Source organism: Podarcis tiliguerta (genome assembly GCF_965153285.1).
Source record: "Podarcis tiliguerta genome assembly, chromosome: 3".
NCBI classification, from domain to species: domain Eukaryota; kingdom Metazoa; phylum Chordata; class Lepidosauria; order Squamata; family Lacertidae; genus Podarcis; species Podarcis tiliguerta.
Window position 1 is genome coordinate 113,299,762 of NC_139536.1, and position 72,089 is coordinate 113,371,850.

Consider the following 72,089-nt stretch of genomic DNA (forward strand, 5'->3'; position numbering starts at 1 on the left):
TGAAAAACACACCCGGCGGAACATGGACTTGAAAATTGTGTGAGATACTGTAGTGCTAAGCACTGTTAAGGTAGCAGAGCAAGTTATAATTTTCCAAAGGTAAAACTCTTGGTTAATTAAGTATTTTGTGTATTGATTGCATTTCAGTGTCATCCCATAACTGGGAAAAGGAGGCTCCACAACTGAATCAAGTTAGGCAGCTGTGAGAGGAAAGGATAAGTACCACCACCCGCTTATTTCAAAGCATCTGGCTCAAACTGTAATAAGGGCACAGCAAAGGCACTGTGTTCCTGGAGCTAAATCTCTGTAGGAACTTACTTTTTCAGCTCTGCCCTAGATGTGTAGCCTGAAGGAGCCACAGTAAACCACAAACAGAAACCTATATTCTATTTTGGGAGAGCATACCCTCCAACATTTCTTCGATGAAAACTTGTTGTTGTTGTTTAGTCGTTTAGTCGTGTCCGACTCTTTGTCGCCCCTGGACCTGAGCACGCCAGGCACTCCTGTATTCCACTGCCTCCCGCAGTTTGGTCAAACTCATGCTGGTAGCTTCGAGAACACTGTCCAACCATCTCATCCTCTGTTGCCCCCTTCTCCTTGTGCCCTCCATCTTTCCCAACATCAGGGTCTTTTCCAGGGAGTCTTCTCTTCTCATGAGGTGGCCAAAGTATTGGAGCCTCAGCTTCAGCATCTGTCCTTCTAGTGAGCACTCAGAGCTGATTTCCTTCAGAATGGATAGGTTTGATCTTCTTGCAGTCCATGGGACTCCCAAGAGTCTCCTCAAGCACCATAATTCAAAAGCATCAATTCTTCGGCGATCAGCCTTCTTTATGGTCCAGTTCTCACTTCCATACATCCCTAATGGGAAAACCATAGCTTTAACTATACGGACCTTTGTCGGCAAGGTGATGTCTCTGCTCGATGAAAGTAGGGATGTTCTATTCAACAACAACAACATTAACAAAACTTCCCTACATGTTCCTCTTCTCAGTACTGGATCTGCTACCAGTCCTGGATTAAGCTATAATTCCTGCAATGCTCAAAGGATATACAACTTTCAGCCACAATACAGTGGTGCCTCACAAGACAAAAAGAATCCGTTCCGCGAGTCTTTTCGTCTTGCGGTTTTTTCGTCTTGCGAAGCAAGCCCATTAGCGGATTAGCGCTATTAGCGGTTAACGGCTATTAAAGGCTTAAGGGATTAGCGGTTTAGCTGCTAAAAGGCTATTAGCAGCTTAGCGCTTTAGAAAAAGGGGTTGGGGAGCGGAAAAAAACCCTCAAAAATTTTCGTCATTTTCGTCTTGCGAAGCAAGCCCATAGGGAAATTCGTCTTGCGAAGCGCCTCTGAAAACGGAAAACCCTTTCGTCTTGCGGGTTTTCCGTCTTGCGAGGCATTCGTCTTGCGGGGCACAGCTGTAAAAGCAGCTTCTACTACTCTTCAGCCTGAGCATAACACTATCTAGTCAAGGCATTGCAACGAGGGATGTGCATCACGGGTACTGAAACAGGAAGACCCTCAATGGAAAATGCCAACCCTTTGTGGGGGTTTTCTCCATATGCTAGATATTCATTTGGTTGGATATGTGTGCTTTACTCAAGTTGCATCCAGTAATTTAGCATTTTTCTCCCATCTTTATCTCAAGTACAGCTATCCATTACATGCACACACAGTGAGCAATGCAGGTTCTCTACAATGACAAATGCATCTTCCAAACCACAAAAGCTTCTTATGCAAATTTAGAAAAAGGAAAGAAGAAGAAAATGATGCTTTATGTACAAAAAGAGAACTGGACTGTCCTGTGCTAAACTGATAATGAGCAGTGTCCTTGCTTTTCAAATGCTAGCTAAGTCCATATTCATTCTCAGCTACAAAGATCACAAAGAAAAGTCCTTCAATGAAATTGCTTTTAAGTTTTCTTGGGCTTTTCCAGAACTTGGGCGCTAAACATTTTTATTCTGCAAGGTGTTGGCATACATAGGAAATGATATTCTCTCTCTTGTGCATTTTCATGCAATGCCCATCTTATTTTTTCACCCTTTGTCCCCAGATCCTTTTTGTTTGTTTAATTAATCTGACTATAATTGTTCCTTCTTTGTATCTTAATCACAAATCAGATGTACAGTGTTTGCTAACAGCTGTGAATAAAAGAGTAGCCCATTCTTGAAGTGTTATGTATGTTTTTCTTGATAGTTTAATTAGAAAGGGTGAATAATACTCTATTTAATTCATCAAGTAGGACAATTAACAATAACATTGATCTTTTTTTGTTTGACAGCAAAATTTGTTTGATTACAGAACTGAATATAATGTAGCCAAATCGCCGTCAGTAATTCATTTCAGATAGTCAATTAAAAATCCTGTGTGTTCAGTACACATGCAAACAATGAACAATGGGGCAAACTAATCAAGGCATGATTAAAAAAATAAAAGCCAAGCTCTGGAAATTGGGATGTCAATGGAGGACTGGGCATGGCTAACAAGGACAGATTTTATACTGCCTGCCAAAGGGGAGGGCTTTGTCTTGTCTCTGTGGCACCTTCCAGGAATGGCCATGCTGGAAGCTGATCGGGGAATAATCTGTGACCAGTTTCTGCCATTTCTTCTTCAGTGCGATATTTTATTACCTTGGATGATGTCAGTCTGCACCTAAAGCATTCTCTTTAGAAGTGGATCAATTGGGCTGCATTTCACTGAAATAAGTGGAACTATGGTAAACGGCTGCGTCTGGCATAGCGTGGGCTTTAGTATGGAGGAAAGATTAAGAGCACTGTGGCATTTACCTTCATAGATCTTGAGAAGCTGGTAGGAATTTGTATATAAGTTGATTGAGGTACACATATCTATTTGACTTAATGTGCAGAAATCCACATTCACATTTATTTATTTTTAATTTGTGTATGAGGAACAATGCTGGTCTTCCCCATTCCTACCAGTAGGGGTTCCCTTTTCCTTTTGCCCCTGCCTTCTAAGTTGTTGATTTTATTCTCCTATTAGCAACAAAGTCCTTTATAGTTTTCTTCATTTCTTTAAGTGGATTTCTTTCTTTTTGACTCTTTAAAATCACACTACAGGCTCTTTCAAGCAGCACTCATTCACACACATACATGGGATCAAGTCCCATTGAACCTAAGGGGGAATACGATTAAGTGTTGCACTTAAAACAAAGCAAAACCTTGAATCAGCCCGTTGCATCTGGCATTGTACTTTAGGTTCTAAAATCTCTATTATTTCTGACCTTCAGTGGTTTTCTTTCCACCCAGAAATATTGGCAAGCCAAAGTTTTTATGTGGAATGTCTTGCTGCAAGTGGCAGATTTCCAAGTGCTTCACCACGAGTAATTATATTTCTGACCAGCTAGTTTGCTATTATTATTATTGCTATGATTGTTATTATTAGTAATTTTATTTCTGACCAGCAGCTAGTTTGCTGCTACGTCTGCTAGGCTGTACTATTTGCTATTATTATTATTAGTAGTAGTAATTTTATTTCTCACCAGCTGCTAGTTTGCTGCTACGTCTGCTAGCCTGTACTATTTGCTATTATTATTATTATTGCTATTATTGTTATTATTAATAATTATATTTCTGACCAGCAGCTAGTTTGCTGCTACGCCTGCTAGGCTGTACACAGAATCATAGAATTGCAGAGTTGGAAAGGATTCCAAGGATCATGCTGCCTATGTCTGTTCAAAGTGGTCTAAGTAACCCAGTCTAAAATATTATGTCACACCAGCACTTACCTGTATCGTTACCACTGTAATTCACACCAACTTACAATGTTAATTTTAAAAAGGGCGGCATTCCATTCATTCTTTGTGATTGCACCTTTAGTCACACCCCTGGGCTCTTGCCCCCATTGATATGGAATTCTGCTGAGCAGCCTTCTGAGCTTATTAAAATTATTTTTACAGAAATACAATGTGAGGGTACCAAGGGGTTGCTCGAGAGCAAGTAGGCAAATGCCTCCCTGCTCGGCTGTGAAGCCTTGCTTTTGATGCCAAAATAAACTTTCTCTGTCCAGAGCGCCACTCTCCTGTGGCCGGCTCATACACTGGCAGAATCCGTGAGTGGGCGGTCCTTAAACCTTCCCCAGCAGAGTAGGTTCTTGATGCCCAGTCTGCGCCTCCCCTCTCGGCACGGAAGCCTACTGCACAGGGAGGGCATGGGTGACAGAGGACCTCTCTCCTCCCCGCTTTGCCCAGGCAAGGTGTCCTGGCACCACCTCGCCTCCTCCGAGCCCTGAAGCTCCTCTCCGCTGGAGGTGTGGTTACTCTCCTCCGCTGAGGAGATGCTGCTTCCCACGATCTTTTGGGGCTCTCTGTAATCAGTGGTGTGGCGTGGGGGTTGCAGGGGGGCCCGGCCGCACCGGGCGCAACATCTGGGGGTTAGGGGGCGCAAATCCACGGGTTAGGGGGCGCAAATTACTTGCCTTGCCCCGGGTGCTGACAACCCACGCTACGCCACTGTCTGTAATCCATCCGGCTTTTCCCCTCTCGCCCCTGAGCCAATGGCAGTTCCCTGACATACAAGCTACATGCTTGTTTTAGTACTGTGCCTGGAACTCAGGGTGGGTTTTATTTTTTATAAAGCAACATCACTGTACTTTTGTTTTATTGATGGTTGTGTATACTGCTTTGTGACCAGAATCGGGATTCAAGGTGACCTTAACAGATGAGGAAACTGGGCCAAAATTAGCAACATGACTGCATCTGATGAGGGCCACCTGGCTTACTAGCAGTACATGTGAAAAGGATTTAGGGGTCTTGGTGGACAACAATGTGATGCAGCAGCACCACAATTTAAGAAGGATATTGACAAGCTGGAAAGTGTGCAGAGGAGGGCAACCAAGATGATCAAGGGTCTAGAAACCAAGCCTTATGAGGAATGGTTGAGGGAATTGGGGATGTTTAGCCTGGTAAAGAGACTGAGAGGAGATGTGATAAACATCTTCCAATATCTGAAGGGAAGATGGCGCAAGCTTGTTTTCTCCTGCTCTGGAGGGCAGAACCTGAACAATTGGATTCAAGTGGAAATGATTGTTGGATCCTGAAGGCTCTACAGTACAGATTGGGTACAGAGCTTAGGGTTTTATAAAGCAGAGTACAGAAAGACTGGGTTTCCTGAGCAGTATATCCTCTGTATAAAGTTTGCATACATCAGAACTCCAGAGAGGTGAGGAACCTTTGAGCAAATCACTCTCTCTGTCTTTCTCCTGCGGAAGTCAACAGCTGTGCATTTGAAGGCAGAACAGATTCTCTTTTTCTGTGCCTTCAATTGTAGCCCCTTCACTTTCCCCCATAAAAGCAAGTGTCCACCATAGAGTGCACTGCTCTGGTTGCGCCAGAAGCGGCTCAGTCATGCTGGCCACATGACCCGGAAAAACTGTCTGCAGACAAACGCCAGCCTCCTCGGCCTGTAAAGCGAGATGAGCGCCACAACCCCAGAATCGTCTGTGACTGGACTTAACTGTCAGGGGTCCCTTTACCTTTCCCATAGACTTCACCAGGAGAACCTTATGGGGCTGCAACCGAGGGCCTAGCTTCATGTTATGTTAAGTATGTAAGGTGTAGTGGCATCAGCATTTATTAGTGTGTGGGTGATGTTCACCAAGACTGCGGCATGTAGGGAAGAAAATTTTAACCTTCCCTCTTCAGCTGCAAACCTGACAAAAACTGTCTCCCACAGCAATTTGCAGGGAGGGGGGGACAGAAAAGCTCTTGCTGCTGCCAGTGGGAGGTTTCCTCCTAATACTAATTGCCATCTGCATGTGTGCATGGTTTTGACATCAGTATTGCCTATTCGGAGGAACGGTTAAACCACCCCACCCTGCGTGAAAATTGGCTCCAGCACATAGTGTGTTTTTTTTAAAAAACAGCAGCAACAACAGTGATGTTAATGGACACTATGCATTTAAAGCAATGTGTAGTTAGGCCCTCAAATCTTGAAATGGAAGCAAAAGCTAAACCTTTAAAGGCATGGTGTATCTGCAGTAGGGATAGCTATTGTGAACTTGACCTGGAGCAGCAGCCAAGACCGTGGCGCTCGTGAGAAGGAGCAGCTGAATAAGGGTATTCAGTGGTGCAAGCCGTGGTTCCCTTGGAGCAGGAGAGAGTACTGCTACTTTAAGGCACACTACTGTTCAGGAAGGGGCAGAACCGGGGAGGTGGAGTCTAGGCTGAGACTAACAAAAGGCCTCAGCTGCACTCCAAGCCCCTTATTGGAACAACCTACTGCTTGGAGCTATCCAAGGTTCTGCAACAACAGTTTGACCCTATCTGCTGCCTGCATGACCATCCATCGGACCTCATAGTCTCCTGTTTTTGTTCAGGATAAAACATGCACCCCAAAAATTTAAGATTTGATTTCAGTTTTCCAAAATTTAAACATAAACCAAATACAAGAAGAGGATCGTACAAGACAGATTACAGGCTGGCCACATCATATACAGCTTTAAGATAGTTAAACCCAGAGTATCTTTCCACAGGCAGCCTTGAGTTGTTGCTGGGTGAAATCCATGCTCTTTTGTGGTAGCATACTAAGTAAGATTGTCCCATATTTTGTCCCAGTTGTCCACTGTGTCTTGATTTCCTTTAGCACAGAGCTGATTGGTCCATTTCTCCATAAGGGGTGAATGCCAAATCTGGCTCTACTAGTCTTGCATTTAACTTTGTTTGAGCATTCTCCTAAATGTTGCAATGGTATGTTTCGCAGTAGCCAATAAAAACTCAGTTCCTCTAGATATTGTATTGCATTCCCACGCATTGAAATTAGAGCTAGTTTGAGACCAGGTGGAAGAGTTTCACCAGTTAGATTTTCAATTCCCTTAAAGAACTGATTCCAAAAGTTACTGACCATCAGACATGTCCACCACATATGGTAATACAACCCTAAAGACCTGCACCCTGTCCCACAAGTGTGAAAACATCCATCCTTAATTACGGTACCACTTTCACTCACTTTCCATTCACCTGTTCAAGAGTGAATATAACCTGAAATAATAGGTTTGGTAGGGAGTGTTGGTGCTGCCTGAGAGATAGCAGCCTTCGATGGCTTCACTTTGTTCCATGCACAAGAGACAAGATACTGTGGTAGCTGTGGCTGGTCAAGATCATAGAATCATAGAGTTGGAAGAGACCACAAGGGCCATCGAGTCCAACCCCCTGCCAAGCAGGAAACACCATCAGAGCACTCCTGACATATGGTTGTCAAGCCTCTGCTTAAAGACCTCCAAAGAAGGAGACTCCACCACACTCCTTGGCAGCAAATTCCACTGTCGAACAGCTCTTACTGCCAGGAAGTTCTTCCTAATGTTTAGGTGGAATCTTCTTTCTTGTAGTTTGGATCCATTGCTCCGTGTCCGCTTCTCTGGAGCCCCAGAAAACAACCTTTCTCCCTCCTCTATGTGACATCCTTTTATATATTTGAACATGGCTATCATATCACCCCTTACTGTGTTGCCATAGTAAAGCATGTGGAAAGAATAGAACTCTAAGCCAGTTTATTATGATACACTTCCAAAGGGCTGTGCATACATTAAAATATAAGACCATAGTTGCCCACATGCCAACAGTTGGACAGACACACTACAATAGGAAAAAGGAATAGGCAGAGAAGATAGCATTTGGGTGGTAGGTCCTTCACTGGCCAATACATGGGGGTGAGGATAATCTCCCCCTTGCCGAGATGTTCTTTCTGGGATGCAGCAGGGGGTGCAGCCTTCTAGTGAACCCTTGGTGTCCAGGCCACTGGTAGAGGGCTGAGTACCCTTTCCTTTGGGTCTGCATTCTCATGGGATTGGGAGGAAAGTGCTCTTTCTTACATGGGGTGGGGGTGGGGAAGCATTGTTTGAACAGTTGTTTTTCTGGCTGATGAATGGGACCAGGCTGTTTCCCACCTGCCAGTCACCTGGTTGGTGACAGAGACCAGAGTCCTTCAGATCTGCAGTTTATATTGACCATCTTCCTGGACAAAAGGTGTCTGACATATCCTATATAAGAGGAGTCTACTATTAATATTGGGACACAGGTGGCACTGTGGTCTAAACCACAGCGCCTAGGGCTTGCCAATCAGAAGGTCGGCGGTTCGAATCCCCGCGACAGGGTGAGCTCCCTTTGCTCGGTCCCTGCTCCTGCCAACCTAGCAGTTCGAAAGCACGTCAAAGTGCAAGTAGATAAATAGATACCACTCCAGTGGGAAGGTAAATGGCATTTCCGTGCGCTACTCTGGTTAGCTAGAAGCAGCTTGTTCTGCTGGCCACATGACCCAGAAGCTGTCTGCGGACAAATGCCAGCTCCTTTGGCCAGTAAAGAAAGATGAGCACCGCAACCCCAGAGTCATCCACGACTGGACCTAACAGACAGGGGTCCCTTTACCATTAATATTGAGAAAGAGAAGGGTGGGGAAGAGCAGAGATTTCTAAGCATCCCAGAGAACAACACATTCATTCCTTGGGACCTCAGCTTTCACAGGCAGAGCTCCATTATAATATTCTCAAGCGATGTGGAATTGATTAACACACAACACAAATATGTACTGTATCTTCTCTCACTGAATGTAGAAACTTTAATGCATGCATAAGTACCTAAGCAAGCAGATCTCCACTTGTGTGATCTGCTCACTCCCTTTTCACTGTGTACAGACTTGCAGCAGCAGGGCCTACGCACAAATGCATTACTGCACAAAAGTTCAATTTCTCATTAAAGGCTTTATACACGGTGTGGTAAGGCTACATGGATGGCCTACACATGCAGGTGTGTATGAGCCAAGCTTAACATGCTCCTCTTTGGAATCAGGTACTGAAATCATCTCTAAAAACTGATGGACTATATGGAATTGGCGGAAATGACTGGCAGAATCCGAGACCAGGGAGAAGAGTTGGTGGAAGAAGATTGGAAGAAATTTAAAGACTATCTACAGAAATATTGTAAAATTAATGAATGTTAGAATGATGTTGGATTTGACGTTAAGGGGTTTTTAGTAACAATGGCATGGGGAGTATGCAAAAAATGGAATGTTAAAAGGTGAAAAGTTAAAGTTATAATATATTAAGATCAAGATAAAGGTAAAGAGGGAAAGGATTTGCTGAATAAACAAATTGAACTGGAATACAAAGAGGGGAGGGGAGGGGAGGGGAAGTCCGGGAAACAAGTGAATGCAAGATATGTTATGAAAGATTCAATTGTTTTTAACTGTTTTTTTTAGTTTTGTATTTTTGTATTTTTCTTTTTTCTTTTTGTAATGTTATGGAAAATCACAATAAAATATTATTTAAAAAAAGGAAATAATAAAAAAAGAAATCATCTCTAAAAACATGCTATTATAGAGAGAGAGAGAAAAAAAAGGGGGTCATTTCCCAGTAATGAGCTGGCAAACCCAGTGAAAGGATGACCACCATTTTACATGAGATTTGTATAGACAATGTAAGAAATAATTGAGCAACTTATGATAGATGACCAAGCTTAAGCTAAAAGCATGTACATGAATCTGCATGTTCACACATCACCATTATATATTTCTAAGAATAGCTTTCAAACCTCCAGCAAAATTGTCATAGTTCCACTTAAGGACCTTGGGAGCGATTTGTCCAGAAGAAGGAGGAGGAATAGCTTGCCAAAGGATGGGACTACAGGAAATCAAAACTGCTTTGTTGTCAGCGAGAATCCAGATTGTGGGCAAGGATATTATGAATGCTATATAAAGAGCTCTGCAAAGTATCCTCCACTGAACAGGAACTAATGAGAGCTGAATGAGCACATGTAATTGAACAAGCAGCAAGGAACAGAAGAAAGGAAACATCCCAGGAAGAGAAACAGAAATGTTATCAAGAGGACAGGGAGAAATGTAAAGTATTGCACTTGGGCAAAAAAAAATGAGAGGCACAAATACAAGATGGGTGACACCTGGCTTGAGAGCAGTACATGTGAAAAGGATCTAGGAGTCTTGGTTGACCACAAACTTGACATGAGCCAACAGTGTGATGCGGCAGCTAAAAAAGCCAATGCAATTCTGGGCTGCATCAATAGGAGTATAGCATCTAGATCAAGGGAAGTAATAGTGCCACTGTATTCTGCTCTGGTCAGACCTCACCTGGAGTACTGTGTCCAGTTCTGGGCACCACAGTTCAAGAAGGACACTGACAAACTGGAACGTGTCCAGAGGAGGGCAACCAAAATGGTCAAAGGCCTGGAAACGATGCCTTATGAGGAACGGCTGGGCATGTTTAGCCTGGAGAAGAGGAGGTTAAGGGGTGATATGATAGCCATTTTCAAATATATAAAAGGATGCCACATAGAGGAGGGAGAAAGGTTGTTTTCTGCTGCTCCAGAGAAGCGGACACGGAGCAATGGATCCAAACTACAAGAAAGAAGATTCCACCTAAACATTAGGAAGAACTTCCTGACAGTAAGAGCTGTTCGACAGTGGAATTTGCTGCCAAGGAGTGTGGTGGAGTCTCCTTCTTTGGAGGTCTTTAAGCAGAGGCTTGACAACCATATGTCAGGAGTGCTCTGATGGTGTTTCCTGCTTGGCAGGGGGTTGGACTCGATGGCCCTTGTGGTCTCTTCCAACTCTATGATTCTATGATTCTAGGACAAAATCATGGCAACATCTGCAGGATGAAGAAACATCCGGGAGGAAAAGGGAAGGGCAGAGACGGCAAATGCTGCTAAGTCAAATGCCTGCTGAGATTTGTCTATGAATGCCCTTCGTAAGGAAGTATCTGCTGTGCACAGAATTGTATACAGTGCAAGAAAGGACCTTTATGAGCTGGTCTCAAGGCAAACCTTTCTCTGCAATGCCACTCTGCGCTTGGGACAAGTGGGACAAAAGATGAACACCCATTTGCCTGGCCCCAAACACTGCACAGGCTTGTGTTTATATGGTGAGTTTGAGACTCTGTTCTCTGGATACTACAGAGGTTGGGGCATGTAGGGCAGCAGCTGCTGTACTTAGTTTGAGAATGAGTCTCCAAGCAACTGGTGCCACCCAGTCCTAATGGGTTGTGCTCGCAGAGCAACTCCCAAGAAGTCTTACAAACAATAATCTTTGTGGTGGAAGGGGAAATGGAAATTCAATGTATGTCAGTCTTCAATTCAGCCAATTCCAAAGGCAGATCAAATTCCTTACTTTGACATCATGCAAACCTTTTATCATCCTGGATGCCATCTCTCCAACACGGATGCCTATATTTTTGTGGGAGTAAGATAGCGGCTGGACGGGGAGTGTCATGTACATGCACACAGAGGCTCACCATCATCCCCATTCACTCTAGCAAAACAGGTATATCTTTGCACACAGAGATGGATGCATTCAGCTTCCCTCTCCATTCTAGGGAATGGGGAAACCTTTGTGCACATGTAAGCTCCATGTGGTCAAATGAGCTCCTGTGTATACATGGAGGTATATACAGGATATATATATATCCTGTATATACAGGGACGCGGGTGGCACTATGGGTTGAACCACAGAGTCTAGGACTTGCTGATCAGAAGGTCAGCGGTTCGAATCCCCATGACGGGGTGAACTCCCGTTGCTCGGTCCCTGCTCCTGCCAACTTAGCAGTTCGAAAGCACATCAAAGTGCAAGTAGATAAATAGGTACCGCTCCGGCAGGAAGGTAAACGGCGTTTCCGTGCACTGCTCTGGTTCGCCAGAAGCGGCTTAGTCATGCTGGCCACATGACCCGGAAGCTGTACACCGGCTCCCTCGGCCAATAAAGCGAGATGAGCGCCGCAACCCCAGAGTCGGTCACAACTGGACCTAATGGTCAGGGGTCCCTTTACCTTTAATATACATGGAGGCACACAGATGTGCATGGATTAGGCTGAAAAATCAATCCTAAACTATTATGCCTGTACAACTATGAAGTGAGGCATGGAGGACTAATCTCTGTGTACTGCATGATATCAAAACCGTTTGTATATGTTCAGAAAAGTACCCCAGTGGAAAGGACTAGCAACAACGAAGGATTTTTATGTGTGTGAAGTTTAGATTGCCTCTTTCATCTTACTTTTGTTAATGCCAGATTATCACTAATATGGAAGCAGGGCCATCTTTACCCGTGGGTGCAAGGGGCGCGGGGCACCTGGGTGCTGAATTCTGGGGGGGCGCCAGGCGCCCGCCACTGAAGCCACCTAAGCTCTTAACTATCTACCTGTTATGAAATAATAAATAATTTTGATCAAGCTAGAAAAACAAAATACATATATACCTAGGTATTACCGAAATGTATACCTACTGTTTTCCTAAAGGACTTTCGACTTTGTGCGCTCATTTACCAAAGATGTGCTGCACCAGCAGCAGAGCTTGTCATTCACAACGGCGGCGCTTGTCAGACTCAACAACGGCGCTTGTCATTGTCAACGGCGCCGTGCACGCGAAATTGAATTACATCATAATAAAAGTTAATTTGGGGGCTAAACTAAATTTGGGGGGGGCCGGGCGGATCTTCGCACCCCGGCAGCGCATATGCTAAAGACTGCGCTGCATGGAAGTTAAGGCAGGGGAGGCCTTTGTCATCTGAATGAGCCTTCTTGCCAATGCAGCTTTTACATTTGCTTTACAAAACAACTGAGGTAAGAACTGCTTAGGAGTCCTCTGTAAAAATGCCTATAGAAACCAGATGTAATAAATATTCCTATTTTTTCAGCATAAGCCAAATGCACAGTAGTTATAGGCTATAAGGTTGCCACAACTTTTTCTAAAAAGACCTTGTTCATAAAAGAAAGGCCTAAAAAGTCTTTGTTACCATGCCTGCGCTACAGATTTTGCTTCCCTTTTGACTTACTTCTTGTTTCAAAAAGCTGCTTTTGCTGTAACAGCTCATTTTTTTCATGCAAAATACTGAATCTAATTGCAGAAATATGTCATTCCTTCCTCTACGCCACATGGCATGAGTTAATGATGATGAATGAAAGTAATAAAGCCAAAATCTTTTCTGTTTTTCAAACTAAAGCTCCTGTTAAATTACTGGGAATTATAGGCATGCATCTACAATAAGGACACTGCAGAAGGTCAAAGATCCCGCTTCCTGCTCTAGGCCAAATTATTCAACAGGCAGTTTGGTTTGGACCTACAAAAACATATATTTTGCTGAGAATGATGGGAGCCACCTATGAAAAGGAGCTTAGCTGAAAGCTGGAGTTTTCATTAGAGGGCTTCTTTCTTTTCCCTGTGGAAAGCTGTATATGACTCACCAGAGACCCGGGCTTGCCTCATACGTCTGTGGAAGCTATTTTTGGATTTTCAGACTTAATTCATTTGGGGAGTTGGGTCTTGACGAGATGTCAGTGGGGCTCTGCTTCCTCAATGCAAGTCTTTATTCTGCTGCACTGAAATATGAAGCAGGTTCCAGACTGGCTTGTGTCTTTTACACCTGTGCAATGTGGCAGCAAAATACAGCTAAAAGCATTTCACCCAGGTGCAAGACAGGGCTGAAGTTGCTGCCACCGCCATCCCTATCTTGTTTGGTCTGGTCATTGCATTCATGGTGCATGAATGAAATTAATGAAGTTCCATATCATATGCAGAACCCAGCATCAGCCATATTATTCTATGTATGTATGTATGTATGTATGTATGTATATATAATATTATATGCCTGTTGTCTTTGTCCATGGAGTTTTCTTGGCAGGGATACTGGAGTGGCTTGCCGGTTCCTGCTCCAGGAAGGACAGATCGTGAAGCTGAGGCTCCAAGACTTTGGCCACCTCAGGAGAAGAGAAGACTCACTGGAAAAGACCCTGATGTTGGGAAAGATGGAGGGCACAAGGAGAAGGGGACGACAGAGGACGAGATAGTTGGACAGTGTTCTCGAAGCTACAAACATGAGTCTGACCAAACTGCGGGAGGCAGTGGAAGACAGGAGTGCCTGGCGTGCTCTGGTCCAGGGGGTCACGAAGAGTCGGACACGACTGCACAACTAAACAACAACAACAATATATAATATTGCTCAGTCTTGGTAGAGTGAAACTGTCACACTTCCAGAAGAATATACTAAATTAATGAGAGAAAGAGAGGGAAAATGAAAGCCCAATTAAAAAACCAGTTCAACCAATGGGACTTCAAATTTATGTGCTTGCTTTGGATCAGAATGACAGATCCTCAAAGGAAGGTTTGCATTTATAGCAGACTTGTTCATCTTTCATAGTCCCCCCCTCCCCCGTCTTCTCATGGTCTTCTCGTCCTCCCCATAACCTACAGCCTTTATGCATGTTACATCGGCTAGCAAATGTTGCCCCAGTGGGATTCCCAAAGTATCAGTTGGATAAAATACAAATCTCTCTTCTGTTACCGTTTAAACAACAGATTAAATAAAATGGAAGATAGCAAGGCCACTTGGGCCCATGGTATATTTTTAAATCAAGGGGTGTGTGCCCAGAGGTGGATACATTTGGGGGTTTCTAGCAGGCTTAGCACCCACTAGTTTGGCCACCTCTGCTCACTCCTCCCAGCATGGAGGAGAAGTAAGCTCCAGGTAAGTCTGGGGACGCGGGTGGCGCTGTGGGTAAAAGCCTCAGCGCCTAGGGCTTGCTGATCGAAAGGTTGGCGGTTCGAATCCCCGCGGCGGGGTGCGCTCCCGTTGCTCGGTCCCAGCGCCTGCCAACCTAGCAGTTCGAAAGCATGTCAAAGTGCAAGTAGATAAATAGGGACCGCTTACTGGCAGGAAGGTAAACAGCGTTTCTGTGTGCTGCGCTGGCTCGCCAGATGCGGCTTTGTCACGCTGGCCACGTGACCCGGAAGTGTCTCCGGACAGCGCTGGCCCCCGGCCTCTTAAGTGAGATGGGCGCACAACCCTAGAGTCTGTCAAGACTGGCCCGTACGGGCAGGGGTACCTTTACCTTTTAAGTCTGCGTAGGATTGTATCCACAGTGGCATAAATAAACAAATAACCCCACTGATGTCTAACAACATGACACAGGGGAGAAAGAAAAATATCAATGAACTCAGAAACGCATTTCTCATTTATTTCTCAATAGCAAGTCTTTTCTGGAAATGCCTGATAACATTTTTGATATGGGATAATATTCCACCTTTCTAATGTTTTCTCTTTTTTTCTTTTTAAAAAAACAGTCAGGGATATAAGATAAATTTGATCCTGTCACTTTTATCCACAAATCTCCCTCCCGTCCTGAGTAAATGTACAATGCTAGCTTTCTGGCTTATAATTTCTACAAGCACAGCCATCTGTTTTCAAAGGATTAAGTCCATTTCTTAGACTGGAGGCCTGTTGTTAAAGCAGCATGATATATATGGCATAATAGATTCAAAGGAGTTGCCAATATAATGTCAGCAAGCCTCTCCCATGTTGCAGCCTGCCCCTATTGACTAGAAGTTCAAGGCATCTGTTTCCCAAGTCATGGGGGGCTGGGCGAGATGACCCTCGTGATCCATTCCAACTCTACAGTTCTATGATTCTATGAGAACCATGGTTGCCAAAGTTAAAGATCAATAAGAAGTTGTGTGTGTGTGTGTGTGTGTGTGTGTGTGTGAGTGTGAGAGAGAGAGAGAGAGAGAGAGAGTTCCTCCCAGACCCCTCTTAGTCAGCATAGGTGCACAGAGTGACTGTGGGCACACAGAAATGAGCAAAACCAAGCATACCATCTACACAGCTACAAGCATGGAAGGAGCTGCTTTGCATTCAGAAGGTCCCAGCTTGAATCAATGCATCTCCAGGTAGAGTTTGGAGGCCTGAAACCCTGAAGAGCCACTGCCAATGGTCTGACTCGGTTTAAGGCAACTTCCTGCATTCCTAAGCCAATGCAATTCTGGGCTGCATCAATAGCCAATGCAATTCTGGGCTGCATCAATAGGAGTATAGCATCTAGATCAAGGGAAGTAATAGTGCCACTGTATTCTGCTCTGGTCAGACCTCACCTGGAGTACTGTGTCCAGTACACTGTTCAAGAAGGACACTGACAAACTGGAACATATCCAGAGGAAGGCAACCAAAATGGTCAAAGGTCTGGAAACGATGCCTTATGAGGAACGACTAAGGGAGCTGGGCATGTTTAGCCTGGAGAAGAGGAGGTTAAGGGGTGATATGATAGCCATGTTCAAATATATAAAAGGATGTCACATAGAGGAGGGAGAAAGGTTGTTTTCTGCTGCTCCAGAGAAGCGGACACGGAGCAATGGATCCAAACTCCAAGAAAGAAGATTCCACCTAAACATTAGGAAGAACTTCCTGACAGTAAGAGCTGTTCGACAGTGGAATTTGCTGCCAAGGAGTGTGCTGGAGTCTCCTTCTTTGGAGGTCTTTAAGCAGAGGCTTGACAACCATATGTCAGGAGTGCTCTGATGGTGTTTCCTGCTTGGCAGGGGGTTGGACTTGATGGCCCTTGTGGTCTCTTCCAACTCTATGATTCTATGATTCTAAGCAACCACGGCCGTGAAGAACCTAAGAGCAGCAGACATCTCTGCAAAGACTCGCTTGTTCTAGACAACAGCAGGAAGAACTGGGTAGGGCTGAGTAGAACTGAGGGTGAAAGTGGAATGAGGGGACAGAGGCAGGAGGCCCGTAGGGAATAGGAGCCAATGGAAGTGGGGAGGACTAGGAATCTGGGCAGGGTCTAGGAAAGGAGATGGAAGCCATGGGTCTAAAAGATGAGGACTGTGAAATTGGGCCAAGAGAATGGAAGATGAAGGACATTCATTGCACCTGGCATCATCTGCCTACTCAGATATATCACTGATATTTATGGCTGGGTTTCAATAGTAGTGATGGGGTGGCTGGGGGCTGTTTTTTCTGCGAAGGTATGTGTAAGAGAAGAGACCTACTTCCACCCTTTTTGTACACTTTCCTCTTTTTCAACCATTCTCATTCAATAAATCTGCTGCTGCTTAGATTAGGGCTGGCTCCAGCTTTTGTGGGGTTCCTTCAGAGTGTGGCCTCTGGAGGCCCCTTATCTTAATGGGCCTAGCAGCGATAGTAGAGGCAGCCAGCAGTACTTAGATCAGAACGTTCCTACAATTTCTTGAAACAATTTTACATCAGGAGCATTGTGGGAAATTTCAATGGTGTCTTGACATCCAGCGCTGATCATAAGTCCAGGGAGCTATCAGTGGTGGCTTCATTTTGCAGCAACAATCACAAAACGCTCTTCCCTTCTTCCATTCCACTTCATCTATTTCTCTGCCATCACCCTCACTACCAAATGAAACCTTTTTCGTTATTATGACCCTAGAGAGGAAAAATAATTCATTTTGAGCACCAGCATGTGACTAAATTGTTTGAAGCTCTGACTTTATCTGAGTAAGCTCATGGTACTTTAGAACACGAGGGACGCGGGTGGCGCTGTGGGTAAAAGCCTCAGCGCCTAGGGCTTGCCGATCGAAAGGTCGGCGGTTCGAATCCCCGTGACGGGGTGCGCTCCCGTCGCTCGGTCCCAACGCCTGCCAACCTAGCAGTTCGAAAGCACCCCCGGGTGCAAGTAGATAAATAGGGACCGCTTACTGGCGGGAAGGTAAATGGCGTTTCCGTGTGCTGCCGTTTACTTTCCCATCGGAGCGGTACCTATTTATCTACTTGCACTCTGACGTGCTTTCGAACTGCTAGGTTGGCAGGAGCAGGGACCGAGCAACGGGAGCTCACCCCGTCACGGGGATTTGAACCGCCGACCTTCTGATTGGCAAGTCCTAGGCTTTGTGGTTTAACCCACAGTGCCACCTGTGTCCCTTAGACTTACAATTGTGCAAAACTTACACTTACACTTGTTGCCTTCCCTTACACTTGTGCAAAACAGTAGTGCTCCAAAGCACATTTTGATTTTACCAGGCAGCTTGACTTTACATACAGGCACCCTTGCAATAGCATGTGCGGATATTTGCAACCATAGCTACAGCATGGTGTAGAGAAATCTGTCCTGTTATGCAGTCTCAGAATCAGGTTAATAAGGCTGCATTTATATATCTATCCTTGGAGTGGATCATAAGTCCTTCTCTTGCCACTATCACCCTGTTATGTGCTAAACAAGCTATTTCCACCTTAGAGACCAACTAGGTTTGTTACTGGTATGAGCTTTCATGTGCATGCACACTTCTTCAGATCTGAAGAAGTGTGCATGCACACGAAAGCTCATACAAATAGCAAACTTAGGTAAAGGTAAAGGTACCCCTGACCATTAGGTCCAGTTGTGGATGACTCTGGGGTTGCGCACTCATCTTGCTCTATAGGCTGAGGGAGCCAGCGTTTGTCCGCAGACAGCTTCCGGGTCATGAGGCCAGCATGACTAAGCTGGTCTTGGCAAACCAGAGCACCATTTACCTTCCTGCCAGAGTGGTACCTATTTATCTGCTTGCACTTTGACGTGCTTTCAAACTGCTAGGTTGGCAGGAAATAACAAACTTAGTTGGTCTCTAAGGTGCTACTGGAAGGAATTTTTAAATTTTATTTCTGTACATGTATGTGTGTGAGAGTGAGGGACTCGGTTGATATTACATGATGGAAACCTGTTTAAAAAAACCTGCAGGTTGATTTACCTCTGGAATTTTAAAATTATAGCTACTGATTTTATGGTTTAAATAGTGTACTGTACTGTAGTTGTATTACTAGTTGTTATACTGTAGTTTATTGGAATTACACACACACAGCTGTACTGCGGTCCATACACCCAAAATGCACAGTACAACAATAAACTATATCAGGCACCCCCAAACTTGGCCCTCCAGATGTTTTGGGACTACAACTCCCATCATCCCTACCTAACAGGACCAGTGGTCAGGGATAATGGGAATTGTAGTCCCAAAACATATGGAGGGCCGAGTTTGGGGATGCCTGGACTATATCAACAGTTATTAAGGTGTAAGATCAGGCTTGCTAGTCAACAGAGAAGCTTTAGCCTGTACATACCGGAATCTGATTTTTACTGCCCGAGAGGAATTTTGCTAACCACCACCACCTCCAGGACAATGACTCTTAAGGCGAGGGGCTGGTGGGGTGGACTCAGTTGATATCAGCGATTGCTTCTTATTCTGGGCTGATCAGTACTGAAAAGTCCACAAGAGTTGAGGAAATGGGTGCTACTCCTTTTGCCTATGGTGAGTTGGCAGATCCCATCTTTTGCACTATTCAGGAAACCCAGTGGAGGTAGCACTTTTTCCACACAAGCAAACTCCAAGGTGGCTGCATCCTGGTGAGGGACCTCCTCCACAGTTCATGGCTTGCAGGTGCCAAGTTGAGAAAGGAGTTTTATCAACAGAGGTAGGATAAGGTAAGATCCATAAGACCCATAAATGCATCAAGTGGAAGTAAAGTTATAACAAGGTAGGAATTTGTATACTGACAAAGTTATGATTACCATTTTTTTCCCCAATGAATCCAGGGACACTTTTTCATTTATTTATTTATTTTATTTTGAAGCTGAGTAGCAACAGGGAGTTAGTAGTGGGGATGGTAAGGCAAAAGACCCTGGGCCCAAGCACACATGCATATTGTATAAAGGTGCAAAGCCCTTCTTTTGCACCCTGTGAAACATAAATGCGCAGAGTTTTTTAAAAACTGGACAACACCCCACCCGCCTGAGACTCCCGAGACTACCCCGATCTGGCAAAACAAAGGGGGAAGGGGGCAGGAGATCTGTACCGCTGGACGTCCCCGGTTCCCCTTCGGCAGTGGCAGTGGCCGCGAGCAGCTCCTGAAGCCAGCCAGAGCCAACTGCGCGAGCAGGCTGGCTTCGGGCTGCTGCTGCTGCCATGTTTCCCAGGGACAAATTTGCAAATCTGAGGACATTCCAGGGATGGAATTTGTCCTGGGACAGATTTGCAAATCCAGGAACTGTCCCCGTGAACTGGCGACGTCTGGTAACCCTAGACAAAGTGTAACTGGGCTGGATGTTTCTAGCCACTGCGGCAATCCGATTCGCACAAGGCAATTTATTTTTTAGCAAAAAAGCTAACTTTTATTTGTACATGTTTCTGGGCATATTGAATTTCTACATTATTTATTTCCGGTCTTAACAGTTTCACAAATGAAAATAACATAATAATGCAGCCCTCCCAATTTCACAAGAGGCCCTCTGGTTTTAGCAACCCTGAAGCTGCTTCTTCCCTGCCTTCACAGGTCGTGTGATAGCACAGCAAGGCATCACCCTTCTGGTTGTTTTGCCCATGCCCATTTATTAGGGACAACAGTTTTAACCCGGCTGCAAGCTTAATTTCTCCTGAGTGCTGCTAGCAAGTGGAAGGAGAATGGGGAGGGGAAACAGCTAAGCTAGGTCCCCGGTTCTCCCCAGACAATGCCCTGAAGCTTGAGGTACATGAATCAGGATTGTGCTCCGCAGGTGCTGAGTTGTGGAGTCTCCATGACTGGCACCAACAGAGCTCCGAGTTTCAATGAATAGGACTTTATGAGCAAGGCCTCCAGTGAGTGATGTAACAGTTATTCGGATGGCATACTGGAAATAATTCAAAAGTTATGGCCAGCTTCAGCACAAGAGTGAATAATGTGCACCCAAGGAGTGATAAAAATTCACCCATGAAGAGGAGGGAAATACACATACTCCAATTTTAGACGCATGGGTAATCAAAGATAGGGAAGCCCTCGCCATGATATGATCTGTTATCAGAAACCCCGAAGCAGCTGGATGATTTCTGAACTTTGACTCTCAGAATCCCATCTGGTTGCAGTGTGTAGGGGGGAAATATATTGAATTTGTTTCGTTCAGCCTCTGAACAGCTTTCCCCAGAACTCCCAGTTTAAACAGCGTGATTTGCATGTACATACTGAAAATAAGACTAAATAAAGCACCGGCTTCAATTTCTGATAGTACAGTCCAAGCGAACTGCTGCCAAGTGTATCAAACCAAAGTGCGGCAAATGGCAACTTGGGAAAACTGGGTTTCAGTGTTGCTTCCCAGAAGAACCATCCGCTCTTTGTCTACTAGCAACTGAAGAATACAGAACAATTGCTTTAATGGACAGCTAGCTTGCAACAATTTTAGCTATTGATTAGCATAGCATTACATTAATTTTAAAGGCAAGAAGCATCTGTCCTTATTATTTGTTATTTGGGATTACAGCACTTATCAGCAATTGTATTAGTTCTTCTGCCTGGTTGCTGAGTCAAGTTAAATGATGATGTACTTCCTGTCTGTGATGTTTATCTCCAGCTCAGTTCAGCAAACTCAGCGGGTCACTTCCTGTTGCTTTGCCTTTCATGTCTGGCACCTTCTTTCAGACAAGTCAATACTACGTTTAAATTACAAGCATACTCAAATCATGACATTTTTGTATTCTGCATCATTGCTAGGAACTTCTGTTCAGCATTTTACCACGATTCCCCATCCACACTCCTGCTCAAAAGTCGTATATGAAAAATCAGCTAGCAGAAGATGTATCTCTTGGAATGTCAGTATAAATGTTAATTTATATTCTAGATAGTGTCCCTAACTCACTACTAGGAATGGAGGAGAAATTTGGTACAAGTCACATGAGAACCTACCTAATTTTTCACTTCTTGAAAAAATACCTGGACCCTTGACATTCATAACCTCTCCAGATTTTGCAATCCAACCATATAATGTGTACAAAGATGCATATATTAGGGGGAAATGTGCATTAAAATATATAAATGAAATTAACGTACAAAAGACATATTACAGGGGAAGTGCCTGGAAAAATGTGTATATTAAACAAGTGCATGCAAAAATGCATATATTTTTAGAAGAAATGCATATGAAATTACGGGTGAATTTAAATGAAACTTTTCCATTAAAAAATGCAAATTTGCAAAATGCAAAATGTGGAGAACTGAATTTATTAGAAAAACGAGACAGAAAGAAACTGAAGCTGACCTATTTGTCTATTCCCAGATGGATAGGATTGTTCTACCACCAATTTGTGTGTCCCTCGCAAGTACGTTTTACCCAGGCGGGTGAGTTACTAAGTGTTTGGCAAACCAGGACAAAATACAGTTGAAAGGTTCCCCCTTAAACCTTATATTGAAATGGACAAGGAGTTGGGTCCACACTTTCAATATCCTACAGTAGGTTATCCTAAAGTTGTGAGTGCTCAACCATCCTCTGAGTCCTAATAAAATCAGCACTCCCCTTTTGCTTGGCAATGGAAAGCCCTGGGATTTTGCATGTCCTTCACAAGAAGTACAGTGGTACCTCTGGTTACATACTTAATTCGTTCCGGAGCTCCGTTCTTAACCTGAAACTGTTCTTAACCTGAAGCACCACTTTAGCTAATGGGGCCTCCCGCTGCTGCTGTGCCGCTGCTGCTTTATTTCTGTTCTCATCCTGAAGCAAAGTTCTTAACCTGAGGTACTATTTCTGGGTTAGCGGAGTCTGTAACCTGAAGCGTATTTACCACTGCACTTTGGGACGTGGGTGGTGCTGCGGGTTAAACCACAGAGCCTAGGACTTGCCAATCAAAAGGTCAGCGGTTCGAATCCCTGCGATGGGGTGAGCTCCCGTTGCTCGGTCCCTGCTCCTGCCAACCTAGCAGTTTGAAAGCACGTCAAAGTGCAAGTAGATAAATAGGTACCGCTCTGGCGGAAAGGTAAACGGCATTTCCATGCACTGCTCTGGTTCTCCAGAAGCAGCTTAGTCATGCTGGCCACATGACCTGGAAGCTGTACGCTGGTTCCCTTGGCCAATAAAGCAAGATGAGCGCCGCAACCCCAGAGTCAGTCACGACTGGACCTAATGGTCAGGGGTCCCTTTGCCTTTACAGTGGTGCCTCGCAAGACGAAATTAATTTGTTCTGCGAGTCTCTTCGTCTAGCGGTTTTTTCGTCTTGCGAAGCAACCCTATTAGCGGCTTAGTGGATTAGCGCTATTAGCGGTTTAGCGGCTATTAGCGGCTATTAAAGGCTTAAGGGATTAGCGGATTAGCTGCTAAAAGGCTATTAGCGGTTTAGCGGCTTAGAAAAAGGGGGTGGGGAGCGGAAAAAACCCCTCAAGACTTGCAAGACATTTTCATCTTGCGAAGCAAGCCCATAGGGAAATTCGTCCTGCGAAGCGCATCGAAAAATGGAAAACCCTTTCGTCTAGCGGGTTTTCCGTCTTGCGAGGCATTCGTCTTGCGGGTACCACTGTACCTTTACCACTGTACTTTAAATTCCAGGAGGAACAAAACAAAAATCTCTTTTTGTGACCTTGAAAACACCTTTCCAATACCATCCTACTCTTTAGTAGTGCCACGTCAAAACCTGTCTCAAATTTCTGAAATGTTCTCTTCCCCCATGAAAGAGGCTTCTGTTTTCCTGCCTTATTTACAGGGCGCATTAGAATTTCTTTAGCATTTGTTGGGTACGGTGTTGAGCTCTCCTTGTTGTTGTGAGGTGGCCAGGGGCTGTGTAAGCCCTTTCTTTTCCTTTCCTTTCCAGCCTCTCCAGTGCTTTGAATTCTCCCTGCCTACCCATCGTTCCTGATCGGAAAACGCTCCATGGGAGGAGTGATCATGTCAGAGAGGTCATCTACCAAGTGCCTGATATCAGCGTCCTCACTCACTTTTACTCTAAAAAAATATTTCTGCACCAATTTCTGTAAAGGTAAAAGCAGCAGCAGCAACAACAACCAACAGCTGTCAAGCAAGGCATTCTCCCTGCTTTCTTATACTTGCAGGAAAACCCAGCTGAGAATGTCGTGGCATTTTCAAGAAGTGCAGGTATTAAGTAAGGCTGTTCCCTGGAGATGAATGAATGTACACTCACACTTGGGCCACCTTGAAAATAAGGTAAGCACACACAAGCACACATGCAAAAGAAAAACAAAAAAAACCTGCAAACCAAGCATGAGAATTTCATGGAAAATCCCTGTTCCCTTTGATGATTTTTAATGCAATTTCTTTTTTCATTCATTGATGGAGATGATCAGGGAGACATGCGTGACTTTCTCTTTTTTTTGTAAACTGTGTTTGCACTTGGAAGTCCAGTGAAGTACCCTTCGAGGCCGCACACTAGTGTGATTTCAGAAGCTCTGTCTGATTAGCCTTTGGAACTCCTTGCTGGACGCCCATTCTTTGTACTCTTTGGACTCCAGATAGCTCACTGTGGACTCAATGCTTTGAGGGTTCTATTTCTCCTGCACCCCTGTTTCTGATGGACTCTGCATGGAAAATCCTTGATTTGCCATGGAGACTCTTCGTTTTACTGTTTGCAGACAGGAAGGAAAAGTCTATTTCTTTCTCTACCCCACCTCTCTCCCTCTTGTCCGCTTTTCCATTTCTCCTGCCATTCCTCCTCCTTTCCCCTTCTCAGAAGTCAAGCAGATATCTTGCAGCTTCCATGGCTAGCAGCTGTCTCACAACCCATCCTCCTCTCCCATTCCTTCTCTGGGACAGCCTTCACAGTCAACAATTAAACTGCCATTCTCTTCTGTACTTTCTCAATAAAAAGGCCATTTCTGGAAAAGTACTCATCTCATCTCTGTTGCTCCCTTAAGTACCTTACCAGGGCACTCCACTACCTTGACTAAGCAGGTCAGAGTTGCCCATGCTGTGCTTTTGCATTGTTCAACAGACAAGCTGGTTTCTGAGCTAGTTCTACCAGACAGGCAACAGACTGTCCTCCAGCAGAGTAGCTTCAGGGTCACAGTGGGAAATAGTTCAGGTGAGCCAAATTCCGCAAGCCATCCATGTTCCAGAAGGGCTTACATCCTGAACAGCAAGAAGTAGTTTTCAGATGTGTATAGAGAAGGGTGTCCTGCGCACATCTAGTAGCACCCGGGGGAGACAGAATAATTTAATTCATTTTGTCTTTAGCATATATATCCACACATATCGACCTGGATCTCCAAGTCTATTCTTATTACTGCTTGACCTAAGGCTTTCCCCCACACATTACACCAAACACAGGTGCAAGCTGTCTCTACACATGTACACGTATTTGTGTGAATGAGTATACACTTGATTCAACTATTGTGTCCACAGGCGCAGGAACTGTACCCTCGTTTAATGCTACGTGTGACTCTCTGCACAAGTGTGTATTGCAATGAGTTATAACTGGTAGCTCAGATGGTTAGAGCAGGGGCCAGCAAACTTTTTCAGCAGGGGGCTGGTCCACTGTCCCTCAGACCTTGCGGGGGACCGGACTATATATTTTTTTTTTTTGGGGGGTGAACAAATTCCTATGCCCCACAAATGACCCAGAGATGCATTTTAAATAAAAACACACATTCTACTCATGTAAAAACATGCTGATTCCCGGACCATCCACGGGCCAGATTTTGAAGGTGATTGGCCCAGAGCTGGCCCCTGGGCCTTAGTTTGCCTACCTATGGGTTATTTTTTTATTATTTTAAATTTATTAGGTATTTTATACTTATATCAAGAAAGACAATAAAGAATAATAAAAGAAAAAGAAAAAACAATACACAAATTCAACAAACAATACATCCACAATAGAAACTGAGATAAAAACAATATAACAATACAACATAAAAAAGAAAAGAACAAAAGTAAAAACACACATCCAAATTTTATATCCACATCTTTCATTAGTTTATTTCCTCGACTTCCTCACACCTCCCTTTTTTGTATTCTAGTTCAAATTATCTAATTCAACAAATCCTTTCCCTCTTCTTCAATTTAATCTTTAATTTATCATAATACAATTTAATTTTCAATTTCCCAATTTAACGCATTAACACTTACTGTTCATCATTCTTAATATTCCTTCTGCTAAAACCGTATAGCTTCATTCCAATATACTTCTAACATTCATTAATTTTACAATATTTTTGTAAATATGCTTTAAATTTTTTCCAATCTTCTTCCATCGTCTCTTCTCCCTGGTCTCGGATTCTGCCAGTCATTTCCGCCATTTCCATATAGTCCATCAGTTTCATCTGCCATTCTTCCAGAGTGGGTAGTTCTTGTGTCTTCCAGTACTTTGCGATGAGTATTCTTGCTGCTGTTGTGGCATACATAAAAAAGGTTCTATCCTTCCTTGGCACCAATTGGCCGACAGCCTACCTATGGGTTAGAGCATGGCGCTGATAACACCAAGGTCCTATCTGCTTATGGGATAGCTGCCTATTCCTGCATTGCAGGGGGGTGGACCAGATGATCCTCAGGGCCCCTTCCAACTCTGTGATTCTAGGATTCAATGATGCTCTGTACACAAATTGCACACTCACTGAATGTAACATGCGAAGACTCCTCTAGGATGAGGGCAAAGCCAAGAAAACTAGAGTAGACATCTAAATATTTCCAATCAGATTCTAGTTGACTTTAAGAAAAGTAACAATTGGCTGCCCACAAACAACTCCCACTCCGTATTTTTTAGAATGTGTCAGAAGAACAAAGAAAGCAGCATAGCATTCATTCACGTTCAATGTGGTGTTACATCAGTAAAGCAGAGCGTGCAATGCTAAGCCAAGACCAGCAGTGAGGAACCTCCAGCACCATGAACTCAAAGTGTCCCACAAGGACATTTCCCCTAAGCCATACCAAACGTACAGGACTGAGGTCCCTGCCGAAAGCATAGTTTGCAGACCCCACCAATCAATTGACCGTCAGTACCTGCAACCCCCCTGGGTTTCTGCCTGCAGAATTTGATTTTAAATGCCCACACAATGGAAAATGTTTCACCTGATGTCATGACGGTATAATAACCATTATTGACCAGCGCATGAAGGATATTGAGCAGCAGAATAATCTGGCCTATATTAAGAAATTTAGTGCTTGGTACGCTTATCTGTCCCCCTCCCACTTTGATTTTCGGGCACCTTATTTGTCTACCTTAACCATTCCAAAACTCAGGCGGGCCTTTACACTGGCCAGAGTAAATATGTTACCCTCAGCTGTTCTCAAAGGTAGATATCAAAAAATCCCACTTGAGAACCGTCTCTGCCCCTGTGGAGCTGGCTATGTAGAGACGGTGTCACACGTTCTCTTGTCTTGCTCCCTATATAAAGATCTCAGGGACGAGACCATTACGCCGCTCCTATCTGCCATCCCAGGCCGCTCTTGTGAAGCCAAATTGTTCTCACTCCTAGCCGACGAGAACAGCTCGACAACAGAGAAGGTTGCCAATTTTATTGAGAGAGCAATGAGACTGAGAGCTGTTATCTGAATGACACCAGTGTCGTCACCCGGATTCCTCGTCTAGGATCTTATGATTATTATCATTATGTTTTATTATTATTATTTTATTACCTCTGCCAAGTTTTAAGAACTGAGATTATTAATTCATCTAGGGTTTTTATTAGGTCACAAGATTTCATGGTAACTATATTTGTAATGTATTTTTGTTGGTGTTTGTCCTTTGATGCTATGGCCTGTCGGCTACGCAAATAAAGTCTACTACTAGGACGGTATCAGTGACTGACAGGTGAGGTGGGCAGCCTCATGCACCTGTCAAACTAGCTCGCAGGCCCTGGGAGAATGTAGGATCCAGTCCACAGGTTGATCCAGTTCCCCACCCCCAATCAAGACCTAAATCCTCTGTCTCCCTTTCCCAAAAATGTCAGCTGCAGCTTTTCTTTCTTTTTTTATTTTTTTCTATTTAACGTTTTTTATTTATACAAGAAAAACAAACAAACAAAAAACACAAATACCAAATTATACACAAATTACAAAAATAACCATAGACACAGAATATTCTTAGCAAACAATAAAACATCTATTGGTCTTAACACTAAAGACCCAACCTCCAGTCTATTCCATACTTCAAATTCATATTACTTATTGCCAATACACATTTTTTTTTATAATTAAACTTATTAACATTAAATCTAATTTCTTATATCTACCTTACAACTATTACTGAAGTTCCTCGAATGCTGCAACAGAATTTAAACTACTATATTTATTTTTCAGATATTCTTTAAAAACCTCCCATTTAGAAACAAATTCCTGTTTTGATTTATTCTTTATTTTTTCTGATAAACCATCTAATTCAGCATATTCTGTCAGCTTTTGGATCCAATCTTGAATAGAGGGGATTTCATTACTCTTCCATTTTGCTGCAATCAAAACTCTTGCTGCCGCCGTGGCATATAAAAAGATACCCTTCCTCTTTTGTGGCATATCCAAATCTGTTATTCCCAGGAGGTAGGCCTCTGGTTTTTTATTGAAAGAGATCTTTAGCATTTTTTGCAGTTCTGCATGTATACTCTCCCAGAATACCTGCAGCTTTTCAGAGGACTGAGAAAAGCAGCAAGAACTAGCCAATAATAAAAGCCTTCTACTTGCATCTTATACGGAAGCTTTCAGGAGGAAGATTCAGCAATCTCATTATGCATTTTATGCTAGCTTTTTTTGCTTGTTTCAGAGGAAAGAAATATAGATCTCCAAGTGCAAGTATTGGTATCACAATAAAGTAACTAATACCAATATAATACATTTATAGCAGATTTTGTATGTTTGTTATATTGCTTGTGTTGGGCTTTACTTTGGCCTGTATAAGAATATATAGTGCAAAAAAGATATTTAGCTGCTTTTAATTTGAGATGGCTGGATTTTCCCCAACTGCTGAAATAATCGTGAAAGTATTTGGTTCTCTCAGTGGAATTAGAACAGCCATATTTATGCACTTTTGGGGTGAAGGTTTTGTACAATACCTGGGATAGGACAAAAAAAAAAAGAATCAGTAAATTACCATATTGACGTATGGAGATATGAATCTCTCCCCAATATTAAGGCTGGGGATTAAAACAGGCAGGGTGGGTGTGTTTAGAAAAAGAATATGAAAAGAATCTTCCCTTCCAGAGATACATATAAAAACAGAATGACTGAAGACATGCCAAGTTCCCATGTGTGATAACAACAACAACCTTATGTACTTTCATCACACTTGCATGTTGTTTAGTAATAAAGGTGTAAAATTATTTTTTTCCCATTTTATTTTACACTGCTCACATCCAGTATGAGCTACAGACAGATATCTAGTCCTGTTAATATGAGACTGTGGGAATTGGTCTAAAATCCACCACTCATAGTGGCGTGAAGGAATCTCAGTCTAGAATTTAGCAGACTGAGATCATGTTTCTTTAGAGCAACCAGAAAGTACTGAGAAGCAATGACTATTCATTCTAATTTTATGGCATGAACTCTTTAAATTGTTTGTTCAAAGAAAATGAAAAAGCTTTCTTTAAAATTCCCAAGACGGCTCTGAGAAGATTAATTATCTCTTCTGTTCCACACAGTAGAGAGCGTCTATGAAAGCCAAATGTTGTACAGGGCATCTAATACGAATGAAGGTAACTAGTATCTAACTGGAGGAGACAGCAGCAAAGTTTTAACACAAACTTCAAGCAAATAGTAGAAAATTAGCAAAGTGAAGTGAATATTTCTTTTAAACCAAAAAGGAAGTCTTTTGAAAGCAGCTTGATAGAAGCCTGGGCACACTTACGTGGGAATAAGGGCCACTGAACTCAACGGGATTCACTTCTGAATGAATGTATAGAGTTCGGCTGCATGCTGAAAGCAGCAATACAGTGGTACCTCGGTATACAAACTTAATCCGTTCCCAAAGTCCCTTCTTAAACCAAAACCATTCTTAAACCAAGGCTCGCTTTCCCTAATGAGGCCTCCCACTGCCGGTGCCCTTCCACCGTTTGGAGTCTGTTCTTAGACCGAGGTAAAGTTCTCAAACCAAGACACTATTTCCGGTTTTGCAGAGTTTGTAAACCAAATCGTTCTTAAACGGGACTGTTCTTAAACCGAGGTACCACTGTCATCTGAAATAGGACCATAGGAAAGCCAGTGTGGTGTAGTGGTTAAGAGCAGTAGTCTCGTAATCTGGTGAACCGGGTTCGCTTCCCCGCTCCTCCACATGCAGCTGCTGGGTGACCTTGGGCCAGTCACACTTCTCTGAAGTCTCTCAGCCCCACTCACCTCACAGAGTGTTTGTTGTGGGGGAGGAAGGGAAAGGAGAATGTTAGCCGCTTTGAGACTCCTTAAAGGGAGTGAAAGGCGGGATATCAAATCCAAACTCTTCTTCTTCTTCTTCTTCTTCTTCTTCTTCTTCTTCTTCTTCTTCTTCTTCTCAGTATTGTCTGCACTAATTAGAAGTGGCTCGCTAGAAGATGGGTGTCTCCTAGCCCTACCTGGAGATGACCGGGACTGAACTTAGAGCCATCTGCAGGCAAAGTAGATGTTTGAGCTACAGCCCTCCGCTTAAATCCTAGCGCACCGTTTTCCCTTTCAATATTTCTTTCAACCCTGAACATAGATCTCCCAAACCACAGAGCTGCAATTCCCACGTGTTTATGCATTATTTATATCCCCCTGCGGTTTTGTCATTTTGTTGCCCTCCTTCGTTTGTCAGTTCTTCCAGACTTTCATAAAACTAAGATATACTCAGGTGCTAGGTGTATTTTGTTCACCCACACCCTCTGAATTATAGCCTACGAACCTCTTCTTGAAAAACTCTGCCAGAATAAAGCGTGCAGCATTTAATGCACTGGCCTAAATTCATATGGCAGAATCGACCATTTGCAGGAGAATTATCTCTCATGTGAATCTCAGCTTTACAATCAGATCACAAGATCTACAGGTAACTTACTACAGATATTTTTCAACAGTGACAGGATCAGGGCTTTTTTCCCTTGCTGGAATTCTCTGGATTGGCACCTCTCAGGTGGGTGCCAATGCCATTCTAAGAGAATAAGGGAGGTGTTTATGGTGAGCTCCAGCACCTCTTTTTCTAGAAAAATAGCACTGGACAGGATACTACAACCAGCCTAATGCTCAAGTGGTACTTGCTACTCTGGCAGACAACAAATCAATGAATAGCAAGGTCCCATTGCTCAGTCCCTGCTCCTGCCCACCTAGCAGTTTGAAAGCACGTCAAAGTGCTAGTAGATATATAGGTACCACTCCGGCGGGAAGGTAAATGGCATTTCCATGCGCTGCTCTGGTTCACCAGAAGCGGCTTAGTCATACTGGCCACATGACCTGGAAGCTGTATGCCAGCTCCCTCGGCCAATAAAGCGAGATGAGCGCCGCAACCCCAGAGTCGTCCGCAACTGGACCTAATGATCAGGGGTCCCTTTACCTTTACTACTACTACTACAGTGGTACCTCAGGTTACAGATGCTTCAGGTTACAGACGCTTCAGGTTACAGACTCCGCTAACCCAGAAATAGTACCTCGGGTTAAGAACTTTGTTTCAGGATGAGAACAGAAATCGTGCGCCGGCAGCACGGCGGCAGCGGGAGGCCCCATTAGCTAAAGTGGTACCTCAGGTTAAGAACAGTTTGGGGTTAAGAAGGACCTCTAGAATGAATTAAGTTCTTAACCCGAGGTACCACTGTACTACTAAAATCTTGGACATTAAAGGCTCAGGTGATCAATATTTTTTCCTTAGATATACAAGTACACCTCACCCTTTACAAACCAGATACTATTGTACAGGACAGGTACAGGTGTTCTACCTACTGCCAGGGCAATCATAGGTAGAATGGCACCACTTCGGCCTCCCCTCTCTAGATGAAAAAGGGACAACATCATTGAATTTCCCTTTGTGGTGTGTCATTTTTGTAATTCCTCTTTGGTGCTAAAGTACATATTGCAGTACAGATGTGCTCCAGAGGAATGTTTTGCTTCGACTCCATTTTGCAGCACGATGAGTTTGAAAACTAAGGAACAGATAGCTATGAAGCCACCAGTGAAGAGCTATCTGAAGAATCAGTGATTCTGGATGAAAGCTGAGCTAACGATGTATGTGATCAAGATATTTTAACATACACATTTGCACTGGGAAACTGGAAAATACAAAATTCTTCTTGAACTTGCTTACACATGACAATGTACTCCAAAAATGAGTTATCTGATGGCCATACATACATCTGTCAAAAAAAGCTAGTGGTGGAACTAAAGTTCAGCAGCTGAACATCTGGCTTGGGCAGCTGTTAAGATCGCCCATCTGGACAAAGATGTCAGTTCCTATTCTGGATTGCTTTCTAGAAGAGGACAAAGTGAAGTATTCTACTAGGTACCTCTTACAAAACAATACTGCCCAAATGGCCAAAGTTGTTGAATATGCTGGCACTATAATGCTTGTCAATCCAAGCCAGCAATTATCAACATTTCCCAAAGACACTAGCATATTACCAATGACATCTGTTAGAAAGAGTGAGTTCATCTGATCTGACATGGATGAAAAGGTCATACCTTCATCTATCTATCATCTATCCATACATATAATAGTGGATAGAGACGAGGAAAGTTGGAACGAAAGGGTAAAGAAGGCTCCCCACTTACCAGTTCTCATTCCTTTGAAATTTTTATTTAAAATTATTTTTTGAGTTTTCTATAAAACAGAACAATTATTGCATTTTCCATGACCTATTCTGAGTAAATGGAACTGTAATAGAAAGTCTGGGGTTTTGTGAAAGTGTTGTTTACAATCTGATACTCCAGGGAAATTTAAGACGTAAAAACACTGGGCCTTGATTATCATTCAACTTTCCTACATACAAGCAAGCTACTTTTATTTATTTACTGATTTTTTATGGTCATCCCAGAACTTATGTTTCCCGGGCAGCTCATAAAACAAATGCAACAGTTAGAAAACAGTATAAACTTTTTTCTTTCTTTTCTACCTATTAAAAACTAAAAGCACAATCAAAGCACACTTGTTATTAAATAGATGCAAGCAATGAGACCCAAAGTTGTTGTTATTGTTACACTGAAATATATTTATTCAGAGAGCACCCTGCAGATTCAGTGGTGAAACAGAAATCCTAATATCAGACATAAAACATAAAATATATAAATGCCAAAAAGTCACGGGTAGCAGGGGGAGGGACTACACAAGATGTAGCCACCATTACTTGCATTACTGCATAATGTTACAAATTTTATGTAATCAGCAGACATTTTCAGTTGTGGAAAATTTAGCAAGCATAACAATGTGGTGACAATTTAGTCTTTTTTTTTCTTACCTTCCTTTAAAACCAAAAAAAAAAAAAAAAAAAAAACCCAAACAAAAAAAAAAGCAGTCTTCTGTTTGGTCTAGATTCAGGTCAAGACATTTCACTAATCTGCTAGTCATTAAAAAGATATTTTTATACCCAGTCTGTAATATTATCTTCTTCAGTGATTGTGATGGCTCCCAACAGAGTTCCAGACTTGAAAATGAAGTCTGGGGAGCTGAAATGCAATTACGATACTTTAAATAATTCCACAAAAAGTAAAACCGATGTTAAATAATTTACTGTCTTTGATCTTGCCACGAATCTGCCGAAATCTTCCGCATCGTCGCTCATTCCTCACAGGCTAAGGAAATAGGAAGTTCTGAGAGGCAGGTTATAGGTCATTCATTCATATTGAAGACCCAGATGAGTCCTGTTCACAGGTTTTGTCAATGGTGTTTTCTGGGCATAGGAGCCGACTCCTAGGGGCCAAGGTCCCTTCAGCCCCCCTCCCAATATAATATCTGAGGGGACTGCCCCCCAGTTGATGGGCTATTCAAATGGTGTGTGTCATGTAGTGTCTTGTGGTCAATTATGCAATATTTTATTGATACCAGGGACCTTCGGCACACAAAGCATATTCACTGCCACTGAGCTACAGCCCTTCAGTATCCTGTGTACTTTTTAGCAATGAAAGGAGCTTCAAACTTTCAACTATATCTGAATAGCTTGATGCCACGAGTCACTGTAGCAGCAAAGTTACAGGTAGGTAACTGTGTTGGTCTGCCGTAGTCGAGACCAAATAAGTTTGTTATTGGTATGAGCTTTCGTGTGCATGCACACTTTGTCAGATACACCTGACGTGGGTGGCGCTGTGGGTTAAACCACAGAGCCTAGGACTTGCCGATCAGAAGGTCGGCGGTTTGAATCCCTGAGACGGGGTGAGCTCCTGTTGCTCAGTCCCAGCTCCTGCCAACCTAGCAGTTCAAAAGCATGTCAAAGTGCAAGTAGATAAATAGGTACCGCTCCGGCGGGAAGGTAAACGGCATTTCCGTGCGCTGCTCTGGTTCACCAGAAGCGGCTTAGTCATGCTGGCCACATGACCCGGAAGCTGTACGCCGGCTCCCTCGGCCAGTAAAGCGAGATGAGCGCCACAACCCCAGAGTCAGCCACGACTGGACGTAATGGTCAGGGGTCCCTTTACCTTTAAGGTGCTACTGGAAGGACTTTTTTTGTTTTGTAGCAGCAAAGGAAGACTCAAATAGGGGAGAACCATATCCCCTCCAACTTCTTCTAACCTAAATCTCGCTACGCCTCACCTGCTCAGGCCAGCCATCGCTACCACCGAATTCTGCACCTGCTCCAGTCTTCAGAGGCAGCCCCTTGTGTAACAGGTTGCAGTAACCTAAAGATGCCTAGGCAGGAGATGACTTGGAACTCTATGCATGCACCCTAATTTCCATGATGGAATAAAAGTTGGATATAAATGTATTAAATATAAACATGTAAATGTTTACCTGAAGGAGCGTCTCCACCCCCATCGTTCTGCCCGGACGCTGAGGTCCAGTGCCGAGGGCCTTCTGGCGGTTCCCTCATTGCGAGAAGCAAAGCTACAGGGAACCAGGCAGAGGGCCTTCTCGGTAGTGGCGCCTGCCCTGTGGAACACCCTCCCACCCGATGTCAAAGCGATAAATAACTACCTGACATTTAGAAGACATCTTAAGGCAAGTTCAGGGAAGTTTTTAATCTGTGATATTTTACTGCATTTTTGTTTCTATGGAAGCCGCCCAGAGTGGCTGGGGAGGCCCAGCCAGATGGGCGGGGTACAAATAATAAATTATTATTATTATTATTATTATTATTATTATTAATGTGCCACATTCTGACGACATACAGGTGATTGTTCGACTCACTGCCTGTCTCTCCTTTATAAGAACCTTAATACAGTTCTGCATTCAGGCATTTGCAGATAGCAAGAACTTTGAAGCACTCACGGAATACAGATCACCAGCTTTATGCAAGAAATCCTAGAGTCAGCACAACATCCCTGGGCGCCATGCCTTACAACAGAATAAATATTTGAATGTAAAGATTTACAACTGGGCCAGTGAAACTCTTTGGCTTCCCATGCTTTGCCTTGCCTCCTGGTTTCAGCAGCTGCTTACAAGTGCAATGATATATAGCCATATATAAGCTACTGAGACCAGACCAGGCAAGTCCAAATACTTTAACTCATCGCCTAAATACTATGTCATGACTACATTAAAATCTCTCCAGAGAGATATAGATAGCAACTCTCGTCACTGGGCGGTTGAGCTCCTTGCTAATTCCAGTCTGTCACTTCCCTCCTTTCCTCTTGATTTACTAATCCAATCCAATGCTGGCAAACTGACGGGAAGGGAGGACATGATGGTCCACATTGCTCAGAAGCCTGCAAATACCCAGTGCTCACCACCATCTCAGGTATTTTGGATGTGCTCAGCCGATTCTGAGTCAAAACACATTCAGCCGAGGTCACAGAGCCTACTGAGAACATCCTCTGTGCTCAGCCCCCCAGACACAACTGCTGACAAGGTCTGCTTCTTTATTTCAGTCCTTAGAAGTTTTGGGACTGTTAAGTTGTGGGTGAACATGGCAGACGACACAGCGATTCTTCAAACAGCTCTTGTTTATTCACAGGCCAGAACAGAACTGAACTGAAGGGCTCAGCCAGCCTGCTTATATAGAGCTCCACTAGAACGCAACAGTAACCATTTTCTGTAACTATCCAATCACTGAACATCACTTTCGATCCCTTATTTGCATATGTGGACCTGAACTATCAGTATCCCCCTGCTGGCCCAGGGTGAGAACTTCAGAACATAACAGGGACCAACTATGGAATTCAGCCGGTAGGTTGCAATCGTAATCCCACTTATATGGCAGCAAACCAGTCAAGTCAATAGGACTTGCACCTGTGTAGATATGGACTGGTGTGGGAAAGGAGATTTAGAAACATGGCTTTTCTCTGCAAGTTCAGATTCTTCTATGGGGAAGTCTAAGAGTTTTGCAGCTGTTTGAATTGCCGTTTGTGGAGCCCAGCACCAAGCTTGATGCTTTCCCTCTGTAAATTCAGGTTTATCCAATTCAGGGATAATCCAATAGATTGGAGAAAATTGGGCTCCAAAATGCAAGTTGCAGATGATTTGTTTCCGTGTTTTGGTGTGGATAGATCAATTGTCACTTTCTCCTTCCCATGCTGTCTCATGCTTTCATTTATTTTGCGGCTGAGCTTGCAACTATTTCTTGGGTGCTCCTAAACAAATGGTTTTTAAATTTCTTTTTAGTTTTTATACTTCATATTTTCACAAACCCAGAAAACTGGGCAAGCAAACACCATTTAAATTTATACATTAAATATATTGGGCAGCAATCTGAGAAGCGTGTGCTGAGAATTTACAATGGCTTTCATGTGCTTTTCCAGTGCTAGAAAATCTGGATGCCTCAGATTTGCACAAAAGTTGGAAACTGACCAAGCAAATTTACAATTGCCCAACTGTATGCTTAACCCCCCCCCCCCCCCCATAAAGGGTGCGTGTGCAGTTAACTGCACTGATGCACTGTCAGTGCTTGACTGGCACAATGGAATCAACAAATGATAAGGTGGGGGAGAGGCAAAGGGAACTCAAGCATTTTGTTTTGCCATCTGAATGACTCTGGAAACAACTAGTACAGTAGTACCTCGGGTTAAGAACTTAATTCATTCCGGAGGTCCATTCTTAACCTGAAAGTGTTCTTAACCTGAGGTACCACTTTAGCTAATGGGGCCTCCCGCTGCCAGTGTGCCACCACCGTCCAATTTCTGTTCTCATCCTGAAGTAAAGTTCTTAACCTGAGGTACTATTTCTGGGTTAGCGGAGTCTGTAACCTGAAGCATCTGTAACTCGAGGTACCACTGTAAAGCATGAAAATGATGGACTTTAGCTGCAACATGTCCTAAGCATTGTGTGTTCAAAGCTATACTGACTCTCTATACGGAGGTTCCACTTTGGCATTCCTCTATTAATATTCAACTACCTACAGTCAGATGGGACACGGGTGGCGCTGTGAGTTAAACCACAGAGCCTAGGACTTGCCGATCAGAAGGTCAGCATTTTGAATCCCTGCAACGGGGTGAGCTCCCATTGCTCAGTCCCAGCTCCTGCCTACCTAGCAGTTCAAAAGCATGTCAAGTGCAAGTAGATAAGTAGGTACCGTCTGGCGGGAAGGTAAACAGCGTTTCCGTGCACTGCTCTGGTTTGCCAGAAGCGGCTTAGTCCTGCTGGCCACATGACCCGGAAGCTGTACGCCGGCTCCCTCGGCCAATAAAGCGAGATGAGTGCTGCAACCCCAGAGTCAACCACGACTGGACTAAATGGTCAGGGGTCCCTTTACCTTTACCTACAGTCGGATGAGAAACAGAAGTTTTCTTCTGCAACATGAGAGAGAGAGAGAGATAGAGATGAATTTATGCTCACAATCACTAGTGTGGGGATGGAAAATGCTGAATTTAGGGTAATCTGCATAAGCAAAATATCAGTTTGCACCAGAGACCTTTCTGTTGCTCTAGAGAGTGACCTAATGTGGCATGTTTATTTTACTTCCATTTAATAAACAAAGCTAAAAACACTGAATCTGTCAAGCTTGCATAATATTGAATATTGTGTTTGCAGTTGGCATCCATTGTTACTAATGAACTCACCAAGTGGAAACATTTCCACCCCTCATCACTGCCTTCATATGCATGAGGTTAAAAATGTGTTGGGGGGAGAAATGCAAACATCTAACTATGAGAGACAAGCAAAGCACCTATGTGCATGCATTTCAGCTGAGGGATACACACGCGCATTTGTGTAGCAGAGAATGTGAATACATTTATGTTTGGACATGCATTAAGGCTTGGGATATTGACTTGGAAAAGCGATTGAAGAAGCGTGAGTGACTCCTGCTTCTGTAGCCAGAAGCATGAAGGGAATAAAAAAACATGCACGTATCTCACACAACAAGATGTGGAGTTGTTCACAAACAGCGGTGGAGCCTGTCTTCGTGGCACCCGGGTGAGCAGGGGCAGGCGCGCTGGGGGGCAGGTTGTGGAGAGTGAGCTGGGAAGGATAGGGCAGTCTGATTTGAAGGGTGCATGCCTGTTGTGTCTTCTTCATGCCACCCTGCCAATGCCTCCCTGAAAATATGCACCCGGGGCCAATGCCCTGCTTGTATCAGTGCAAACACTCACCCATAAGATCAGACTAGACTAGACCCCTGCTTTCTATAGGGCTCTCCTCTGTGATGTAGACAGGTTTGGAAATCAGGGTATGCAATCCATACAATTTCTTGTGTCTGGAGGCGGTTGGAGGATGGATGGTGGCAAACAGATTGAGATTGAATCCTGACAAGACAGAAGTACTGTTTCTGGGGGACAGGAGGCGGGCGGGTGTGGAGGATTCCCTGGCCCTGAATGAGGTAACTGTGCCCCTGAAGGACCAGGTGCGCAGCCTGGGAGTCATTTTGGACTCACAGCTGTCCATGGAGGCACAGGTTAAATCCGTGTCCAGGGCAGCTGTGTACCAGCTCCATCTGGTACGTAGGCTGAGACCCTATCTGCCCGCGGACTGCCTCGCCAGAGTGGTGCACGCTCTGGTTATCTCCTGCTTGGACTACTGCAATGCGCTCTACGTGGGGCTACCTTTGAAGGTGACCCGGAAACTACAACTAATCCAGAATGCAGCAGCCAGACTGGTGACTGGGAGCGGTCGCCGAGACCATATAACACCGGTATGGAAAGACCTACATTGGTTCCCAGTACATTTCCGAGCACAATTCAAAGTGTTGGTGCTGACCTTTAAAGCCCTAAATGGCCTTGGTCCAGTATACCTGAAGGAGTGTCTCCACCCCCATTGCTCTACCCGGACACTGAGGTCCAGCGCCGAGGGCCTTCTGGCGGTTCCCTCACTGCGAGAAGCCAAGTTACAGGGAACCAGGCAGAGGGCCTTCTCGGTAGTGGCGCCCTCTCTGTGGAATGCCCTCCCACCAGATGTCAAAGAGAAGAACAACTACCAGACTTTTAGAAGACATCTGAAAGCAGCCCTGTTTAGGGAAGCTTTTAATGTTTGATGTATCACAGTATTTTAATATTCTTTTGGAAGCCGCCCAGAGTGGCTGGGGAAACCCAGCCAGATGGGCGGGGTATAAATTATTATTATTATTATTATTATTATTATTTCATTCTCATCAGACGTCTCTCATTAAGTGTAGGCAAGGGTGTTAGGAGTGTGTGGGCAGCGAAGGAACACCATGTCCCTTAGATTCCCCGTTGTGATGTTTTACTTACATGTATTCAAGCTGATTCTCTTTCTGAAATATCAGCAAACTGGGCCATATCTGAGCAAACTGAGAGGGATGACAACGATGAGAAGGGGGCTGATCAGTCATTTTACAGCAAAGAAGAAAACATGGCAAGGAGCAGCCAGGATGTGAAGAAGGGCGGAAGCGTTTCTGTATGGAGCTGATAGCATCAGCTGCCTCTCCCATACATTTGATCCAGACTCTGATCCGGCAGGGAGGCACAGGTTAATTCACAAGTTGTAAGCACATCTGACCCAAGGGATTGTTTTATTGCCCCATGTGATCAACGGGTCTCGCTTCCAAGAGGTTCACTTTCAAAATGCATGTGCAAGGACAGCACATGCCGTCCTAAATACTACATGACTTCTCATCGTTGCCAAAGATGACTGGTATGCAGGCAATGTGCACGGCCAGCCATAAGAAGGATCTGCAAGGAGATACAAACACCCCCAGGCACAACGAGTCGGGTGTGTGATAGGCCAGGCCAGGGTTTTTTAATCTAAAGTAACTCAGCTATTTTAATGGCAAATGTCAAATTACAATCATGACAAGTTACTGTTAAATACACACAGTCCCCTCCTCCTGCAACGTCTAGGATAGTTTCTGCATATTATACCAGATCTGGCTTTTTACCAGTTCTTACATCCAAGAGCCACAGATATAAGGAATCTTTGCTTAAACATCTCCCTATCTTGCTGTCTTTTTGTCCCCCACCCCCACTTAGACACTTATCTGCATATATTTGAACAATTTCCCCTGATTATACAGCATCTGCACTTTTATATTCATTCCCCTGACATCTGGAGAGCTATAAATTCAAACCCTCTGCTTTTTCCATGAAGTGTTTATGATAGCCCAGGTCAATTTTGTCAGGTATAAACAGCAATGGGGCAGAAGCTAAGGTACCCTCTCGCTGAGATGTCATTAGCAACCAAGGAGGACATCAAAGAGCTCAGGGCATCCTGGGAGAAGCCCTTTCAGTCTTCAGAAGTCACTTGACAACATGGGTCTGGCATGGGTTTCCAAGTGTCCCTATTTTCCAGAGGCAGTCCCGGAATTATAAAAGCCATCCTGGCTTCTGATTTGATCCTGGAATGTCCCTATTTCACCCACCAGCGCTGCTACTGATAAGCACCAAAAGGAAGATGAGCTGGCGCCTGTCCTGAGAGGCAGCAGTGGCTGCGAGGGAGCATCCCCTTGCCTCTCCATGGCTGCCCCGCTGGCCTCCTCCCTTGGGCAGATTCTAGCGGCTGCTGGAGAGTGGGCAAGGAGGAGATTCATGCACAGGGCAGAGCCGCCCTGGGTGGGAAGAAAGGGGCAGTGGAGCAGAGAGCAAGGAATCTTGGTATTTTTTTAAAAAATCAAATCAAATTTTCAATCATCTACACCTAACCTTTCTGAAATATATTTATTGGTGTGTGTTTACTGGTTTTTGTAAATAATAATAGATAATAATAATAAAAGAAAAGAAAAGAATCAGGATTAAGGAGTTTTTTCAGCTTGTGTGCTGTGTCCCGTTGGTGAAATGATGGTGTCACTTGCCCTTCTTCTGATGCTCTACGGGGTGGTGGGTCAAAAATGGGGGGGGGTCAAGGGTCAATTGGGGGGGTGAGAAATGTCCTTATTTTCATCTGCAGAACGTTGGAGGGTCTGGCCTTCCCACTGGAAGCCTTAGCGTAGGAGTGGGGAAACTGTGCTATGCCAGCAGGGCTGTCTTAAGCATATGTAGCGCCAGGGTGCAAAGATCTGCCTGGCGTCCCCCTCCCAATTGCCCAGTCCCAGGCGCGCAGGAGGGCGCAGCCAGCTGGCCACCTCAGTGTCTCGCTGGCTCGGTTGCCCCCAAACCCGTGGCACAGAGCTGCCCGCAGCAGAAGAGCCCGCCATGGCACTCCAAACGATGGGCAGGCTCTTCCCCGGACTCAACTCTCGGGCCCCGGACTCTCGACCTGGGAGCCCGGGACCTGGGTGCCCCACACCCTTAGCGCCTATGGGTAAGACAGCCCTGTATGCCAGTCCAAGACACTTTGCTGCCTGGTGCCAAGGACAATACACCCCCCCTCCCTTCCCCACACCACACACAGAAGCTGACTGGTCTGGCAACTGAAGCCTACTTCAATGCTGGCAACATGTTAGTATCCTCACTGCACCTGAAGCAAGCAGGCTGGTTTAAGGGACTCTATACAGAAGTTGTGGCCTCTACTGCTTTGTTTCCATTTGGAGTTGAAGAGTTTGGGAGATCAGAGAGAAGCACGGGGGGGGGGGCAGTTTGCCACTGGTGCCCTTCATCATTATTTATTATTTTTAAGGACTTGTAACCAGATCACATTATAAAATATCAGAGCTGTGCAGAAACACACACACACAGTAAGAATAAGATGTAAAATAATAACAGTATAACACCAAAAGATGGTGAGACAGACCATGATTAAATCTATGAGCCAAAAAAGGCTTGGGTAAATAAAAAGTTTGTTAGGCATGTGTCTGAAAGTGTAGAAAGCTGGAGCCTGCTGTATTCCAATTGCTAATACATTCCACATTAAATGGGCCACCACCTTGAGGGCCCTACAACTGGTGGATGCGTGGTGAAAAATAGGAGCCCTGGTCCTAAGTCTTTTAGAGCTTTGTAAACAAATCAGGATGAATGCTCATTGTCCTATAACTTCCCTGCAAGCAAATCAAAACGAATTCCCAATGAATAGAATTCCCAACATCTAGAGGAGCCCTGGGAAAGCTCAAAATTACTAAGCAAAATCTGAACCGAGTCAAGCAGAGTTCACTCAACTAGATTTCCTTGTGATTTTTAGAACAATGGAAGAGCCGTTTTCTTCCCATTCACTTGAGCCCCACGCAGAGGTTCTGGTTTACAAATTGCATCACCTTGTTTACACTAAAAAAAGAAGGGCGAGTCAGAGTAAAATGTACCTAATCACTCACAAGGGGTGGGGATTCAGATGAGCTGGGGAAAGATGCTCGCTTTCTAGGAAGTAGATCATCATGCATGTTAAGACATATCGTATTCAGAACTACCCAAATGACTGGGCAGTTCAATGTGCTTCTTACGCTAACAGAGAGAAGACCAGAGTTGACCTGAATACAAAAAATAGCACAACTACGTTTCAGCAGGAACCGAGTTATGGGCATCACAAACCTGTTTGGTGGTATCTTCTCCCACTCTGAACCATGGAAGAAAAGATTCCACCAAACGGCTGTTTTGTGATGTTTATATTCTTGGTTTTTTTAGGAACAGACTTAATTTACCTTTTAGATGGTAAAGTGTTAAACTGGGTGTTGGAAGAATACCTCCAATGTGATGTGCGCTCGTGAGAAGTTAGAAAGCTAAAACATACAGTTTACAGAAGGGCGTGGGCCCAGATGACAGGGAAAATGCATATATTTCCTGCATGGTGAAACAGGATGAGGTCACTTGGAGAAGGGTTGGGGCACTAAGAGTTTATGTTGCTCTCAGCACTAAAATCTATCTTTGCCAAGACACGTACAGCTTTTCCCATTCTTTACCTTCACAACTGTAGCATGGCAAACGATTTATTTTGCTTTAATGTGCATTATATTTTTTTTATGTGGTGGAGACAGACAGAGACTACCCATCCTTGGCCTCCACATATTCACTGGCTGTTTGTGCAGAGACGTGAACATGTACATATCATAGAATCATAGAATCATAGAGTTGGAAGAGACCACAAGGGCCATCGAGTCCAACCCCCTGCCAAGCAGGAAACACCATCAGAGCACTCCTGACATATGGTTGTCAAGCCTCTGCTTAAAGACCTCCAAAGAAGGAGACTCCACCACACTCCTTGGCAGCAAATTCCACTGTCAAACAGCTCTTACTGTCAGGAAGTTCTTCCTAATGTTTAGGTGGAATCTTCTTTCTTGTAGTTTGGATCCATTGCTCCGTGTCCACTTCTCTGGAGCAGCAGAAAACAACCTTTCTCCCTCCTCTATGTGACATCCTTTTATATATTTGAACATGGCTATCATATCACCCCTTAACCTCCTCTTCTCCAGGCTAAACATGCCCAGCTCCCTTAGCCGTTCCTCATAAGGCATCGTTTCCAGACCTTTGACCATTTTGGTTGCCCTCCTCTGGACACGTTCCAGTTTGTCAGTGTCCTTCTTGAACTGTGGTGCCCAGAACTGGACACAGTACTCCAGGTGAGGTCTGACCAGAGCAGAATACAGTGGCACTATTATTTCCCTTGATCTAGATGCTATACTCCTATTGATGCAGCCCAGAATTGCATTGGCTTTTTTATGCATAAGTTCTCTTTATAAAATACATATGCATAAGTTCTCTTTATAAAGTGTACACCCTGATATCCACTGGTCTTGCTAGTGGTCCAGCATAAACCTAGGGCACATAACAAGGACTCTCCTCATGATCTCTTGCAACAGAGATATGGTAGACCTTCTTAGGTTCTTTGACAGACTCTGCTCCCCAGAGGCAGAAAACCTGGACGCCATTGTGCTATTTAGACAAGCAGCTAGTTTGTGAGGCTCCCGTCTCATGGTTTGAGCTCAGTTGGTAAAGCCTTTCCTCAGGGTAAGGAGGAGGCCTGCTGATGTTGAAGGATAACTGTCTCATTACAGGATGTGAATAAAGAATACTCAGGTGATTAGTATAATTTATCGGTACCTGCAAGACTTGTTTGATCTTTGATAACAGTTTGCTAACCACAGCACTGGAAGACAAAAGACACTGGAATTTGCCTGCTTAACTTGTTGAGTTCCAAATCTGCCAACAGGGGCTTTGCAAACGATATACACAGACTCTACCAAAAAATGACAGATTTCCATGATCAAAGTGTGGCTGAGTTCCCACTGAAGTGGTAAATCTGTACCCAGGCTGCCCCATGCTTCTGCACGTAATTTTTTTGCTTCCATGTAGAAAACAAGCATTGCAGGGAGCACTGAAAGGAGCAATGTTCTAGCTTAGCCTTTCCTCTGACACCTTATTTTCTATGTTCAGGGAACGTGAGCTCCACTCACACATGGTTAAGTGATGCAGTCATAGCACAGATTTATAAAGGGCTTGCATTCATTTTTAGTTATTGGTTAGAAACTTAACATGTGGACACCAATAATGGTGGTGTGACACGGGTGGTGCTGTGGGTTAAACCACAGAGCCTAGGACTTGCCGATCAGAACGTTGGCGGGTCGAATCCCCACAACGGGGTGAGCTCCCGTTGCTCAGTCCCTGCTCCTGCCAACCCAGCAGTTCGAAAGCACGTCAAAGTGCAAGTAGATAAATAGGTACCACTCCGGAGAGAAGGTAAACGGCGTTTCCGTGCACTGCTCTGGTTCGCCAGAAGCGGGTTAGTCATGCTGGCCACATGACCCGGAAGCTGTACGCCGGCTCCCTCAGCCAATAAAGCGAGATGAGTGCCGCAAGCCCAGAGTCGGTCACGACTGGACCTGATGGTCAGGGGTCCCTTTACCTTAACCTTTTTATCTCTTCGGGTGAGAGGATGGACTGGCAGTCCTCCAGGTAGGGCATAGATGAATTTGCAGCTGGGGAGGAGTGATAGTTTGCAAACTAAAGCTTACATTTAAAAGCTCTTTGCATTATCATTTTAATCACAACTACCAGATCCTTACTTTAACAAATCGTCAGCGTAATAGTCAACACGGTGAGCCCTCCTGCTGTAGATTTTTTAAAAAATGGTAATAACTAGGCAGGCAGTCCATCTTCACTAGTGGTACATGCAGTGAGATGAAGTCATTCTCCTGACACCAGGGTCACTGCTACTTACCTGGACATGGCAGGGGCCAGGGGGGGGCAGCAAGGCCAGAGCCATGTTATTGTACTGGGACCAATGGCACCAATCTGGTGCTCCCATCAGTGCAGCCACACATCCCTGACCTTCCCACCACTCTGCCGCACCCCAGCTCCGTCCAGGTTAGCAGCAGTGAGGGTAGTGTCAGAAGAGGAGCTCCACAGATCTGCCCCACTGCACACACACACTACTGGAATTTGTCAGAACTGCCCGCAATAAAACAGCTGGGGTGCCAAACAATTTTGGGGTGCTACAACTCAAGTCTCCATTTTGATGTCTAAAACCTGCTCCTAGCAGAAGTCCTTATGTTCCATTGGTGGGGTTGCAGGCTGAAGCTGCTTGAATAAGCAAGGAAGGACAGTATGAGAAAAGACAGGTGCACAAATGGAGGAAAAGAAGAGAACTTTAACCCCGATGGTGCACTCTTCCATTGTCTCCCAAGACAGATGGATTCTCCCAAGACAGATGGATTCCCACCAATGTTCAAATTAGCGGTGTATGAGGAGATGATAACAATGACTGCTCGCCCCCCTCCCAACAGGTTGGTGGAGTTTGCGACACCGAGCGGGGCTTACCTGGCCGGGGGCCACCCACCTGCATTAGGATCGCCCTTGTCCCGCCCCCAGGCCTGGGAGGACAATGGATTGGGGGCTGGGGCAATGGCCAAGGGAAAAGAGGCCGACCGCTTCGGCCAAACTCCCTCTCCCCAGACAACTCAGGAACAATTCTGGCTGGTGGGCCAGGTAGGAGGAAAAGGTGGTAATAATGATGATACCTCTGAAATGGGTGCTATCCTCCTCCCTGAAAAAACCCTTGGGATCAATCAGGAAAAAGATAGTGGTGATTTTGATGACGTTGATGCCTCAGCACTGCCCCCTGCCCAAACCCTTAGAAACAATCAGGGAAAATGTGGTGGCAGTGGTGATTGATTTCAACTCTGCCCTTCCTCCCCCCAAACAGCTTTGGAACAATCTCTGCTGCATTCCATGCAGCAGAAACAAGAAAGGGTCATCATATCCTCCCCCTAGCCTCATATTTGGTTAGGGTTCAGTCTGATTCTTTTCTTTCTGTATAAGAACAAGCATTAAAGAGGCCCCCTAGCCCGCTCACAGGTCCTTTATAAGACCAGTGGTAACATTTAGCCCTGGAGAATATTAACCACTCTCAATTTTACCCGTGGACTGCCATCTGTCCAGATTTTAATTTGCTTTGAACTAATTTTAAGATTTTTTAAAAATTAATTGATTGCCTATTTTATGTTCTTATGTTCTATGTATACTGCGTTAGTTTTATGATGTTAGCCGCCCTGAGCCCGGCTCTGGCCTGGGAGGGCAGGGTACTATTATTATTATTATTATTATTATTATTATTATTATTATTATTTTCCACTGCACTCCCTGTGAAGCAGATGCCTATTCCACATGCCATCAGGCAGTAAACACACACAGGAGCAATGGGGCAATTCTTACATTTCTTTCTCCAACTCCCCTTGCATTTTCAAAAAGTTCCTCATGCAGCTGCCTGCCACATCACTGGCAGGCAGTAAAAAGAACAGCAGGTGATTCTCATGCTTTCTGCCCAACACTGTTTTTTTTTTAAGGAGCTGCCTGCCTACCTCTCCATGTGGCTGGCAGGCAGCAAAGCAAAAACAAACAGAGCGAGCAAACAAGTGGATTAAGCACTGCTCCCCCCACCACTCCACACACATTTTCCAAAAGCTCCTCCATGTCCAGAGCAGCTGCTTGCTCCACAAGCCCAGTGGGCAGCAAAGCAAAGAGGAGGCACGTCTTCTGCTGACCTTTTCATAAAGCCCCTTGATGAGCAATAAAGCTTCGTTCCTCCACTTTTCAACAAGCCCTTCCACAGGTAGCAAAGCAAATAGAAGGCTCCCCTCTCCTCTTCAAAAAGTCCTTCCATGGAAAGCGAAAGCAGAGGAGGTGGAATGGCCTTGACCCTTCCCTCGCCCCGATTATGCTCCATAAATCCAAAGGGGTAGAAACTACCCTGGCTCTTCTGTCTCCAACTTTTTTCCACGGCAAATTTTCATTTCGCAGTAACAGTGGGGAGCACTGACAAGAGTAATGTGCAGGCCCAGGCCTACCCTGAAAATAACCTCTAGATTTATCATCTCATTGTTGCAACTTACCTAATTGTAAACGTAGGTTTTGTTAACTTTTTAAAACTAGTCCAAATTGTTCAGTAAACATCTGCTTTTGAAACTGGGAAGCCTCTGTAGTGTGATAAAAAGAAAATCAGCATAACTTGAAAAACAGTGCTTATAAGAAAGGTTCTTGACATAATTTTTTCAATAAAATGCATCAGAAATGTTGCCCTTGGAATCAATACTTTATGTCACATCTTCTTAACCTTCAGGAAATGATTTTTGCTACAAGCTTTACATAAATAACAGCAGTGCATCTTAGTTGACGTTTAATATTTTTGTTATTATTATCGTACTAAAAATGCAAATTGGAAATAAGAAACATCACCATAAGGCACATGTAATAGAAGATAAAAACACATTCTCGTATCAAATAATACTATCAAACAGGCAAACCTGATACACAAGGTATTTCCCCTATGTGGGTATCATTACCACCATCATAATCCCACTGGGAGCTTTTGTGCTTTAGAGTTAACAAATACACACACATTATCCCTCACTTGGAAACTTTAACATTTGCTGTTGTTGTTTAGTCGCTTAGTCGTGTCCGACTCTTCGTGACCCCATGGACCAGAGCACGCCAGGCACTCCTGTCTTCCACTGCCTCCCGCAGTTTAGTCAAACTGGTAGCTTCGAGAACACTATCCAACCATCTTGTCCTCTGTCGTCCCCTTCTCCTTGTGCCCTCCATCTTTCCCAACATCAGGGTCTTTTCCAGGGAGTCTTCTCTTCTCATGAGGTGGCCAAAGTCTTGGAGCATCAGCTTCACGATCTGTCCTTCCAGTGAGCATTCAGGGCTGATTTCCTTAAGAATGGAGAGGTTTGATCTTCTTGCAGTCCATGGGACTCTCAAGAGTCTCCTCCAGCACCATAATTCAAAAGCATCAATTCTTCGGTGATCAGCCTTCTTTATGGTCCAGCTCTCACTTCCATACATCACTACTGGGAAAACCATAGCTTTAACTATACGGACCTTTGTTGGCAAAACTTAAACAGAGGTTCCAGTTATCTCAGTATCACTGCCTGAAGAGTGCTCCTTATACCTTTTCTCATGCATGACAGGAAGGAATTTGGCAGGTAACATATTTCTCATCATTGCAGCACATGTATGATGAAGTCATTTCCTGCCCTGAATGGACACATTAAAACACAAAAAACCTCCTACCTATGATTCCCAGTAACTAACATTCAGAGGCATACTGCCTCCAACAGTGAGAGTAGAGCATAGCCATAACGGCTAGCAGCCTCTGATAGTCTTATCCTCCATAAATTTGCCTAACGGCCTTTTAATGTCATCCACATTCGTGGCCATCAAATTGGCCTGTGTATAATATCTGCAATGGAACTACTTCCTTTTATGCAGCCCAAGGATCCATTATCTAGGCTTGTACAGCCTACTCCAGGGATGGAGAGCCACATCTGGGGCTGGACACTGTGGGAGAACATTTGTAGAACTGGATAGCTTGACTGCCATTGCTAATCTTCCTCTAAGGAATCATAGAACTGAAGAATTGGAAGGGACCTCGAAGGTCATCTAGTCCAGCCCCCTGCAGGGCAGGAATCTCAACTAAAGCATCCATGACAGACGGCCATCCAACCTCTGTTTAATAACCTCCAATAAGTCCATAACCTCCTGAGGGAGTCCATTCCAGCTCTGAAGGAGCTCTTACCATCAGAAAGTTCTTCCTGCTGTTTACTCAGAATCTCCTTTCTCGTAACTTGAAGGCATTGGTTTGGGTCCTACCCTCTGGAGCAGAAGAAATCCTGCTTGGACTACTGCAACGCGCTCTACGTGGGGCTACTTTTGAAGGTGACCCGGAAACTACAACTAATCCAGAATGCAGCAGCTAGACTGGTGACTGCGGGCGGCCACTGAGACCACATAACACCAGTCTTGAAAGACCTACCTTGGCTCCCAGTACGTTTCCAAGTGCAATTCAAGGTGTTGGTGTTGACCTTTAAAGCCCTAAACAGCCTCGGCCCAGTATACCTGAAGGAGTGTCTCCACCCCCATCGTTCTGCCCAGACGCTGAGGTCCAGCACCGAGGGCCTTCTGGCGGTTCCCTCATTGCGAGAAGCAGGCAGAGGGCCTTCTCGCCCGCCCTGTGGAACGCCCTCCCATCAGATGTCAAAGAGATAAACAACTACAGTGGTGCCTCGCAAGACGAAAATAATCCGTTCCGGGAGTCTTTTCGTCTTGCGGTTTTTTCGTCTTGCGAAGCAAGCCCATTGACGGAGTAGCGCTATTAGATAAAAAAGGGGCTAAAAACGGCTTTTTAAGGGGGGGGATTAGCGGTTTTGCTGCTAAAATGCTTTTAGCAGCTTAGCGATTCAGAATAAGGGGTTTTGGAGCAAAAAAAATTTTTGATTTTTTTCCGTCATTTTTTGTCTTGCGAAGCAAGCCCATAGGGAAATTCGTCTTGCGAAGTGCCTCTGCAGACGGTTTTCCGTCTTGCGAGGCATTCGTCTTGCGGGACACCACTGTAGTACATTTAGAAGACATCTGAAGGCAGCCCTGTTCAGGGAAGTTTTTAATGTGTGACATTTTGATGTATTTTTAATCTTTGTTGGAAGCCGCCCAGAGTGGCTGGGGAAACGCAGCCAGATGGGTGGGGTACAAATAATAAATTATTATTATTGTGCAGAAATTCCAACTGTACAATGAGAATCTGTGCCTACACGTACCAGTAAGGGACAGCATGGGGGGGGGGGCTGGCATTCCTCACTTGACATCTGGTCAGTTGTGCCTCTGCTGCCTACCAGGAAGTGGAAGGGCAACATGGCAGTGATGCTCACATGGTGTGGACTCACTGGGGGAGCCAATGCAGCCTTTTCGTGAGTGTGGCTGCACCATACCAACCTCATAGAATCATAGAGTTGGAATAGACCACAAGGGCCATCGAGTCCAACCCCCTGCCAAGCAGGAAACACCATCAGAGCACTCCTGACATATGGTTGTCAAGCCTCTGCTTCAAGACCTCCAAAGAAGGAGACTCCACCACACTCCTTGGCAGCAAATTCCACTGTAGAACAGCTCTTACTGTCAGGAAGTTCTTCCTAATGTTTAGGTGGAATCTTCTTTCTTGTAGTTTGGACCTCTCTGCTGCCTTGCCCATCTCACTAAGCATCAATAACACAACCAACCAGCGATCATGTGATTGGGTGCCCCACCACACGGTCTGCTGGTGTTGTGTTTAGGTTCTGTACCCACAAAGCTAGGGGTGGTTGAATCTGGCCATCCTGGTTTCTCTCAGTTTCTCATTTTTCCAATCTTAAATTAAAACTTCCAAATTAGTCTGTGATTTTTATTTAAAAGTCCTCATGAAAACCACCAGCATTTTAGTGAGAATTTATAATACACACATTTTAAATGCAGTTGCGTGGCGATTCCCGCCCCCTCCTCCAGATGAAATAAAGACACTGGACACCAGAATTTAGGTTAATGGATGTAAATGGCCACAACTTTATTGATTACAGGTAAGAGCGGTATTGGCTTTAGGCATTGGTCCTATCAGACTATCCGGTATGAGAACTGGAAGGGTTAAGCACCAACAGGGGGAGCCCCCGAGATGCACATCCGTAGGCGCTCCCCGAGGGGTTACTGCTCGGGAGCGCACTTTAGGCCCTAGCCTCCATAGGTTTCGGACGAGGCGACGCCCCCCGGAGTCCTTTAACGAACTCCCTTCAAGATCTTGGGGGAGGTGATGGCGCTCCCCCCCACTCATTTGCATAACAATACCCCTGCCAATGCCTAACCGCCAAAACCAAAGGAGTTGTGACGTTTTGCTACGAGGTAGGTGAAAAAACCAAGTGGCTTCCAAAATACAGCCAATTAGCCAAATGGAAAAACTCCTACCAGGCCCCTTGCGGCGACCAGCCGAAGCCCATAGCAAAGTCCGAATGCCAACGCAGAGGGCGGGTGGGAGGGAAAACTGCAGCTGCTGTAAGGAAAGGAAGGGGCGAGCCAGGGCTGCCCCGACCTTAAGTGCCCATAGTAAGCCCCCCCCTACTGCCAGCCGATTGGCTGGCTGCTGTGGGTGATGAATAAAAATGACCAGCCAGCCCCGCGAGAATGTAGGTGGGAGCTTGAGAATAGCAGGGAATCTGCTCATTCCAACTCCCAGCACTAACATCATGCAATAGGCACCCAAATCTCTCAACCCTCAGAAGGAACTATTCAGGTTGGGGTGTGTGTGTAGGGGCTTGGCTCCTTCTTCACTTGTTCCAGGAAGCATGAAAAGAAAGGAAGAACAAGGGATGGGGAACAGAGGCTGCTGAGAGCCTGCTAAGCCACACTCACTTGCAACCTGAGCTCTGGACTTAGGTTAACTCTTTCATGTACACATGTGAGTCAGTAACTGTATATTACAACAGATAGTACCCTACATATGTCTAGATCCACCCCCAGTTCCCACTAATACTTCTCCATGTGGTGATGTACCCCAACTCACCCCACCCCGCATTCAAGATCACATGGGGGAAAGAATGAAATTATTCTCAATTTAAAAACTGGGTATTACACTACTAGCATGGCTTTTGTAGAGTTTACATCAAAATGGTATACATTGAGGAGAGGAAAGCCAACGATTTACAACTGCCTATACAGTGGTACCTCTAATTACGAACTTCATTTGTTTCAGAGGTCCGTTCTTAACCTGAAACTGTTCTTAACTAGAGATGTGCTTTCGCTAATGGGGCCTCTTGCTGCTGTGCCGCCGGCACACAATTTCTGTTCTCATCCTGGGGCAAAGTTCTCAACTCGAGGTAACTCTTCCAGATTAGCGAAGATTGTAACCTGAAACGTTTGTAACTCGCGGTACCATTGTAACTTCCATTGCAACTACAGTGGTACCTCGGGTTAGGAATTTAATTCGTTCTGGAGGTCTGTTCTTAACCTGAAACTGTTCTTAACCTGAAGCACCACTTTAGCTAATGGGGCCTCCTGCTACCACTGTGCCGCTGCCGCACGATTTCTGTTCTCATCCTGAAGCAAAGTTCTTAACCCGAGGTAATATTTCTGGGTTAACGGAGTCTGTAACCTGAAGCGTATGTAACCCGAGGCACCACTGTATACATACTGAAGAGCAGTTGTCTTCTAAGCAACCTGTATTTCAAAACGAGAAAGGACAAGAGGCTGTCAGAGTGCTTCAGAATTTATGCTGGAGAAAGAAAGTATCATGTTTTCTGGAAGCCCAGTTCCCCCCACTCCACCCCCATTTCTTTCTGTTCTTAGAAGTTGGGTAAACAATCAAAGGCAGCCTGAGCAAAGAGCCTGCATGTTAAAACCTGTCCCTTGCTGTAGTCTTTCAACATCCCCCACCCCTCAAATGCATAGGGATGGAGTTTCCATCTTTAATGCAGGCACTGCCCAGTTTGTTGGCTTGCTGTTATTTTAGCAAGCCTAGTTATTAACATTTGCGCCCTGAAACTGCTTTCTTGGGCGAGGACCGTTTGCTCTAGGGATTCAAAAGGAAAACAGATGAGGGCTATTTTTGAAAAGCTACTTAAAATAAAATACTCAGGGAGAAATGTGCAGCTCCCTTTAATGTACCAAGCCCTATATATATATACACACACACATAATTTTCAGTGATTTATATCCCTAATTAGATCCCAGTAGCAACATTCTTTCAACTAACAATGCATGTCGTAATCAGCTTTCCCTCATACAAATGACTTCCTTAACTTCACATGCATAACTTAACAGCTTTTATTTTAAAAACTCGTGTTAACAGCTTTCCCAGTGTAACCAGTAGGGGTGCTATGATAAGAAACTAATTTGCTGTAAAAATTACTCATTTGTCAAATAAGCATTAAAATAATTGTTCCCCTTTTGACTGTTACCCTGCTGTTTCCAGTCATTTCGAAAAACTAAATTATTTACTCATTTGAAAGTTCAGCTGTGTATATTTTAATTGATATTCTCTCATAGGACTCATATTGTTAATGACAATAATTAACCCGAAATGGCTGCTAAATAATTATGCAGAAAGGATGTGTAGTATTTGTGCAGAAAGTAAAACTAGCGTTTGAGAAACCATCAAAATGTGAAACTTTCATATTTTATGGGAAAGCATAGTAATAGTTCATAATCAAATTAAGGATGAAAGGGAGAAATGTAGTTTTTATGCTTTGATGCAGAATACTTTATGTTTCCAATATAGTGAGGTATTCCAGCTAATAAGGAATACTCAGTCATTTTAATAAGCCCCCAATACTGCTGTTCGAGCTCATTCTGCGAAGTATTGTCACACTATTAACACCGTGTGAATGAAACGCCACAAAGCCTACCCCATTCACACCATAATAATAAATTGGCCTCAACAATCTATGGCCCCCTGGCATGAATTCTGGCCTCGGGGGTTTCCCCAGGTTTTTTGCATACCAAGGCAGACGGCAGACACGCTTTGGAGCTCATGGAATGGGCTGGAAGGGGCCTGTGAGTTGCCCATTGTGCAGGACTCGAATACAGACCGGAGCAGAGGGCCCACTATCAGAGGTCACAGGATTCAGTCTCATCCATTTCCACACATGCAGGGCCCGTGTTTCCATTTTAGAGGCCCTTGAGCCTATTAGACACCCGCCCACCTCAGTTAAGCAGCAAGGAATGGGTTGGGTGAAGGCACAAACTTGGTGAGCACCCAGAATCCTCTGCCTTGATCCCTTCCGGAAGCAAGCCAAGCCCCTCAACAATTCATCTCCTTAAAACAAGAGTGAGCAACCTACCTACGGCCCGAGAGCAGCAAGTGATCCTTGGGCCAATTTCATGTGGAGGGGAAAGAGGGAGCAAATGGGTGGAAGAGAAGATCCATGATTGAGAAGATCCATCTGGAAGCACCACACCCTGGCTTTGCACAGGGTGCCATATTACGAAAGATTACCAAAGTCTGCCCCTGCTGGCATGCCGCCCTTATTGCATGTCGAGGTCCCCCGAGCCACCCCTAAATAAAACACACATCACACTGAATTTTTGTTTAAGGTTTTTGGCATAATTTTGGTCACAACTTTATTAGCATACATGAATGTGAGTGGTTGCTTTGTTGTTGTTGTTTAGTCGTTTAGTCGTGTCTGACTCTTCGTGATCCCATGGACCAGAGCATGCCAGGCACTTCTGTCTTCCACTGCCTCCCGCAGTTTGGTCAGACTCATGTTTGTAGCTTCGATGACACTGTCCAACTATCTCGTCCTCTGTCATCCCCTTCTCCTTGTGCCCTCCATCTTTCCCAACATCAGGGTCTTTTCCAGGGAGTCTTCTCTTCTCATGAGGTGGCCAAAGCATTGGAGCCTCAGCTTCAGGATCTGTCCTTCCAGTGAGCGAGTGGTTGCTTAGGCATTGGTTAAGACTATCTGTCCCCACGCCTGGGGACAGAACTGACCCCAAGCTCCCTCGGAAGCCAGTTAAGGGAAAACAATATTGGGGAGAAACTGGAGCTGCGTGACAGGCCCTCACCTTCTCCCCGCATGCTCCCAGGGGCTTGCGTGGCTCAAAACCAATTCCAGGGATAAGGACGAAAGCATGGCAAGCCCCCAAATTCCTTTAACGGAATTCCCTTGCAGCAGCATTGGAGGGGCAGGCACCGCCAATCCTCACCCCTCCACCAACCAATTTTTTAACCAATGCCTAACCGCAACCTTACAAGTTGTGACGGTTTGCTACGCAGTAGGCAAAAACCAAATGGCAGCAGCCAATCAGCCAAATGGACAAAATTCCTACCAGGCCCCTGCCCCAAAGCAGACGACCCCATGACAGGCATAGCAAGGTCAACACACGAGACCTAAAATTAGGGAGGGTGGGTGATCCGGAGCACGCAGCGAAAGAGAAAGTGCGAAGTTGCGTGCCCAGCTTTAAAAACCTCTGTTCCCTCCCCCAAATTGGCAACATCAAAATTGCCCCAGCAACTCAAGAGACCAATCACTGGCAGAGACCATCTATCCTTACCCGCCCAGCAATGGGGGGTGGGGTGGCTTGGCAAACCCCACCGCAACACATGCTCTCTTTGAATGAGAACACCCTTTCCCCAAGGGAATATGGTTCTTGCCAGAGAAAGGTCCTACGTCCTCCTGCTGTCAAACTTCCAGGTGCAACGCAATGAAAAACTCCATCATTCACCCTAACAATGTCAGAACATAGGAAGCAGCTTGTTGTACTGAGTCACACCTCACTTTTCCACCAAAACATTTGGCCCCCGAGTGACTTACAAATGAAGAATGAATTAATTACCGTATTTTTCGCCCTATAGGACGCACCGTCTCATAAGGCGCACCTAGTTTTTTTGGGGGGAAATAAAGGGGGGGGAATTATTTCCCCCCCAGGCACGGGGCTGGGGCGGGGGAAGCCCGAGCATCCCCCAACCCCAGCCCCCAAACAGGCAGCTCTCTGCAAGCTGTGGGAGCCCAGCGCTGGATCCCGCTGCTTGCTGAGAGGTCCATGAAGCCTGGACGCGCTGAGCTCAGTGCGCGCAGGCTTCAGCATGCAGGCAACTCTCCGCAAGCAGCAGGAGTGCTCCCGCTGCTTGCGGAGAGGTCCGCAAAGCCTGCATTCGCCCCATAGGACACACACACATTTCCCCTTCATTTTTGGAGGGGAAAAGTGCGTCCTATAGGGCGAAAAATACGGTAATAAATGATAACACACTAGCTCCACCTAGCTAAGCACACTGATGAACAGTCGATCTCTAGGGATTCAGACAGGATTTTTTTCCCATTTCTACCTGGAAATGCCAGGGACAGAACCTGGGTTCTTTTGGGGGTTTTATCAACCACCTTTATATTAGGAAATCAAATTCAAGGCAGCTTACAGCAAAAATCCATTACATCAGAATATTAAAAATAAACCTATACATCAGACACCCCCATACTCGGCCCTCCAGCTGTTTTGGGACTACAATTCCCATCATCCCTGACCACTGGTCCTGTTAGCTAGGGATGATGGGAGTTGTAGTCCCAAAACAGCTGGAGGGCCGAGTTTGGTGATGAAAATAAAACGGAACGTCCTTCTGCATGGAAAACATATTTTCCGCCATTGAGACTAGTTCACAATCTTTAGTTTCACAGAAGATATGGCACGGTCTCACCTCCGTTCATCATTCCAACATCCCAAAACCTGTCACAAGAATCACCTTGGCACATATGTGCCTATGAGGTCATTCTGACCTGCGCAACTTGCACTTTTATAAGTACCACATGTACAACGTTCTGCATTCGTGAGCTGCACCTGTCCTATTGAGCCCACCTATTGACATTAGGTGGGCTCCTTCACTATACTGTTTTAGAATTTTGCTGAAAACCTTTTCATTTCCTTAAGCCTATCCAGAAATACAATTTAGCTGCCTATGTTTTGTGGATTATATATTTGGCCTTGAATGATGATGTTTTTACACGAGCTTTTTTTCAGCTGGAACTCGGAACTCATTCCTGGCACCTCTCAGGTAGGTTTTATGTATAATTGTTTTTCCTTGGTTTATGGATTTTTAGATCTACACATTTAATTTGTATACCACTTGGAGAGCTCTTTGATCAGGCAGCTTATACATTTTCTAAATACAGTGGTAAAGGTAAAGGTAAAGGGACCCCTGACCATTAGGTCCAGTTGTGGCCGACTCTGGGGTTGTGGCACTCATCTTGCTTTATTGGCCAAGGGAGCCGGCGTACTGTTTCCGGGTCATGTGGCCAGCATGACTAAGCCACTTCTGGTGAACCAGAGCAGCGCACGGAAACGCCGTTTACCTTCCCGCTGAAGTGGTACCTGTTTATCTACTTGCACTTTGACATGCTTTTGAACTGCTAGGTTGGCAGGAGCAGGGACCAAGCAACGGGAGCTCACTCCGTTGTGGGGATTCAAACCACTGACCTTCTGATCAGCAAGTCCTAGGCTCTGTGGTTTAACCCACAGCGCCACCCGCGTCCCAAATACACCAAATAACCTGGTACCTCAGGTTAAGTACTTAATTTGTTCCAGAGGTCCATTTTTAACCTGAAACTGTTCTTAACCTGAAGCACCACTTTAGTTAATGGGGCCTCCTGCTGCCGCTGTGCTGCCGGAGCATGATTTCTGTTCTCATCCTGAAGCAAAGTTCTTAACCTGAGGTAATATTTCTGGGTTAGCGGAGTCTGTAACCTGAAGCGTATGTAACCCGAGGTACCACCGTAATGAAATAAGGATAGTGTACTGTTCGTGTGGACAGGGTTTGGGGGCATGTGCCAGTGATCATCTGAACTAGCTTTCAAGGCCTTGAACTAGCACTCAAGGTCATAATCCTAACTAACCAGGCATTTCTGGTGGAGAAATAGGATCCTTCCAGGGCTAAAAAGATGTGACTTGAAATGGGTTAAATCCATATAACATCTGTTTCCCCCTTAATGATAGCAGTTAGGGACCCAAGCAAAATTGGGAGCACAGCATGTGAGGGTTAACCATTTCCTCCCAGCACTGCAGTCTTGATTAACAATAATAGCAATAATATTGGCTGCTAATAGTAGCCTGTGGCAGTGCGGGGTGTGTGTGCTCAATTGGTGCCAATGACGGCTTCCCTCCTGGGGCAAATAGCAGCTGTCAGGCTTCCAATCCAGACCAGGCAGGGTTGGCCCAAGACATTTTGGCTCCTCCATGGCTGCTATTTAACATACAAAAGCTAAGCACACAATTCTTCATTCCCTGCTGAAAGTTGCAGGCAGTCTGACCCTTAGACTTTGGTGACAGGGAATGGGAATTCCAATGCCTCCTTAAACTGCCCTGGTTAAGGCATTAGGAGAGTCTGCTTTGATCATTTCCTGCTTCTCAACCCCTTGGCTCTGCCAGACTCTCAAAGCACCCTCATTTCAAGCATGTAATTCAAGGAGGGCAGGAGCAGTTACCCTGCCCTCTACCTTTCTGAGCACAGGTGATGATTCTCTAGGAGGATTAAAGCTCTTGCTAAGTCGCTTGATGAGAGAGATTTGCAAGGGGCGCCTGCAAAGTTCTCAGCCTCAACTGGGCTTGACTTGGGTTTCGACCCTGTCTGGGAATATGCAGCAAAACAGTGACACACAAAATGAAAGTGTCATTATATCTCTGCCGTCCTCCCATTTGGTGGACGTTATAACAGGACTTGCAACATCCCATCTTCATTGCGTCGGCAGAACTTTTGTTGTTGTTGTTTAGACAGCATCTTAAAAAGTAGAGACATCACCTTGCCAACAAAGGTCCGTATAGTAAAAGCTATGGTTTTCCCAGTATGGAAGTGAGAGCTGGACCATAAAGAAGGCTGATCGCCAAAGAATTGATGCTTTTGAATTATGGTGCTGGAGGAGACTCTTGAGAGTCCCATGGACTGCAAGAAGATCCAACCTCTCCATTCTGAAGGAAATCAGCCCTGAGTGCTCACTGGAAGGACAGATCGTGAAGCTGAGGCTCCAATACATTGGCCACCTCATGAGAAGAGAAGACTCCCTGGAAAAGACCCTGATGTTGGGATAGATGGAGGGCACAAGGAGAAGGGGACGACAGAGGATGAGATGGTTGGATGGTGTTCTTGAAGCAACCAGCATGAGTTTGATCAAACTGTGGGAGGCAGTGGAGGACAGAAGTGCCTGGCGTGCTCTGGTCCATGGGGTCACGAAGAGTCGGACACGACTAAGCAACTAAACAACAACTTGCTAACTCGCTTGATGAGAGAGATTTGCAAGGGGCACCTGCAAAGTTCTCAGCCTCAACTGGGCTTGACTTGGATTTCGACCCTGCCTGGGAATATGCAGCAAAACAGTGACACACAAAATGAAAGTGTCATTATATCCCTGCTGTCCTCCCATTTGGTGGATGTTATAACAGGATTTAGGGACGCGGGTGGCGCTGTGGGTAAAAGCCTCAGCGCCTAGGGCTTGCCGATCGAAAGGTCGGCGGTTCGAATCCCTGCGGCGGGGTGCGCTCCCATCACTCGGTCCCAGCACCTGCCAACCTAGCAGTTCGAAAGCACCTCCGGGTGCAAGTAGATAAATAGGGACTGCTTACTAGCGGGAAGGTAAATGGCGTTTCCGTGTGCGGCTCTGGCTCGCCAGAGCAGCGATGTCACGCTGGCCACGTGCCCCGGAAGTGTCTCCGGACAGCGCTGGCCCCCGGCCTCTTGAGTGAGATGGGCGCACAACCCTAGAGTCTGTCAAGACTGGCCCGTACGGGCAGGGGTACCTTTACCTTTACCTTTTTATAACAGGACTTGCAACATCCCATCTTCACTGCGTCGGCAGAACTTTAGGGCACACAAAAGCAGAGAAATAACTTTGCGTGTCCGAAAAGCAGCACTCGGATTTGAAAGGCACAATTCAATTTGCCTTTCCCATGGAAATCTGGCTTTAAAAGTAAAAATAAATACATTCTTTGCCAGACGCTAAGTAATTTATTTTTACATAGTAAATTATTTTCTACGAGGCTGCTTTTCAGGTAGAGAGCGTATTTATTTTAAAGCAAGGAGTGGGAGGAAGTTTATCCTAATTGCTTGACCCATTTCTATTTCTGTCTCAGAATTAAATGCACACTATTACTGGCACTGGGTGACTCTTATTTCGCACCAACCAGCCAGGCCTCATCTCCAAGCTGCAATCAGGGAAGACCGGGCAAAGTAACTGGTTACGAACATTTTCCTCGCACTACAAAGCCTTCACACAAAAACAAACAAAAACAATTGTGATCGTAGTAACCTTCCAGAGGTTAATAACATGCAGGTGGCCAATTGGAATCAAATGCAAAACAGGCCGGTTGCTAGATTACAAAATCGTTGATTCTTCCAGAGATTACTATTAAATGTGCTGCAGAAACTGGATCTTCTTTAAAGAGAGAGAGAGAGAGACTTTAACAAAAGAACATATACATGTCAGAATGGCAAAAAAGAGGAAGTGTGTCATAGACTAAGCATTTTCATTTCCTTACTGGCTCACTTCTACACGTTGAAGCATCTGTGCTGACCACATTTGATGGTCTTGGTGCTAAGAGTGGTAGAAATAGTGATTTAATAGCTGAAATGAGGGATGATTCCCCCATCAAAGAAATAATAATTAATAACTTGGAAGCAAATTCTGGACAAAGCTGCATTACTCCCCTGGATCTGTTCATGTTTTCATTGTTTTCATACTATCTTACTGATTTTAGACTGTACAGCTGGTGTACGAACTTAATCCATTCCGGCAGTCCGTTCTTAAACCAAAACCATTCTTAAACCAAGGCTCGCTTTTCCTAATGAGGCCTCCCACCACCGATGCCCTTCCACCATTCGGATTCCATTCTTAGACCGAGGTAAAGTTCTCAAACCAACACACTATTTCCAGTTTTGCGGAGTTTTTTAAACCAAATCATTCTTAAACTGGACTGTTCTTAAACCGAGGTACCACTGTGTTTTTGTTTTAATGTATATTGTACATACTGTGCCCCACTTAGGTGTTATTTTAAAAAAAGCTGTTTAGAAATGCTTTTAAATAAAAATAAATAAACGTAATACAGTTCCATTTCATTTCATGCTGCTGTGCAGTCCAGGGCCCTGGTAGGTAGCGAGGAATCAAACTCCAGACAGGTCTGACTGTTAAGGGCCAATAAAAAATTCATAGGGCTGCTCTTGACTTGACAGGGTATATTTCTTCCTCCTGGGCAATGCTTGCCCAAATTTAATCATGGGAGGTAAAGTGTGAACAACTTTGGTGGCATTTTAGGACTGCAAAAGTCATTAAGAATAATGGTTTTTAGGGCAGGGGGTTTCTGGCCACTTCACTGCCAAATGGATCACAAGGCCGGAGTAGATCCTATGCCCCATGGAAGCTAATTTGACAGTGTAAGTATATTAGCGACCACTGGCAGGACAGTGTGGGGTGGAACCAGAGTCGCAGGAAAGTCAGGTGGTACCCCGGTGCGGAAAATTTCTTGTCACCCCTCCCCCCACATTGATTTAATTTTTTTTTTGCCTGCAAAAATGGTTTTACGTTATTTCATATTTTCTTACAAAGGAATGTGGATTCTGGGCCCCTGATAACAAGTAGGTGACTGTGGACAGATACTTAAATCTACAGGATGGATTGTGTTTTGGCTCCACTTAATTGAAATTTCAGCCTTCACGGCATACGAAAACGGCCAAGTAAACAGTTATTTTCGCTGATGGACTACATGGAATTGGCGGAAATGACTGGCAGAATCCGAGACCAGGGAGAAGAGTCGGTGGAAGAAGACTGGAAAAATATTTACAGAAATATTGCAAAATTAATGAATGTTAGAAGAATGCTGGAATGAAGTTATATGGCAGAAATGTTATAAAGAATTAAGCAAAAACTGATTGTTAAGGGGTTAAAGTGGAAAATTTAAAGTTAGATTGTGTTAAGATAAATTTTAGAACAAAAAATTGAGAAAGATGGAAAGGATTTGCTGAAATAGCTAATTGAACTAGAATACAAAAAAGGGAGGTGTGAGGAGGTCGATGAAACTAGTAAATGAAAGGTAAAGATATGAAATATTGGATGTGTTGTTTTTTTAAAAAAATGTTTTTCTTGTTATTTCTGTTTTTTTCCCCTTATTTTTGATGTATTGCTTGTTAATTTTTTATTGTTTTTTTTCTTTATTGTCTTTTTCCTTTCTTTCCTTATTTTTTCTTTTTCTGTAACTATTAAACTTTTAATAAATATTATTTTTTTTAAAAAAAGGTAAACAGTTATTTTCATGGAGGAGGGTCAAGATATTAACTGATATGCATGAAATTTCAGATATAGAATCTTTTTTAAAAAAAGTTTTTTATGAACCGCCCTAGGTAAAGGCCTAGCCTTGCCCTCAGCAACCTCCATGATAGGAAACCAAGCGAGCAATGGAGTCCCAATCCTTTCCACCGGCCACTACTGGACTAGGCATCCTTTGCATCTGTTCATAATCTCCCATCATTCAGCTTCATTGGATGGGTTCCAAGATTATGAAAGGGGGGGGGGGACACCTCTCTCCCCACGTTTCTCTGCCCCGTGCATAATTTTATGCATCCCTTTTTTCCATACTAAAAAGCACCAAATGTTGCAAGCTTTTCACATAAAGGGTTTCCCATGCCCCTTGGTCATTTAGTTTCTGCTTTTCTGCACCTTTTCCAGCTCCACACTTATGCCTGTGGTGAACTACAGCTGGCAGTGGCGTAGCGTGGGTTGTCAGCACCCGGGGCAAGGCAAGTAATTTGCGCCCCCCCCCGCTGCACTGTCCCTCCCCCAGATAGTCCCTCGCTCTCTCTCCGCACCGCACCGCACGCCTGGCACCCTCCCCTCCACAGTGGGCGGCGACCCGGAGGCTGGGATCGGATTCGCACAGCCAGCACTGCAGTGAGAGAGAGAGAGTGAGCCAGGCAGTGGCATAGCGTGGGGGGTGCAGGGGGGGCCGGCCGCACCGGGCGCAACATCTGGGGGTTAGGGTTAGGGGGCGCAAATCCACATGTTAGGGGGTGCAAATCCACGGGTTAGGGGGCGCAAATTACTTGCCTTGCCCCGGGTGCTGACAACCCACGCTACGCCACTGGAGCCAGGTAGGGGCAGAGAGCTGCGAGTGCAAGCGCCCCCCCCCAGATGTTGTGCCCGGTGCGGCCGGCCCCCCCTGCACCCCCACGCTACGCCACTGACAGCTGGGTCTCATTGCCATCCTTCTAATTTTGGAGTCTATGGCATTTATGAATTTTTGACTCTGACAGTTTCTCACTTAAGTCAATGATCTCAGTCTAGTAAATGTAATGGAAATAAACTGGGGTCACAGATTTGCACAGTTGGCATTAAATGAAGATTTATCCACAAGCCTAAGGAAACTCAACACAGGTTGAATAGCAAAAGCCTTGAAAATTATCAACCACACACCGGAATCATACCCCAAAGTGCATTTGCATCAAAACATTGTACTATACAGTAGTACCTTGGGTTACATATGCTTCAGGTTACAGACTCCGCTAACCCAGAAATAGTACCTCGGGTTAAGAACTTTGCTTCAGGATGAGAACAGAAATCGTGCGGCGGTGGTGCAGCGGCAGCGGGAGGCCCCATTAGCTAAATTGGTACCTCAGGTTAAGAACAGTCTCAGGTTAAGAACAGACCTCCAGAACGAATTAAGTTCTTAACCACTGTATGTGTTAAAGTCTAACACTGAATATCTGTAAAAAGGACTTTAATATCTGAAATAGAGAAAATGTATGCACTTTTGTAACTCAACAAAATCTTTAATAAAAACTAAAAAATTAAACAAAACATTTTAAGATATGAGCCTCATTTCTATAAGTTATTCATCAGACTTTTCCTTAAAGGCTTAGTAGCAATTGTTATTTATTTGTTTTATTTCGTTGTTAGATTTATATACTGCCCTCCATCCAAAGACCACAGAGCGGTTTATAGTATAAAAATACAAAATGAAAACACAACACATATATCATAATAAGAACATACACCCAATAACCCCCTCTCAAACATATCTTAAAGGCCATACATTACTTAATCGGCCAAAGGTCTGGTTATAGAGAAATGTTTTCATAGAATCATAGAATAGAATCATAGAATCATAGAGTTGGAAGAGACCACAAGGGCCATCAAGTCCAACCCCCTGCCAAGCAGGAAACACCATCAGAGCACTCCTGACATATGGTTGTCAAGCCTCTGCTTAAAGACCTCCAAAGAAGGAGACTCCACCACACTCCTTGGCAGTTTTTGTCTGGAGCCTAAAGATATGTAGTGAAGGTGCCAGGCGAGTCTCTCTGGGGAGAGCATTCCACAAACAGGGAGCTACCGCAGAAAAGGCCTGTTCTCCTGTTGTCATCCTCTGGACCTCTCATGGAGTGGGCACATGAAGAAAGGCCTCAAATGATTATTGCAGGGTCTGGGTCAGTTCATATGGGGAAAGGTGAGTGCTCTGAGGCTGGTGTCCATCTATAAAGCCTTACACGGCTCAGGACTTCAAGGACTGCCTCTCCTCATATGAACTGACCCTGACCCTGCTCTTGTCATCAGAGGCTTTTCTCTACGCCCCCTTCCCCCGAGAGGTTCACACGGTGGTAACCTGAGAACGGGCCTTTTATGTGGTGGCTCCCCATCTGTGAGACTCTCTCCCCAGAGAGGCTCACCTGGCACTGGCACTACATGCCTTTCGGCACAAGACAAAAATATTTCTCTTTACACAGGTCTTTAGCCATTAAATGATATATGGGGGGTGTTATTATGATTATTATTTTTATTATTATGCTGTCCATTACTAGGCTTTATGTTTTTATTGTTATGCCCCATAAAATGTTTTTAATGTACCCCTCTTTTGATAAGGGGTGGTATATAAATTGAAATCATCATCTCCATTTGCCAGTCACTTTACAGAAAAGGTATCAAAGGGACAAGATAAAATATAATAAGAAAAAGCAATTTAAAACCAGAAAAGCAGTAAACAATATAATGCTTATCTAGTAAAATATTAATAAGCTTGCATTTCCCCCCCTTTCCTTTTATTACACAGCGTGTGATCACCACCTTAAGCTCAATGTTGTGGAGCAGTTTAATTGTTGTGCTTGTGCACTGCTGCACATTAGTAACCTGAAAGAAAGAGAGAAAAAAAATAGTATGAGTTGCTAAAATGTATCAAATTGCACATTATGAGGCGTGGTGCTGTGGTCTAAACCACTGAGCCTAGGGCTTGCCAATCGGAAGGTCGGCGGTTCGAATTCCTGTGATGGGGTGAGCTCCCGTTGCTCGGTCCCTGCTCCTGCCAACCTAGCAGTTCAAAAGCACATCAAAGTGCAAGTAGATAAATAGGTACCGCTCCGGTGGGAAGGTAAATGGCATTTCCGTGTGCTGCTCTGGTTTCACCAGAAGCGGCTTAGTCATGCTGGCCACACGACCCGGAAGCAAGATGAGCGCCACAACCCCGGAGTCATCCACGACTGGACTTAATGGTCAGGGGTCCCTTTACCTTTACCTTTAAGGAAAGGTGAGGAACGTGTGTGGCGCTGTGGTCTAAATCTCTGAGCCTCTTGGGTTTGCTGATCAGAAGGTTGGTGGTTCGAATCCCCACGACGGGGTGAGCTCCTGTTGCTCGGTCCCAGCTCCTGCCAACCTAGCAGTTCATGTCAAAGTGCAAGTAGATAAATAGGTACCGCTCCAGCGGGAAGGTAAACAGCGTTTCCATGCGCTGCTCTGGTTTCGGTGTCTCATTGCACCAGAAGCGGCTTAGTCATGCTGGCCACATGACCCCAGAAAAACTGTCTGCGTACAAATGTTGGCTCCCTCGGCCTTTAAAGCAAGATGAGCACTGCAACCCCAGAGTCGTTTACCTTTACCTTTAATGTATCACTAATGCTATGGAAACAATTGCTGGGTGTTTCCGAATCCAAAAATCCAACAAGAAGTTTGGATGGGGAGACTTTTCCAAGTGTCTGTACCTGGGATTTTCATGAAGTGTGATCTCTCTTCCATCATTAAGGAGATCATCTCCACTGCCCTCAAAGGAAAGATACACAATACACCTTTTGTGTACATAGTATAGGGAAAGGATGATGAAATAGGGAAATTCAAGAGACAACCTATTCCTCGGGACTGTACTGCTCTCAGCCACTGCAAAGAGCCTTTGCAGAACAGCACCAGGAACTGCTGAAACCTGATGCAGCTCAAAGCTTTGCATTCAAGTTGAACATCGGCCAGTAAATAAATACAGATCTGTTGTCAGGGAGGTTCTTAATGACTAACCCTTTCAAAGTGCTCCCACTCGCTCCCTGATGAAGCAACGTCCCCCAAGGTGTGCTGACTTCTATTTAAGCAGCCCTACAAAACCTTTCCTGTTCTGCCTAGGCTGTCCTTTACGACGACATGAATCACAGGCAGTTTCGGTACTTTAGCACCGCTCATAAGGAAGAGCTATTAACCCCAGGGCCACAGATGGGTGTGGAAAGGTTAAGAATACGGTGCCTAAATATTCTTGACTAATTATAAAAACAAATCAGGTGGCAGCGGTCATGCCAGGATCTCGTATCTGTTGATATATGATCCGGCTGCCATTGGCTATGCCATGCCTAGCCTACATATAAATATAACTGCCTCCCACCCCTTTTACCAAATGCAGTGGCTATAACCTCGCAGTAGCTGTTTCACTTCTTCACCCAGGCTACAATGCAGCAGAGAGCCACACAGGCTTAAATGCTATTTATTTCTATGAGGCTCAACTATGAATAACTGCAGTGGCCATTTAAAAAATAGTGGTAGTAACAGTAACCTATGTAGCGCCTATGTTATAGCAACCCAAAGTAGTAAATCTTTAAAAATAAAAATAGTAGCCCAGGAGTAACCTCCTTCTATATTTCTTAATAGTAGCAACCAATGGGAAGTAAGTCCCATTGCACTAAGTGCTTTGATTCCCCATCTTTGAAGCTGCCGTGCTTCTCGGCAGGCCATGTCCCAGATTGCTAATGTGATATAGTAGCAGCGTCTGACTTGGACTAGGGAGACGTGGCCTCAAATCCTCATTCCGCCAGGTGACCTTGGGCAAATCTCTCTCCCCAGTTGTGCCTAAGCTGCTTCACAGGGTTACTGGCATGATTAATGCTGCCCTGGGATCAGAGGTGGGCATGGGCATCATTTTTGGCTTCCCTCAGTCCTTATGAAACTTCATCACCATTTCAGTATGTTTGAAGTTTAGCCTAACATACACAAATTTGGGGAAAAAATGCTTGCAAAAAGGTGTATGTTAGCTTTTATGCACATTCTCCCCTAACATGTGGGGTTTTGTACAGTTTTTTCGCTGGAGGACTGTATCGCCCAATTTGGAGAAGTGTGTGTTTCAGGGAACATCTGCATTTTACTTTGCATATTGTTTCAGGAAGTGCAGACTTGACTAGGTTTCACATTAAAATGTGAACCAAACTGAATTTCTTTGCCAACCCAACCTGGAGTTCAAACTATGACCTTTTTGGGACTACTAGTGCAGCCACCGAACGCTCAGATATTTTTCAACAGCTTGAACATAGGCTAGAAAGAAAGCTACCATTTACCATATTTTTTGCTCTATAAGACTCACTTTTTCCCTCCTAAAAAGTAAGGGGAAGTGTGTGTGCGTCTTATGGAGCGAATGCAGGCTGCACAGATATCCCAGAAGCCAGAACAGCAAGAGGGAATGCTGCTTTCACTGCGTAGCGATCCCTCTTGCTGTTCTGGCTTCTGAGATTCAGAATATTTTTTTTCTTGGTTTCCTCCTCCAAAAACAAGAGGAGTGGTCTGGTGCGTCTTATAGAGCAAAAAATACGATAACTTTTTAAAAAGCAGCAAAGAGAAAAATATAATCTAAAAGTTATGTGCATACAAAACAACAGCAACAACCCTGTATGGATAGAAACCACATTCTCATTAGGAAGGCTTGTATTTCAGTTACACTTGATTGTTGGCTCCCTGGTTTTCTGTGTTCAATGAATTTTACTTTGCTTTACTTGTATGGAGTATTCAATCATGTGAGCCACATTTGAAGGCAGACATGGTACGGCCTTCTCCAACCTGTTGGCCTCCAAATGTTTTGAACCGTAATCCGCATTAGCCCCAGCCAGCATGGCCAATGGGCGGGAGTGATGGGAACTGCGGTCTAAAATATCTGCAGCCACCAGGCTGGCCTGGGCACAGTCAGACCCCCTCAGTGAGAACTAGGAAAGGAAACTTCAGATACTGCCAATTAAAAACCAATGGCGGGGGAGGGGGTGTTGCAAAAAGGGTGGAAACAACATGCTTTTGTGCCTCTCACCTGAAAGCCATGATTCTCCAATTCCTCAACAAGGCAATGATTCTACTACTACCTTGTGGCTCCAACTGCAGGGAAAGAACATGCTGTAATCTGCTATATGCTTGAAAAGGGAACTTTTTTCCTCCAGCCTAATTCAACATTACCTGTGAATGATGCATTGCAGAATTTAGTGCCAGAAAAGTGTGTTTTGGAAAACAGGGTATAGCGTTTCATAATTTGATTTAAATCAATTATACCGTCTCTCACCGGAACATTCATGAGCTCCAAGAAATAAAAATATATAAATGGAACCAGCTGTTTAAAAGACTCTTGTGCTGGAGATGGGTTTCTCTGGGACTTTAATCAGCTTCTTTATATATCACATTATTGTTGTGCAGAAATGGAGTGGGGAATGTACAGAGCTGTAAGTGGGAACTGCAAGGTAACCAATTAAGTTAAGGAAGAACCTGGAGAATTGAATCTCAGCTGATGCAGCTTGCCTTGGCCTGAGGAAAGTAGTCATTTGGTCTGAAGGAAATTGGTGGGTGGGGTTTGAGATACTTTTACGGCATCCAGTGAAAACTAAGTTAGGGATTTGCTGGATAGCATAATCCTCCTGATATGTTCGAGCAATGGCCTGAAAGCCAAGTGTTCTGCAGCACTGAAGAGCTGTCTATGGACAGACCCACCCTGTTTAAAGCACATGACTTCCTGGAAAGAACCCTGAGAACTGTAGTTTTCCACCCTCACGGAGCTACAATCCCAGCACCCTTAACAAACTGCTGTTCCCGTGATTCTTCGGCTGTGAAGCTACCACACCAACTCCAAATTGCAATGACCTTTTTCCAGACTGGATTTGAATTAAGCGAGAGGCCTAGCAAGGTGGAAATGGAGAGAAAAAGCTGGACTGAAATCCCTTCTCAATGAACGCAGTGCAACTTACTGCTGGTCCACAGAGCCCACCCTTCCTAACAGAAGATACAAAGTGATAACCCCAAGGATGCAACTCTGAGTTCGTTGTAGGAAAGGTGGGACACACATGCAACTAAGATTTTTAAATGCATGGATTTCAAACGAAACGGGTTGAAAATGAAACACACACAAACACAAACACCCCCCCCCTCTCTCTCTGGTTCTCTTGCTGCAAAAACTATTTCTCACCCTTTTATAAAGCTGGCCAAAAAGTGTGAGCTTCTATTGAGGTCGGCACAGTCCCCCTGGCCTTTGAGTCTCGCAAAGTCCATGTCTTCCTTAATCAAAGTGACTCTGCCAGGACAATTAGGATGCTCAAACAAACAAAGCCCACACACCACAAGCTTTTCGCTGTGAACAGGACCACAGAGCAAGTAGGATGTACACTGTCTCAAAATATTACCACTGAAAGTTGTTCAAGCTGGAGGGGGACAGGCAACAGGGGACTCCAGCAACTCAGAGGCCTTCTCTTACTGCATCGTATTCCATGCATATTCCCAAAGCTCCAAAGGGCTGTATGTGTATTAACCATGTCATTCGTAATCAATTATCTTCATGGAAGAGCTAGTACCTAAAATGATCTCATGATAATAAAACGGCAGACCAAACACTAGGCTAACATCTCACTTGGCTGAGCAACAGAACCTTTACAATATATGTCCAAGTTGTCCTAGAGATCACAACTTTGAAGGGCGGGGTGAAATCCTAGAAAAAACCTTCGAGAACAAATGAAAAAGATAACTCATCTCTCTTTCTCTCTGGGGTCTTAACCCATTATTTCATTATGGCTAAAGCAGGATCCGTTGTTGTAAGATATGTTTCGAGGGGAGAGGTAGGTCAACAACATATTCGCCCATGGCCTTTCTTTATCTTCTTTCAGGATTAGTTCTGGAAGAGTATCCCAACACAGGCTTGAGAAATTGAGACACATGAAGTAATGTGTGAAAGGGGAATCATTTGTCTTACCTCAAAAACTTCCCAGACCTCCCTACCGGGCAAAGTTGGCAGATAGGATCCTCAGTATGGAGAAGACGAAAAAGAAGAAGCTATGAGTTGCTGCTAATTCACTGCATGGACAAAACAATGAATTGCCCTCCAGCTCTTTCAGGCTACAAATCCCATTAGCTCCAGCCAGTACAACTGAGCTGTCTCAAGGGATGATGAGAGCTGTAGTCTAAAGGTGGAGAGCACCAAGTTAGCAAAGTCTGCCCTAAGATATGTCTCTTGCCACACGCATCCTTCCCTTCTCAGCAGCTGGGCAGGACAGGCAAACAGGAGTCCTGTCATACATCACGATGATAGGCGTGTTGGAATCCCCCCTCAGCCATGAAGTTCACTAGGTGAACCTTGGTATGCACGTATAAAAGTCAGAGTTTAGCTTTATCATTCAAATCCAGTCCAGTGGCTTAAATATGCTTTATTAACCACAAACAAACCATGCTTGCAAGCCATGGTTTGTTGTCGCCTTCTACTGTAAACATTGGCTTATGCAAACTGTATCGTAGTGTTACAAGTGAAACAGGTGCCAGGCAGCGGAGAAGGAAGGAGCTGGCGTGGCTCCTTTCTCTCTCGCGGGGGCAAGCTTTGCTGACACTGGACACACCATAAGGGGAGGCAGCAGGAGAGAGACAGAGATAAAGGAAAGGGGCTGCAACTGCAGATGCCACTGCCGCTTCTGGTCTACCGGCTTCTGTCCCCCACCCCCTCACCACCCGCCATTGCAATAGGCGGTTGGCCGGTGAGGAGCATTGGAAATCCCTTTCTCTCCTCCCCCACCCCCCTCCGGTATCCAGTCGCCGAGCATGCTCCAAGTGGGCCTCAGCCATGGTGGAAGAGGCAGGCCGAAGAGGGAGGAATGAGACTTCGTGCCATGGCTGCTGTTCTGAGGCACCGGCGCCCGGGCACGAGAGACAGCTGCTCCACACTGGCGTGAGGGTGTGAGGAAGGGGCTGGCTGAGCGAAGCTGGCTGGCGGTGCTGGCGTCGGGGGGGCGGTGTCGGAGGTGGAGGAGTGGGCCACAGCAGAGTCAGGGGCTCCAGACACAGCCTCTTCCTGGAGGCTTTGGGTACATCGCAGTCCAAGCGATATGGAGGTTTCAAAAATACCTGGGGCTTTAATTGTTCAGACGAAAGTGAAGGAGATCCAGAAAAAGATGAAGCCAGTCTGCTGAGTGTGAATGAGAGTGATGGAAGCTGCAACTAACAGGAAGGATTGGAAATCTGTGGGACCAGAGATTCTCAGAAGACTGGAGTAAATTTACGGACTATTTGAAAAGTAACTTTGATGAACAGATTACGCTAGTAGGTTTGCAAGAAGTTTTGTAAGGTGAATTATTTGAAATATTGTAAAAAAAGACAATGAGGAGAACTATTAGTTAAAGGTAATATGAAATTAAGAAATGCATAATAAATGATAAGAACAGAAAATCATCAGAGGTGTTGATGGAAGTCCAAAAAATATTGTATAAGATGAGATGTTCTGTTGTATGAATGTTAATTAATATGTTGGGGGGGGAACCCTGACCATTAGGTCCAGTCGCGGACGACTCTGGGGTTGCAGTGCTCATCTCGCTTTATTGGCTGAGGGAGCCGGCGTACAGCTTCCGGGTCATGTGGCCAGCAGGACTAAGCTGCTTCTGGCGAACCAGAGCAGCGCACGGAAACGCCATTTACCTTCCCACCATTTATCTTCCCACCTATTTATCTACTTGCACTTTGTCGTGCTTTTGAACTGCTAGGTTGGCAGGAGCAGGGACCGAGCAATGGGAGCTCACCCTGTTGCGGGGATTCGAACTGCCGACCTTCTGATCGGCAAGTCCTAGGCTCTGTGGTTTAACCCACAGCGCCACCCACGTCCCTAATTAATATGTTAAAAACTAATGAAAATGTATTTAAAAAGCGAGAGATGGAAGCTGCAGACCCACTGGTGGGGGGAAAGTGCTGTGATTTCACTCAGGTCTAAACTGTCTCACAAGAGTGCCATGAACAGAAAAAAGCCCAATCTTGTCCCCCACCACAGGATCCTTGAACAAAAGGTAGTATACAAATGTATTGAAATAAAAGGAACCTTGTTCCATATTTGTGCAGCCCAGTGCTACCAAGAGCAATTGTCTAACAGGTAATTCACACTGAGACCATCTCAGTATCCCGAACGATTAACATTCCTTTGTCAAGTCCTAGAGTCTGACCAGGTATTGCTTTAAGGCAGTGTTCCCCAACCTTGGGCCTCCAGCTGTTTTTGGACTACAATTCCCATCATCCTTGACCACTGGTCTTGCTAGCGAGGGATGATGGGAGTTGTA

The 72,089-nt window shown here is 44.8% G+C and overlaps 1 long non-coding RNA gene across 1 annotated transcript; it reads left to right on the top strand.

The window, feature by feature from the left end:
• The first annotated feature begins 21,167 nt into the window (after window positions 1–21,167).
• Window positions 21,168–28,745, top strand: LOC310675267. The gene is made up of 3 exons (XR_014510012.1): window positions 21,168–21,341; window positions 23,566–23,677; window positions 28,655–28,745. It is a non-coding gene; the product is annotated as an uncharacterized lncRNA (long non-coding RNA).
• Window positions 28,746–72,089: the final 43,344 nt, after the last annotated feature.